The sequence below is a fragment of the Salvelinus namaycush genome, chromosome 15, assembly GCF_016432855.1.
Source record: "Salvelinus namaycush isolate Seneca chromosome 15, SaNama_1.0, whole genome shotgun sequence".
Lineage (NCBI taxonomy): Eukaryota > Metazoa > Chordata > Actinopteri > Salmoniformes > Salmonidae > Salvelinus > Salvelinus namaycush.
The window spans coordinates 26,432,118-26,493,065 of NC_052321.1; the positions used below are offsets into that span (position 1 = coordinate 26,432,118).

At 42.2% G+C, this 60,948-nt stretch overlaps 1 protein-coding gene across 1 annotated transcript; it reads left to right on the forward strand.

Moving 5' to 3' along the window:
- Positions 1-11,021: 11,021 nt before the first annotated feature.
- LOC120059911 (gamma-aminobutyric acid receptor subunit beta-1-like) lies at positions 11,022-58,532 on the forward strand. Its single transcript, XM_039008986.1, has 9 exons — positions 11,022-11,047; positions 11,154-11,245; positions 11,385-11,452; positions 35,606-35,826; positions 49,542-49,624; positions 51,316-51,450; positions 51,692-51,844; positions 57,733-57,980; positions 58,158-58,532. The coding sequence occupies exons 1-9, from the start codon at positions 11,028-11,030 to the stop codon at positions 58,530-58,532; spliced, it is 1,395 nt and encodes a 464-aa protein (XP_038864914.1). The 5' UTR covers positions 11,022-11,027.
- Positions 58,533-60,948: the final 2,416 nt, after the last annotated feature.

Consider the following 60,948-nt stretch of genomic DNA (forward strand, 5'->3'; position numbering starts at 1 on the left):
TCTTTCGCACTCTCCCGACCTCTTGCTCTCTCATTCACTCTCTTTCTCTCCCCCCCTTTGTTGCTTACTTGCTCTCTCTTTCAAACACACACACACACACAATGAAGCACACATTTGTATTTTTAGAGCTGACTCCACAGTCCACTCAGTCATTATGTTTCATATCATTGATGACTCTAAAGACACTGAAGATGAAGTATAAATACAGTTTTGTTATACCCTTTTTACACTACTGTACCAACCCTAACTGTAATATGCTGGCCCAGATATTTTTCACATTGTCCTACACAACATGGTTCCAGCAGCTATGGTGGATGTGTAACCAGGCCAGTGAAGAAAAGCTTGGCTTATTTTTTTTAGAGACATTAGGTAACTAGACGTCTTTTTTTCATGATGTCATTCAAACGTAAGGGAAAGACGGCATACTTTTTCATCCTGCATTTCAGACCCCTGACTTTGGGAAACACTAGTCTGGAGATTTGGTTGTAAGTGTATGTCCGGCAATGTACACTGTGCTTATGGTTGTAGGAAGCACATTCCACAACTAGATGTCGATAGAGGTCAGACAATATTTCTCTGGGACTGATTAGTGTGTTGTTGAGCCTTGCATCATGCTTGTTCCAGTGAGACTGTATTCACGGAAAACCCCTCATATGTCGGCTCATCGGAAATTACTTTTACATTTCAATCACACTATATAGCGATGAACTTCCGCGATACTGATTGAGGCAAAAAATACATTTCAAATAACAACAAAATTTAGATCAATCATGATGATTATAATGAGATTCAGTTACATAAGCATGCTTAGATGGTTGTGTTGATACTGCAGTTAAAATCTGCTTACCTGCATTAGGCTACTTGCATTGGGACAAGAGTTATATGGCACTCAAACCACCAAGACGTAATGCCAAAAATAATATTTGTATACAGTTATTATTATTTGGGTACTTGAAAATGATGGAATGATTAGACAGTGGCTTTACAGTTACGGTGTGAGCTAAAGGGCTTGACACATTTCAAACCACTAGAGGGCATAGAGTTTTTACAGTTCACTTTTATTTGAACAGTGACAGTTAAATTACATTCCTCTCCTGTTCAATGTACCTCCTTTAGATGATCTACCAATGTGGGGATTACCGTTTTGATATTGTTTGATGTATTTTGATATCCTAAGTAAATCAACAGTATGTTATAATATGAATTTGTAAACAAATAAATAACATTGAATACACATTTACTTTCTCTTTTTGAAATTGATTGATTGATTTATTGATAACCATATTGATTTATTGATTGTCATGCTTTATATACTTTATGGTATTTTTATACTACTACATGTTGGCCACAGGAGGTTGGTGGCTCCTTAATTTGGGAGGATGGACTTGTGGTAATGGCTGGAGTGGAATCAGTAGAATGGTATCAAATATATCAAACACATGGTTTGATGCCATTCCATTTGCTCCATTCCAGCCATTATTATGAGCCGTCCTCCCCTCAGCAACCTCCACTGATGTAGGCCTAATCTTACATTCTTACTCACTAACTTCACTGAATCTTTAGCCTACTTGTTTTTTTTAATGTAAAATGACCCATCATCTATAGCCATTCCAAATACACATCTCCTCAGCCCTACCTGGGCTCGAACCAGGGACCCTCTGCACACATCAACAACTGCCTCCCACGAAGTATCGTTACCCATCGCTCCACAAAAGCCGCAGCCTTTGCAGAGCAAGGGGAACAACTACTTCAAGGCCTCAGAGCGAGTAACGTCACCGATTGAAACACTATTAGCTCGCACCACCGCTAACTAGCTAGCCATTTCACATCGGTTACACTCATCCCCTTTTGACCTCCTCCTTTTCCGCAGCAACCAGTGATCCGGATCAACAGCATCAATCTCACAGTTTAGCTTTCTTCTCTCTCCTCGCCCCTACCTGGGCTCGAACCAGGAACCCTCTGCACACATCGACGACAGCCACCCTCGAAGCATCGTTACCCATCGCGCCACAAAAGCCACGGCTCTTGCAGAGCAAGGCGAACAACTACTTCAAGGCCTCAGAGCGAGTAACGTCACCGATTGAAACGCTATTAGCGCGCACCACCGCTAACTAGCTAGCCATTTCACATCGGTTACATGGACACCCCTTCAAATTAGTGGATTCGGCTATTTCAGCCACACCTGTGTATAAAATCGAGCATGCAGCCATGCAATATCCATAGACAAACACTGGCAGTAGAATAGCTTTACTGAACAGCTCAGTGACTTTCAACGTGGCACCGCCATAGGATGCTACCTTTCCAACAAGTCAGTTCGTCATATTTATGACCTGCTAGAGCTGCCCCGGTCAACTGTAAATGCTGTTATTGTGAAGTGGTAATGTCTAGGAGCAACAATGGTTCAGCCTTGAAGTGGTATGCCACACAAGCCCACAGAATGGGGCCACTGAGGGCTGAAGCACGTAAATATTGTCTGTCCTTGGTTTCAAAACTCACTACCCAGTTCCAAACTGCCTCAGAAAGCAACGTCAGCATAAGAACTGTTCGTCGGGAGCTTCATGAAATGGGTTTCCATGGGCGAGCAGCTGCACACAAGCCTAAGGTCACCATGCGCAATGCCAAGCGTTGGCTGGAGTGGTGTAAATCTCGCCGCCATTGGACTATGGAGTAGTGGAAACACGTTCTCTAGAGTGATGAATCACGCTTTACCATCTGGCAATCCGACGGACTAATCTGGGGATGGCGGATGCCAGGAGAAGGCTACCTGTCCCAATGCATAGTGCCAACTGTAAATTTTGGTGGAGGAGGAATAATGGTCTGGGGCTGTTTTTCAAGGTTCAGGCTAGGCCCCTTAGTTCCATTGAAGGGAAATCTTAATGCTATAGCATACAATGACATTCTAGACAATTCTTTGCTTCCAACTTTGTGGCAACAGTTTGGGGAAGGCCTCCTGTTTCAGCATTACAATGCCACCGTGCACAAAGCAAGGTCCATATAGAAATTGTATGACAAGATCGGTATGGAAGAACTTGACAGGCCTGCATAAAGCACTGAGCTCAACCCCATCGAACACCTTTGGGATGAATTGGAACGCCGACTGTGAGCCAAGCCTAATCGTCCAACATCAGTGCCCGACCTCACTAATGCTCTCATGGCTGAATGGAAGCAAGTCCCTGCAGCAATGTTCCAAAATCTGGTAGAAAGCCTTCCCAGAAGAGTGGAGGCTGTTATTACAGCAAGGGGGGGGGGGGGGGGGGCAACTCCATATTAATGCCCATGATTTTGGGGGGGGGCAACTCCATATTAATGCCCATGATTTTGGAATGAGATGTTCGATGAGCAGGTGTCTGACCTAGTTCTGACCTAGTGTATAACCTAGTTCACTAATTGATAGCATATGTTACTTATTAACTACAGTAATTAGACATTGTGAACATGTGACCTTTGTAGCCAAGTGTATGACTCATGATGCATTCATTCATTCATTATACTGCATGCATTCACTTATGCAGCACTTTTGCCTAGGGTGGCTAAGTCTTTGCATTGGTTAGTTCCCACACAGTATACACACTGAAAACACATCAGAGCAGATTCTGATTCAGATTTACAGTAATTCATATTCAGTGTTTTTTTTCATGACAACTTGGTGAGAAACTTACACAGTCAAACTGGCTGCAATGGCCCAAAGGTATTTAGTCATTGGAAACAGCAGTTATATATGTATCCCCATGACAGAGAAAACATATCAGCACGTATTGTACGTTCAGTATATGTTACTTTATATCACCATTAACTTACGGTAAGTCTGTTTGGAAGTTTGAGAGTGATCTGACAAACACAGGAATAAGATAATTCATTTGTAAGGTGTCTCTCTCTGCAGAGTATACTTGGTGAAAAGATAGAAGTCAGCTACTGTGGCACTGACAACAGTCATTATGAATGAGCCCTGTCAACAATGTGCACATTGGTCTTCTCTGCAGCTGTTGTGATGACACTTAGCACAGAGATGAAACCTAGCTGAGCAAATAATGCACATCATCAGCGCATCCCAGAGAAAATACATCATCTACAGAAAGCTAGTGAATGGTGCACTGCTTTATCAATTTATTCACTGAAGTCTTGTACACATCCATTCTAGAAAAATGGATTAGTCTGGGGATGTAAATTCCTTCTATTTTTATTTGTATTTAACCTTTATTTAACTAGGCAAGTCAGTTAAGAACAAATTCTTATTTACAATGACGCCCTGCCAAAAGGCAAAAGGCCTCCTGCGGGGACAGGGCCTGGGATTAAAAAAATAAAAAAATAAATATAGGACAAAACACACATCACAACAAGAGAGACACAACACTACATAAAGAGAGACCTAAGACAACAACATAACAAGGCAGCAACACATGACAACATAGCATGGAAGCAACAAAACATGACAACAACATGGTAGCAACACAACATGGTAGCAGCACAAAAACATGGTACTCCATCTTATGTTACAACTGAAGACGTGGTGCTTCCCATAAGAGCAGCAATGGAAAAACAACAATGAAAAAAACAATTAGGTCAGTTTTCATTATAATTTGACATGGTGAAAGGCTGCAGAGAGGCACAACCCAAGGACATGAAGATGTAACGGCGGCTTGAAGACAGTCTTAGCTTAGTCTTTATTTATTCGTTACCCCTATACATATCTAACCCTCCCACTCCAATATCCCTGCGCATTGTAAATATGGTTTTGGTACTGACTCTGGAACTGACCCTGTATATATTTTGGGCTCCCGAGTGGCGCACTGGTCTAAGGCACTGTATCTCAGTACTAGAGGCGTCACTACAGACCCCAGTTTGATCCCGGGCTGCATCACAACCGGCCGTGATCGGGAGTCCCATAGGGCGGCGCCCAGCGTCGACCGGGTTAGGGGCGGGTTTGGCCGGGGTAGGCCGTCATTGTAAAATAAGAATTTGTTCTTAACTGACTCGCCTAGTTAAATAAAGGTTAAATAATAATAAATAAATATATCTTACTTACTTTCTCTTGTGTTCTACTTTACTTGTATTTATTTTTTATATATTACAACTGATATTGATTAATGCATAGTTGGGAAAGAGCAAGCAAGAAAGGCATTTCACTGTACTTGTGCATGTGACATAAACAACTTGAAACTAGATATGAACAGCATGTCCATTATACACTTTTCTTGGTCCATTTTCAGTGTGATACGAACAGTTACCGACATTCTTCCAAATTGTTATCTAACGCACCACCAAGGGCAGGGGAGAGCAGATGCCCTGCTTCTGGGGGTTGAGATGGGGGGGCAGAAAGAGGGGAGGAGGAAGAGGAGGATGGAGGGTAAAAGTGGGAAAAGAGGCAGCTGGTGCCAGAAGTCACATGGACAACGCCTCTGCCTGCCTAGGAGGGGAAGGGGGCCAGGTAGACTACAGTAGCAGTAGAAGGGAAGAAACGCTAGACATGGCAACATAATAGCAGCACTAGGGTTGAATATACAGCATTGTTGTGGCCCCTGATTGCTGTTCTGTACCTTTTGTGTATTGACTACAATAGTACAAACATGAAGGTGACTCACAGAACAGATCCATGACTGAAATCAAATCAACGGACAGTCTGAGATGAGAAGAACAGAACAATAAAGGAACATAATACCACCTTGTTTTTTTCTGTTTTGTTTCTTGTTGATTATCACATTATTGTAGAAATACATTGCAAGGCAACTGTTAGAAATATAAGCTTGCATGGTGCAACGTTTACTTTTATCACAAGAAGACATAATGAAGTAAATAGAACATGACTATTACAAAATATCTAGGAGCATCTAGTTGACCTACCAACCAAATCTCAAGGTTTAAAAACAAACATGAACTGAAACTATATCAAATGATTCCAATGAAATGAGATGCAGAGTCTAAAGCACTGGGTGTTGGTGAAGGTGTGTGGCCCATAACATACATGCAGCATGGCAGCTGTCCTTTCAGCACCACAAGGGGCCATACATTTTTCAGCACCTAACCAGACTTCATTCAGTGTATATGAACAGCAAACAATCAGGAGCACTACCTGTGGTGGAAGGAGTGTGACCATGATAGCTATCCATTCAGTACCACTAGGGGCCATAAACCTTTCAGGGTCAGTGCTATGGACAGCTCCTAACCAGTCTTCCTCCAGTGCAGATAAACAGAAATTAGTCAGCAGTAGGTGTGAGTGAAGGTGTGTCCCCGATTGGCTATCTTTTCAGCACAACCGTAAGGTTTTCAGAACCATAGACAGCTCCTAACCAGGCAATGAGAAGCAACTATGAACACTAACTAGCACAGGTAACTAAACTCAGCAAAAAAAGAAACGTTCCTTTTTCAGGACCCTGTCTTTCAAAGATAATTCGTAAAAATACAAATAATTTCACAGATCTTCATTGTAAAGGGTTTAAACACTGTTTCCCATGCTTGAACAATTAATGAACGTGCACCTGTGGAATGGTCGTTAAGACACTAACAGCTTACAGACGGTAGGCAATTAAGGTCACAGTTATGAAAACTTAGGACACTAAAGAGGCCTTTCTACTGTCTCTGAAAAACACCATAAGAAAGATGCCCAGGGTCCCTGCTCATCTGTGTGAACGTGCCTTGGGCATGCTGCAAGGAGGCATGAGGACTGCAGATGAGGCCAGGGCAATAAATTGCAATGTCCGTACTGTGAGACGCCTAAGACAGCGCTACAGGGAGACAGGATGGACAGCTGATCGTCCTCGCAGTGGCAGACCACGTGTAACAACACTTGCACAGGATTGGTACATCCGAACATCACAGCTGCGGGACAGGTACGGGATGGCAACAACAACTGCCAGAGTTACACCAGGATCGCACAATCCCTCCATCAGTGCTCAGACTGTCTGCAATAGGCTGAGAGAGGCTGGACTGAGGGCTTGTAGGCCTGTTGTAAGGCAGGTCCTCACCAGACATCACCGGCAACAACGTCGCCTATGGGCACAAACCCACCATCGCTGGACCAGTCAGGACTGGCAAAAAGTGCTCTTCACAGACGAGTCGCGGTTTTGTCTCACCAGGGGTGATAGTCGGATTCGCGTTTATTGTCAAAGGAATGAGCGTTACACCGAGGCCTGTACTCTGGAGCGGGATTGATTTGGAGGTGGACGGTCCGTCATGGTCTGGGGCGGTGTGTCACAGCATCATCGGACTGAGCTTGTTGTCATTGCAGGCAATCTCAATGCTGTGCGTTACAGGGAAGACAATACCTCCCTCATGTGGTACCCTTCCTGCAGGCTCATCCTGACATGACCCTCCAGCATGACAATGCCACCAGCTATACTGCTCGTTCTGTGCATGATTTCCTGCAAGACAGGAATGTCAGTGTTCTGCCATGGCCAGCGAAGAGCCCGGATCTTAATCCCATTGAGCACGTCTGGGACCTGTTGGATCGGAGGGTGAGAGCTAGGGCCATTCCCCCCAGAAATGTCCGGGAACTTGCAGATGCATCTCACAGCAAGAACTGGAAAATCTGGTGCAGTCCATGAGGAGAAGATGCATTGCAGTACTTAATGCAGGTGGTGGCCACACCAGATACTGACTGATACTTTTGATTTTGACCCCCCCTTTGTTCAGGGACACATTATTCCATTTCTGTTAGTCACATGTCTGTGGAACTTGTTTAGTTTATGTCTCAGTTGTTGAATCTTATGTTCATACAAATATTTACACGTTATGTTTGCTGAAAATAAACGCAGTTGACAGTGAGAGGACGTTTCTTTTTTTGTTGAGTTTACATTGATCGCCTATTGGAGTACCCAGTACCACCATCATTCTAACCTTGTGTAATTGTGTTGTACATTTATTGTTCGAAACATAAAACCAAATCCATTACTTTCCACTCTAGACACCCATACAGTACTTGCAAGGTCTAAGGCAGTCTACACCATGAATAATTATCATCTAAGTTCTTATTTCAGTTCATTTTCATTTGAGAGCCACACAAAGAATGAAACACATAGGCTTCAGGGATATGCCTTCAGATGGGATCCAGTTGGTGTCCAATAAGAGGAATTGACAACCCTGGTTTGCAGGCATGAGACAGTTCACACTTATGGGTATTACTCATTATCACATGTCTAGGAAATTAGAAAGTGGTTAGTGACTTTTTAAAACTGGATATAGTGGTGGACTGGGAACAAAATTAGACTACACCGGCCCACTTCTTCTGTACCACACAGGTAAAAACATTTTAACAGGCCAATAGGCTGCATCACTCTCTTTTTCCCCAAAAAATAAATACAGTACCAGTCAAAAGTTTGGACACACCTCCTCATTCCAGGGTTTTTATTTATTTGTACTATTTTCTACATTGTAGAATAATAGTGAAGACATCAAAACTATGCAATAACACATATGGAATCATGTAGTAACCAAACAAGTGTCAAACAAATCTAAATATTTGTTCTATTTGAGATTCTTGTAAGTAGCTACCCTTTGGCTTGATGACAGCTTTGCATCATCTTGGCATTCTCTAAACCAGCTCACGAGGTAGTCACCTGGAATGCATTTCAATTAACAGGTGTGCCATGTTAAAAGTTAATTTGTGGAATTTCTTTCCTTCTTAATGCGTCTGAGCCAATCAGTTGTGTTGTGACAAGGTAGGGGTGGTATACAGAAGATAGCCCTATGTGGTAAAAGACCAAGTCCATATTATGGCAAGAACACCTCGAATAAGCAAAGAGAAACGACAATCAATCATTCCTTTAAGACATGAAGGTCAGACAATCTGGAAAATTTCAAGAACTTTGAAAGTTTCTTCAAGTGCAGTCACAAAAACTATCAAGCACTATGATGAAACTGGCTCTCATGAGGACCACTACAGGAAAGGAAGACCCAGAGTTACCTCTGCTGCAGAGGATAAGTTAAATAGAGTTACCAGCCTCAGAAATTGCAGCCCAAATAAATGCTTCACAGAGTTCAAGTAACAGACACATCTCAACATCAACTGTTCAGAGGAGACTGCGTGAATCAGGCCTTCATGGTCGAATTGCTGCAGAGAAACCACTACTAAAGGACACCAATAAGAAGAATAGACTTGCTTGGGCCAAGAAACACGAGCAATGGACATTAGACCGGTGGAAATCTGTCCTTTGGTCTGTTGAGTCCAAATTTGAGATTTTTGGTTCCGACCGCCGTGTCTTTGTGAGATGCAGAGTAGGTGAACGGATCATCTCCGCATGTTTGGTTCCCACCGTGAAGCATGGAGGTGGAGGTCTTATGGTGCTTTGCTGGTTACACTGTCAGTGATTTATTTAGAATTCAAGGCACACTTAACCAGCATGGCTACCACAGCATTCTGCAGCGATTTGCCATCCCATTTAGTTTTGGCTAACATTTTGGCTATCATTTGTTTTTCAACAGGACAATAACCCAACACACCTCCAGGCTGTGTAAGGGTTATTTGACCAAGGAGAGTGAAGGAGTGCTGCATCAGATGACCTGGCCTCCACAATCACCCGACCTCAACCTAGTTGAGATGGTTTGGGATGAGTTGGACCGCAGAGTGAAGGAAAAGCAGGCAACAAGTGGTCAGCATATGTGGGAACTCCTTCAAGTGTGTTGGAAAAGCATTCCGGGTGAAGCTGATTGAGAGAATGCCAAGTGTGTGCAAAGCTGTCGTCAAGGCAAAAAGTGTCTACTTTGAAGAATCTAAAATCTAAAATATATTTGGATTTGTTTAACACCTTTTTTGGTTACTACATGATTCCATATGTGTTATTTAATAGTTTTTATGTCTTCACTATTATTCTACAATGTAGAAAATAGTAAATAAAGAAAAACCCTTGAATGAGTAGGTGTGTCCAAACTTTTGGCTGATACTGTATTTGTATTTTTTTCTTTCAGCCTGCCCACCCACCCACCTATAAAATGGCCCAGATGGCCAATCCACCACTGCTTCTCACTCCCTAGCAAGTAGGCTTCAACTGATGCTGAACCATTTTACCCAACAGAAGTCATGAATCTTTAAACAGTTCTGTCCTGTGATGCATCACCAAACCCATACTGCATGGCCACGTATTGGTCCTTGGAGACAACCTGAGAGCTAAACCAGTATGAAGACCAAGGATAAGTCAAATGCATTTTTCCACCAATTGAGTCACAGAACCGATACTTCTGGCACATGGTATTTTCAGCCCCCCCCCCCCCCCCCAAATTAGTTTCATTTGGCAAATTAGTCAGAAGTCTGTCAATATCATCACTAGAAATAGCAGAACATTTCTTCTTATACATTCTGTAGCATAGTCCTATAGCACGTCATGCAGCTGCAAGGGCCATTGCAGCTCCAATAGCTCATCCTTCTCTCATTAAATAATTATTGGTGCGTTGCGATTTGTAATGCGTTTTCTGGGTTTAAACAAATAAAAATAACTTGGGCTCTAGCCCGTGACGAAGGGCGAATGGAATGCGCTACGAGTGAGCTCGGGCGTACAGGTACACCTCAGAAATTGCGCAGCTCCTCAGACGTGCTTGTTTTGCACGATGCCCCACATAGGGCTGACTAAAGGTGAATGGAGAGCCGCGTTCAATGCTTATTATTTTAATATCTTCAGCCGACCAACACAGGGATACCTGCTTGATGCAAATCTGCTCCGGACACTGCTGTGTCTGCTGAAATGCTCGAATTAGCCGGAGGTGATGGGATCTGCCTAGCATATTGATACGGTTCAGCTACTGCATGCATCCCGGCGACCCCTTCTTGTGCCAGCATCGACAGCTCAAGTGAAACGCGAATACCGTTTTTCTATCGAAGTCGCCGAATTTTTAACGAAATAGCGTGTTTTTGTGCAAATACAATTTGAATGTTGGTAAAACGACGCGCATGCGTTGTCTTGGAATAATTGGGCAGCCTGTGACAAAGTTGCATTTCTGAAATCTTCGCTCAAAGTCATCTATCTCTCTGATCAAAGTTAGTGATGTGGACGGCTTTGGACCGCGGACGCTGGGAGATTTTTTGTCTTTTCCTAATGGTCGCCATGGTCTGCGGCGCTCAAAGGTGAGATCCCACGGGTGTGATGTCTTGTTTCTGCCTGTCTTGCCAGTCCCTTACTCTGCAGTTTTTGATTAAGATTCTGAATCAATACCATATATTTTCCCTTTAGCGCCAACGAGCCTAGCAACATGTCATTTGTGAAAGCGACCGTGGACAAACTGCTTAAGGGGTATGACATTCGTCTGAGGCCTGATTTTGGAGGTAAACTCCTTTTTTCGGGTGAAGTCTACCCAATGTTGGCTAATGACTAATAACAAGTCGCATGCAGATTCATTTGTCGTGTTGGCGATCTGTCTGATTAAAATGCCACTGATACCTGTGTTTTACGTGCGATTTAAAGGTGCCCCTGTGGACGTTGGAATGAGCATAGATATCGCAAGTATCGACATGGTTTCTGAAGTCAACATGGTAAGTAGCCTACCTAATGTTTTTTTTGTAAGGGAGAGATGTGCCTCGTGCAACACATGTTAGATAGGCCTAGTAATATGATAACACAGAACACATGATAACCGCTTGGGTCATATTCTAATGTCTGCAGATGTGCGTCTTCTATGCCACTGTCTTCTAGATGTAATTATAAATCCTTGTATTTTTGTATTTGCCCTTGTTTGGCCACTAGTATAGGCCTAACGTTTTCACGTTAACCAAAATGGTTCACTGCATTTCAGCAGCAAGGAGAGCTACCGCAATGTGTCAAATCCATCCATATGCATTAACTTCCCTGTGGTGTCAGAACCAGTAAAGACAGATAATTACCGATATATATAAAGAGAGAGAGCTTTGGTGCTGCACATCGATTTTTCCAATTTAGCTATTCTACACACGTGTGTACCTACATAACTGTGATGTGTCTTCTATACAGTACACACTCTGACAGAGGATAAAGTGACTAGGAGGAGACTGAAATATTGTGCTGGTTTGGCCTCAATGCAGTAATTACATAACGTTGTCAGTGACTCAACAAGGAGGCCCAGTAGAGACAAATTGTGATGCTGAATTTGGGCACTTAGTGTGTGCATATGAATGCAGCAGCATTGTCAGGGTGCCAGTGATGGATACAAATGAATTCATGCTTGGTTCAACTGGTCTTACATATGTAAAACATAGTAACAGCAGGCATGAGTGTAAAGTGTGTGTGTATGCTTGCATGGAAAGGAAGAAAATACATTTTTTTTGCTCACGCAGTGTTTATGGGATGTCGGGTAAAGTTCAAGGTTTTCATGATGCTACCTAAAACTGCAGTCTTTACAATAATATTGCTCTGGGAGCTTTGGCATTCCCATTTTGATGGTCGAAATGTGGTCTGCAAAGATATGTCTACAACAATTTCTGGGAATGTCATGGGAATATTCTTAAAATGGCTCCGAGTGTCTTAAAACTGCCGGAAAATTGCATGACAACTGGATATAGAGTGGTGTTCTAAGAAAATGTTGCAAACATTTTTTACATTTTGGAAAGTGTCTGGCTGAGTGTTTTGTTATAATTGTACAAATGAGCAGGCATGCTCACAAAACCAACCTGTGTCTGTCTCAGTGTGTGTAAGCAGATAAAAAAAAAAAATATTTACAACAAATAGGAATGTTACAAGAATAAGGAGTATTGAAAACGTTGTGTGTGCTGCCACATGGCACCTACTGCCAATTCACCTTCTGAAGGACACAGTTACACAATCCATGTCTCGATTGTCTCAAGGCTTAAAAGTCCTGCTTTAACCTGTCTCCTCCCCTTCATCTACACTGATTTGAAGTGGATTTAACAAGTGACATCAATAAGGGATCATAGCTTTCACCTATATTCACCTGGTCAGTCTATGTCATGGAAAGAGCAGGTGTTTTGTTTTGTACACGCAGTCTATATACAGTACCAGCCAAAAGTTTGGACACACCTGCTCATTCCAGGGTTTTTTTGTACTATTTTCTACATTGTAGAATAATAGTGAAGACATCAAAACTATGAAATAACACATATGGAATCATGTAGTAACCAAAATAGTGTTAAACAAATCAATATATATTTTCTATTTTAGATTCTTGTAAGTAGCCACCTTTTGCCTTGATGACAGCTTTGCACAATGGTGCCCACAAACTCTTAGGAACTACACAAAGCTGTCCCAACAGCAGAATCTCAACAGCAGTCCCGACACATTACCACTGCTACACCTGGCTATCAGCGGAGCCTTGTCTGGCAGCGAAACAGTTAATTTAGCCTCATTTACTGACTTTAAAAAAAACATAGCTGATATGGCTGACTTGCTTAAACAAATGTGGTTTCTACTGACAATTGAGTATACAAACTGTGGCATAAGGGGACGACAAGCGGATAAGAGGCAATCCGTAATTTAGATTAAGACAATAATGAGCTAGCTAGGACGGACGTAGTCAATATAACTATTTGTTCAGCACTTTTGAAATGTACAGCGGCAGAATTCAGAACATGGACCGTTCTTACAGTGTTCTCCCTATACACCAAGTCAGAACCGAAGGATAAATAAAGGGGGCATATATGCAGACAATGAAATCTCTTACAATATTCGATGATAACATTTCTCTAAAACAGGTTATAGGCTACATGTGCACCACCAAATCAGAACAGGCAAAATTAAGAGGGAAAAATAGACCAATTTATTAGGGTGAAGCACATGGGCTACTAACAGCTTACTATACAACATACACTTAGTATTACTTCCTTAGCTACAGTATACATATCTCCCTGGCATATTACGTAATTTATGCAGCAGCATATAATACATTTTTGGACTCACTGTCACGATCGTCGTAATAACATTCGGACCAAGGCGCAGCGTGATATGGGTTCCACATCTTTTTATTTGTGAAATGCAAAAAAAACAATAAAGAGCAAACGACACGTGAAGCTATGGAGTGCTCACAGGCAACTACACATAAACAGATCCCACAAAAACCCAGTGGAACCATACCAGGCCAACATAGAAATAAAACAACCTAGATTACCCACCTAGTCACACCCTGACCTAACCAAAATAGAGAATAAAAAGGCTCTCTATGATCAGGGCATGACAGTACCCCCCCAAAGGTGCGGACTCCGGCCGCAAAACCTGACTCTATAGGGGAGGGTCCGGGTTGGCATCTAGCGTCGGTGGCGGCTCCGGTGCGCAGCGAAGTACCCACCCCGCTCGCGGATCCGCCAGCATCGGTGGCGGCTCTGGTGCGGGACGAGGAACCCGCTTATCCCGTGGATCCAGCATCGGTGGCGGCTCTGGTGCGGGACTTTGCCCCCGCCCTGACCATGGGTCCGGCCATGGAGCTGGGTTGAACTCCGCACCCGGACTGGGCACCGGCGCCAAGGAAGGCTCCGGCCATGGAGCTGAGTTGGCCGCCGTGCCTGGACTGGGCACCGGCGCAGAGGAAGGCCTTCGAGTAGGACTGGACATCAACGCAGAGGAAGGCTCCTGCCATGGAGCGGGACGCTGTGCCTGGATCGGGCACCGGCGCAGAGGAAGGCTCCGGCCTTGGAGCGGGACTGGACGCCATGCCTGGACTGGGCACTGGCGCAGAGGAAGGCTCTGGCCTTGGAGCGGGACTGGACGCCGTGCCTGGACTGGACATCGGCGCAGAGGAAGGCTCCGGACTTGGAGCAGGACTGGACGCCGTGCCTGGACATCGGCGCAGAGGAAGGCTCCTGCCATGAAGTGAGACTGGACGCCGTGCCCGGACTGGACCCCGACGTGGAGGAAGGCTCTGGCCATGGAGCTGGACTGGACACTGGCGCAGAGGGAGGCTCCTGCCGTGGAGCAGGACTGGACGCCGTGCCCGGACTGGACCCCGACGCAGAGGAAGGCTCCGGCCTTGGAGCTGGACTGGACGCCGTGCTTGGTCTGGGCACCGGCGCAGAGGAGGGCTCCTGCCATGGAGCAGGACTGGAAGCTGTGCCTGGACTGGGCATCGGCGCAGAGGAAGGCTCCTGCCATGGAGCAGGACTGGATGCCGTGCCTGGACTGGGCATCGGCGCAGAGGAAGGCTCTGGACTTGGAGCGAGACTGAACGCCGTGCCTGGACTGGGCATCGGCGCAGAGGAAGGCTCCGGACTTGGAGCGAGACTGGACGCCTGGACTGGACATCGGCGCCGAAGAAGGCTCTGGCCTTGGAACTGGACGCCGTGCCTGGACTGGACATCGGCGCGGAGGAAGGCTCCTGCCATGGAGCAGGACTGGACACCTGACCTGGACTTCGGTGCAGAGGAAGGCTCCAGCCTTGGAGCTGGACTGGACGCTGTGCATGGACTGGGCACCGGCGCAGAGGAAGGCTCTGGCCATGGAGCTGGACTGGACACCGGCGCAGAGGGAGGCTCCTGCCGTGGAGCAGGACTGGACGCCGTGCCCGGACTGGACGCCGACGCAGAGGAAGGCTCCGGCCTTGGAGCTGGACTGGACGCCGTGCTTGGACTGGGCACCGGCGCAGAGGAGGGCTCCTGCCATGGAGCGGGACTGGAAGCTGTGCCTGGACTGAGTTCCGGACCGTGGACCGTCGCAGTAGGTTCCGGACCGTGAACTGCCGCCGTAGGTTCCGGACCGTGAACCGCCGCCGTCGGTTCCGGACTGGGAACCGCCGCCGTAGGTTCCGAACCGTCGCCGGAGGCTCTGGACCGTCGCAGGAGGCTCTGGACCGGGGACCGTCGCCGGAAGCTTCGGACCGGGGACCGTCGCCGGAGGTTCCGGACCCTCGCAGGAGGTTCCGGACTGTGGACCGTCGCAGGAGGTTCCGGACTGGTGACACACACTCCAGGGCATGTGCGAGGAGCAGGCACAGGACGTACCAGACTGGGAAGGCGCACTGGAGGCCTAGTGCGTGGAGTCGGCACAGGTGGTACCGGACTGGTGACACGCACTTCAGGGCAAGTGCGAGGAGGAGACACAGGACGTACCGGACTGGGGAGGCGCACTGGAGGCCAGATACGTGGAGCCGGCCCAGGTGTCACCGGACTGATGACACGTTCCTCCAAACGCCTGCATTGCCGCATACTCCTAGCCAACTCCATTCTCCGGTATCCCTCCTCACACTGTTCCAACGAATCCCAGGCGGGCTATGGTACTCTCCTTGGGTCGACCGACCACCTCTTTATCTCCTCCCAGGTGGTCTCTGGCTCTCTCCTCAGCTCCGCCGACCACCCCGTGTGCCCACCCCCACATTTTCTGGGGGGCTGTTCTTTGGGCTTCCGTTGTGGCAGCGAACCCCGGCGTCGGCGCTGTCCTCCCTTCTCTCCTTGCGTCTGCCACCAAGGAAGGCGATCCTGTCCTGCCAGGATTTCCTCACAAGTCCAGGATCCCTTCACATCCAAGATCTCCCAAGTCCAGGATACCTTCTCCTCCTGGGCATGCTGCTTGGTCCTGGTGGGTTGGGATCTTCTGTCACGATCGTCGTAATAACATTCGGACCAAGGCGCAGCGTGATATGGGTTCCACATCTTTTTATTCGTGAAATGCAAAAAAAACAATAAAGAGCAAACGACACGTGAAGCTATGGAGTGCTCACAGGCAACTACACATAAACAAGATCCCACAAAAACCCAGTGGGGAAATGGCTGCCTAAATATGATCCCCAATCAGAGACAACGCTAAACAGCTGCCTCTGATTGGGAACCATACCAGGCCAACATAGAAATAAAACAACCTACATTACCCACCCTAGTCACACACCCCGACCTAACCAAAATAGAGAATAAAAAGGCTCTCTATGGTCAGGGCGTGACACTCACCTTGTTGTGCTGTGCTCACTTGAACAGGAAGGTGGCGCAGCGGTCCTTCGTGGGCAAATTTTGTCATCAAACTTTGTCATTAAAGTCTAGCATTCTCTAGAGTTATGGTGCTTTCAAAACAACTGGGAACGCGGTGAAAACCAAGGTTGAATCATGATGACGTCAGTGATCTTCAGGTCGTAGCTCTAGAAAGAGGCCAGAGTTCCCGACTTACAATTCCAAGTGGGATGACAGTTCAAAACTTATTTTCCCAGTTGGAGCTCGTTTTACCCAGTTGTCCAGTTCTGAGTCAACAGTTGTTTTGAGCGCGGCAGAAATCATGCTGGATTGCCAGCATTGCCAATGTTGAATGTTTATCATTTTTAGCTTGGAAAAGAGAACCTTAAACCGAGAATTGGGACCACACACCCACTCCACTGAATAGCAGGCTAGTGATTGCTTTGCAATGCTTGCAGTTAGCCACTGATCCCTTCCAAACCACTCATTGTTGAATTTGCGATTTCCAACTTGTTGTGTAATGTTAATGTCCAATGGCCGATGAGCACCGATACGTTTTATCTATAATTTCTCTTCATTATTACTCTTCAATGACAAGGATTAAAAAGGATGTGCCAGTAGATTGTCGACTTGATTCATGATGATGACTGCTAGCTAAGATTGTATGATATTGACATGATCAGTCCAATCAACGCTACTGTAGGTATAACGTGATTTGACGTAGTTTTATCTGTGGCCAATGACCTTGAGCCTTTTTGGATTGGCACTTGTAATGTAATTCTATGGCAGCATCCAGGGGCTTGAATTTTCCAGCTCTCCCCATGAGTGACCGAACACTGAGCCAATCACGGCGCAACTAGAGAACATTACCAACCCCTATGCTCTGTATTTTCCGCTAGCTGCCCCACCACCACAGAAAACACTGATCTAGGCTGAAACACCTGCATTTTGGAGCTGCCTTACTCAAGAAAGCAAAAAAGAGACCATGTTTGTATGGAGGCTTTATTAATTAACTCAATCATAATTTTTATTTTTTACATTGTTTGCAAGCTGATATGTGACACGTATTAATTCCAAAATATCAAGCAAAACAGGCAACCCCCCTCCCCCAACATATATTTTTAATTATAATAATCATCTTTTTTTTTTTTGCAAAAAATGTGCGGCTCAAAACAGGTGGGTCTCTGCAGCTGTCCTGAGTGACGGGTCACCACTGGTGACATGCATGCATATATACAGTGCATTCGGAAAGTATTCAGACCCCTTGACTTTTCCCACAGTTTCAGCCTTATTCTAAAATGTATTAAAATAAATGTTTTTCTCCTCAATCTATACACAATACCCCATAATGACAAAGCAAAAACAGGTTTTTAGATTTTTTTGCCACATTTTCATCATGCTTCTATTGATCATCCTTGAGATGTTTCTACAACTTGATTGGAGTCCACTTGTGGTAAATCCAATCGATTGGACATGATCTGGAAAGGCACACACCTGTCTATATAAGGTCCCACAGTTAGTAGTGCATGTCAGAGCAAAAACTGAGGTTGAAGGAATTACTAAAACATTTCTGCAGCATTGAAGGTCCCCAAGAACACAGTGGCCTCCATCATTCTTAAATGGAGGAAGTTTGGAACCACCAAGACCCTTCCTAGAGCAAACTGAGCAATCGGGGGAGAAGGGCCTTGGTCAATGGTGATCCAGCCAGAGCCCGGACTTGAACCCGTTTTGAACATCTCTGGAGAGACCTGAAAATAGCTGTGCAGTGACGCTCCCCATCCAACCTGACAGAGCTTGAGAGGATCTGCAGAGAAGAATGGGAGAAACTCCCCAAATACAGGTGTGCCATGCTTGCAGCGTTACTCAAGGCTGTAATCTTTGCCAAAGGTGCTTCAACAAAGTACTGACTATACGGTCTCAAAACTTATGTAAATGTGATGTAGATAGATGAGGAGAAAAAACTATTTAATCCATTTTAGAATAAGCCTGTAATGTAACAAAATGTGGGGGAAAATCAAGAGGTCTGAATACTTTCCGAATGCCCATTATGTTATTTATTTTTTATTACAGGTTAAATTATATACTGCAAATCTTGTCACGGTATGGCTTTACTGTAGCTCTGAATATGACGTATGTGTGTGTTGCCTGCGCTTGTTACATACAGTACATGCATATACTGTTGTATGCTATACACACTGGAAATCATGTGGTGTTTTGTGATAGTAACAGGGTGGGATTGCCATGCACTGCCAGCTAGTCAGTCAGTCACTGTGGCTGATCAGCAAAGCTTCCTCCTGGTCAGACTTGGCAGTACTGTGGACATGACACTGGCTAGCAGTATTCTACCAGCAGGACTGAGTCATAACCTTCAGTATACACAAACAGTCTGCAAATCATGCCTGTAGGAAAATCTGGTTAGGCAATAGCATTACAGTAACTCATGTGAAAAGGTTAAACATTTGTCCAATGTTCATCATTGGTAAGGTCCTGAAGATTCTCAACTCTATAGTTCTTTCAAACACACAAATGATATTCAAAATTGCCTCTCAAATACCCATTTTGTTTTTGATTGGTGAACCTTTTCAGTTCAATAATGATAATACCAAAGTAATAGCTATAATAACATATTAATATATCTATAATAGATCATTATATCTTGTTTCAACACAATTGATCATTTATGAAGAACAGACTATTTGCACAAAATTATTATAATTTAGGCTTCGATTCAATCAGATTCTGCATTAACCAGCGGTATCCGACACCCGCATAGCTGTTGTTTTGCCAATGTTAGAGGTGTAACTGCATTGGAGCTGTCAAATCGGTGAGCAGCTGCTCTTGATCATTGTCATGAAGCCACACCCTTCCCACTCGCGTTAAATGTGGTGGGCCGGGCTCGTGCAAGCTAACTTCAGGTTGTCAGTTGAACAGTGTTTTTCCTCCTATACATTGGTGCGGCTGGCTTCCGGGTTAAGCGAGCGGGTGTTAAGAAGCACGGCTACGTGGGTCATGTTTCAGAGGACGCATGACTCGACCTTCGCCTCTCCCGAGCCCGTTGGGGAGTTGCAGCGATGAGACAAGATCGCAATTGGATATCACGAAATTAGGGAGAAAAAGGGGGCAAATTTACAAACAATATATATAGAATAATAATAATAATGACGCTCAAATTGAGAATTGTTCAACTATTCAACAAAATAATGAGGATTTCTATCAGCCTAATTGAGCTGTAGATTACATCTCACATTCCAGTGTTCGAACTTGTAAACAAGCCTGCATGGGATTTCTCTTAATGCAACTCCGTGCGGCCAATGGCAATGTCCGCTTTAGGTATAATGGCAGGAGCTGCTTGTGGATTTGACAGCTCTAATGCAGTTCCGACACCGTCAAAACATCAGCCATGCGGATGTCGGCTAAAGCGGATCTGATTGAATAGACCCTTAGTATCTGTGTTTCCGTTCATTCAACTGGCCATTGAGTATCAATGACAATGCCTCCATACATTTCACATTTGTATATTTTTTCTAATACATCTTTTTTTTGATTGTCTGAAACCCATTAATCCAAAGAAATGGATCCCTTTAATGAGTAGCCTACTATTGAGTTATTTGTGATGTCTGATAGTAGAGTGCATGCAGGAGCTTTACACAGGTGAGCTTCCCTTCTGAAGTTGCCTTTATTGTTAAAAGGCTTCATTTAATTATAAAGTGTAAGTCACAGGATTGCACTTGAACAAAGCCTTTTCCATTATTTACATTCATAGCATTCATACATAAGTCATTTCCACATGAGATACTGAATTTGCCAAGTAAATGTAGACAGAGTTTGCGGAGTCAATGATGAGCTGTCATCTTGAGCCAAGGTTATGAATTGTTTATTAGGTTGGATTCCTACTGACAAAATCTCCTCGCAAAAATGGAAGGTGCTGTTTTCTCTGAGCCGGGTCCAGAGGACTTCTGATTGGATAGCCTAACAGCATGGATGGGTCATTGATTGTGCCTCTGTGGCCTCCCCGGTTTTGCATTTTAATGTGAATGAGACTGGGATGCTGGAGGGGGTTTTATGCTCTGTCTGATGGAGACATTTGGCACCGGCTCTCCTTGAGAAAGGCCACACCGAAACATTAGTCATACTGGTCACAATATAAATATAAATTGATTATATTCTATAGTACGTCTTTGCTATTTCATTGCATGTACTTTACACCCTGCAACATCACTGTCACCCAGTATACTTTTGGGGGGCAAGCACTGCATTTTTTATGACAAGCTACTTGAGATTTGGACTGCACTGGATGTTTGCATCTAGAAAGGTTTCTGAATGTACATTGTACAACCGTATGTTTTCTAAATCACATATCACAAAACCACACCCTCGTTTTCGGTTTTGGAGGGTGCTTACTACGGAATAACTGAGTGGCAGTTACATTTTCACAAGAACCAGTTGCAAAGTTTACAAACTAATGCAGGGGCAGCACTTCCGATTGTGGCTTCGAATTACAGCTCTTCTGGGTTAAACTAAGAGCTGTGTGATCATGTTTTTAAAAATATATATATTTACCTTTTCTCATCTGTTGGCAGGATCTCTCTCTTTCTCCCACCAGAACCCCCCTATCCTGCCAGGTCATTACTTACTTACCTGGTTAAATAAAGGTTGTGAGTAATACCTGACTGTCACTCGACTATCATATTGTAGGTTCTTTGCACCAACGTTCCACCATCAGGTATGCACATCATACTTCTACTATTCTATGCATAAATGACAGCATACTTTTCACTCCAGATAGTCAAGGTTATTGGTCCCACTAAAACGATGTATTTATTACATTCCAGTAAGTATATTGGCAGACTCAGCACAGCTAACCTTCCATTTCAAGCTGCAGTCTTTATCAAGAGCAGTGCATATAGACTACAGCTTTCTTCAGGGGTTTCAATGCTATGAATTGTGTCTGAGGTTCTGCATTCTCTTCAAGACGGTCCTCATGTGCTATCCCTGCTCTGTGGTTCCCTCCCTTCTGCAACGACTGCATTGCAGTCCAATCGAATTCATGAATCTGATCATCAAACTCTTTGTTCTTGCTTTTTTTTATTTTTTTAAGAAACAGGTCCCAGCTTTTTATAAGGTACTGTTCGGGTGTAACTTTAAGCGTTTGATGCTTGAAGGGGTAAGAACAGTTTTTTGTTGTTGTTGTTATGAAAATGAACGTCGCTCAGTCATAGAGGATGTCCCACTTAATGAAACTCCTTTTCTCCCACTTTTGTCAAATTCTCTGCAGACTTCACACCCCATTAGCTTTTCGTTAAAGCTTCTGAGCTAAAGCCGCTTGACTATCCCTGACGGATGCCAACGTACTTCTTTGGTCTAACCCAAAGTGAAATACATTTGTGATAGATTAGCAAAGGAAAAATATAGAGGAGCAAACAGGGAGAAGTGCAAGACACAGCTGACTAAGAAGAGGATTTTATTCAAATAGAAAATCAAGTCTTTGGAAAAGACAACATTTTGAACTAGAAATTACATTCTTTAGAAAATGGGATGCGCAAATGCAAGCGACTCACAGATTTAGCTAAGAAGGCAAGAGGGGCTATAGCTTGTTTAGTAGGCAATTAACAGCCAAGTCATGTAACAGATACAATTATATAGTATGTGAGCTAATCATGGGTTGGAAGAGCAGTTTACACATTCAATATATTATATATGTTGAATTGGGTTATTGGGACATCGTTATGAGACAGTAAATGTGTTGATTTTATTATTCAAGGTCAATCCCCATGCTTACTATGTACCCCTAGAATGCGGCTCGGCATGTGTACTCTAGAATGTGAGGAAATGGGTCAAAATGCATCACAATTACCGAATACAAATTAAAGTAGAATATATATATATATTTCTTGAACATCCATCTTAAAAGCACCCAGCCTAGGCTACATAGACTAGATAAGTGCAAACAACTTATGGTAGCTTTGAGTTCAGATAATGCTAACAGTGGTACTGTATTATTTGCATATAATGCTAGTACTGTTCATTTGCTACAGAGAGATTCATCATAGAGATGTAATGCTATCCTAAGCATGACTATTTCAGGCAAAAGCATTGTATAAAGGCTTTATTTGTATTTTTACCAAATCACAGGAGGGTAATCCTTACTTCTTCAACAAATAATACAACCTTGCAGTGGCATTGAAATTCGTCTGAGGCGGGCCGGGCTGTATGCTGATTTAGCGGCAAAACGTGGCAGTACCAAAAGGATTATACAAGGATATTTCAGGTCATTGTCTCACTCTTACCGACCTTAGTCATCAGACATGCTGTGCTGTCAAAGGCAACCAGCTAGTAACGAGACGACACTGATGCGACATGAGCTGTAGGAGGTTTGCTGTGAGGTCACAAGGGTCAGACTCGTATTCTTCCTCTTCCTGAGTTGAGTGATTGGCTGTGGCAACATTTCTGCCTGAGCGACCTCGAACATTCATTGGAAAAGGGCTGCTGCATGTGTTCAGGTATTGGATAACCTACATTGTTGCTTGTCGCCAGGATGTCACACTGCCTACATGAAAGTAGTGCTTCCCAATGGGGCAGTGTACTACAGAGGTAGTAAAGGCTGCAGGATTTCTGCTCAGTCAGAATAAGTATTTCTAGAGATTAAAGGAGTATTTGATTAAGTTAGTATGTGTTTGAGACTTGATATAATGGATGTCTTGTTTTCAGATTATTTAATAGTCGGATTTCTGCAGGATTGTAGCATCAGAGAGATTTGAGCACTCTTTGCTCTACTTAAGACTTTAAGACTTTACGAAATAGCAGGTCATTCTCCCCTTGTGGCTGGTGTAAGATACTGTAATGAAAATGGTGCTGGGCTGTCTCTTTATCTTTGTCTCTCTACTCCTCTCTCCGACCCACACTCCCTTTCCTTTCTCTTTGGGCTTTCTTCCTTTATCTATACCTCATATTGCGGACTGTACCTAGATTTTAGTGGTTTGTTTGTTTGAAATGTGAGGGCCTCACTTTTTTTACAAGCTTGAGTGACGACAAGTAAAAGTTGTGTTTGTTAGCGATGCACAAAAGCTGTTTTGTTATCATGGCAACCGCTGTGGAATTGCTTTGACTCTGTGTCACAGTCCATTTCTTTTCAGATTTTTGGGAAGATTTGAAAGTAGCATCTCTGTTTCTCAAGGTTAGAGCGGTAGGAGTGCTGCCGCACGTGCACGGTTAGTACAGCCATGACTCTCATAAAGTGACAGCCACACTCAACATACTGTAGAACTCTCTCCCAGGCCCCATGGAAGCCCACTTGTGCCAAAATCAATCAACAGCACAGGCAGGCAGGCAGGCAATAATCGCTTTATTGGGTTGTTAATGAAAATATAGGTAACGCCCTCGCTCTTGTCGACATGTGTGCTATGTTGCGCTGGTTAGCCAAGAAATGTGATTATGCTGAATGAGAACTCCCCATGGTAGGCCCAGTTGTTAGTATGAGGAAGCTTACGAACCCCCACTACTCCTCCTGTCATGGCACCTTATGTATCTCCACTGCAGCTACTGTATTGAGCACCTTATGAAGCCCTCATAGTGGCTTGTGGTCAGGAGTTATTGATCTGTTTGGGAGATTGATGTGTCCGCCGCCTTCTAAGGATGAGGATTTATGTGATGCTCTGCCGATAGCACTTCATCTCGCCAGTGGGAAAGATCAAGGTGTCAGGGGTGGGTTCTCTGTTCAAACAACTTCATCTCAGCTCAAAATCTGTTGCCCATGCTACTGTATGCTATGCCATGATCAGGAGTCCAAGCACTGAGGACGCAGGAGCCCACCTGGGTTTGATTGACAGTTTTATTTTATTTACCCCTGGAAAAGAACAACCAAGGCACTGCACAATCAATCAATCAAATGTATTTATAAAGCCCTATGTACACCAGAAGATGTCACAAAGTGCTACACAGAAACGCAGCCTAAAACCCCAAACAGCAAGCAATGCAGATGTAGAAGCACGGTGGCTAGGAAAAACTCCCTAGAAAGACAGGAACCTAGGAAGAAACCTAGAGGACAGTGTAGGCGCACAGTGTAGGTGCTAGAAGTCGACCGATTAATCGGAATGGCCAATTTTTTTTTTTACACCTTTATTTAACTAGGCAAGTCAGTTAAGAACACATTCTTATTTTCAATGAAGGCCTAGGAACAGTGGGTTAACTGCCTTGTTCAGGGGAAGAACGACAGATTTTTACCTTGTCAGCTTGGGGATTCGTTTTTGGAACCTTGCGGTTACTAGTCCAATGCTCTAACCACCTGCCTTACATTGCACTCCACGAGGAGCCTGTATGGCAGGCTGACTACCTGTTACGCGAGGGCAGCAAGAAGCCAAGGTAAGTTGCTAGCTAGCATTAAACCTATCTTATAAAAAAACAATCAATCTTAACATAATCACTAGCTAACTACACATGGTTGATATTACTAGTTTATCTAGCGTGTCCTGCGTTGCATATAATCGATGCGGTGCCTGTTAATTTCTCATCGAATCACAGCCTACTTCGCCAAACGGGTGATGATTTAGCACTGTCGTTGCATAAAACCTAACCATAAACATCAATGCCTTTCTTTAAAATCAATACACAAGTATATATTTTTAAACCTGCATATTTAGTTAATATTGCCTGCTAACATGAATTTATTTTCTTCTTTCTTTATAATTAGGGAAATTGTGTCACTTCTCTTGCGTTCCATGCAAGCAGTCAGGGTATATGCAGCAGTTTGGGCCGCCTGGCTCATTGCGAACTGTGTGAAGTCCATTAATTCCTAACAAAGACCGTAATTAATTTGCCAGAATTGTACATAATTATGACATAACATTGAAGGTTGTACAATGTAACAACAATATTTAGACTTAGGGATGCCACCCGTTAGATAAAATACGGAACGGTTCCGTATTTCACTGAAAGAATAAACGTTTTGTTTTCGAAGTGATAGTTTCCGGATTCGACCATATCAATGACCAAAGGCTCGTATTTCTGTGTGTTATTATGTTATAATTAAGTCTATGATTTGATATTTGAAAGAGCAGTCTGACTGAGCAATGGTAGGCAGCAGCAGGCTCGTAAGCATTCATTCAAACAGCACTTTTGTGCGTTTGCCAGCAGCTCTTCGCAATGCTTCAAGCATTGAGCTGTTTATGACTTCAAGCCTATCAACTCCTGAGATTAGGCTGGTGTAACTGATGTGAAATGGCTAGCTAGTTAGCGGGGTGCGCGCTAATAGCGGTTCAATCGGTGACGTCACTCGCTCTGAGACTTGGAGTAGTTGTTCCCCTTGCTCAGCGATGGGTAACGATGCTTCGAGGGTGGCTGTTGTCGATGTGTTCCTGGTTCGAGCCCAGGTAGGGGCGAGGAGAGGGACGGAAGCTATGTCACACTGCCTACACTGCCTTACACTGGCAATACTAAAGTGCCTATAAGAACATCCAATAGTCGAAGGTATATGAAATACAAATGGTATAGAGAGAAATAGTTCTATAATTCCTATAATAACTACAACCTAAATCTTCATACCTGGGAATATTGAAGACTCATGTTAAAAGGAACCACCAGCTTTCATATGTTCTCATGTTCTGAGCAAGGAACTTAAACGTTAGCTTTTTTACATGGCACATATTGCACTTTTACTTTCTTCTCCCAACACTTTGTTTTTGCATTATTTAAACCAAATTGAACATGTTTAATTATTTATTTGAGGCTAAATTTTATTGATGTATTATATTAAGGTAAAAGAAAAGTGTTCATTCAGTATTGTTGTAAATGTCATTATTACAAATTAAAAAAAATACAAATTGGCCGATTAATCGGTATCGGCTTTTTTGGTCCTCCAATAATCGGTATCGGCGTTGAAAAATCATAATTGGTCGACCTCTAGTAGGTGCAGAGTTTTGAGTCCCAGTGCCCCTCCCAAATTCACTTCAATAAATCCTATGGTGATTTTCCTATAGTCTCTGGTACAACATTTATATTACTGCAGTAACTACAGTATGAGAGAGTCATGGGGTGTCTGGTTGGGTCCTTGTACTCTAAAGATTTCATCTCTCTGAAAATAGTGAGGGAGTAGGGAGTCAGTGACACTTTAAACTGAGATGATGACTCAAAGACGGTGTCAGAGTGTCTGTTTCTCCATTTTTTTGTCATGTGCCATATTAAAGTTGGGTTGCTCAGTGATATGTATGCAGAGTAATTGGTGACATTTCCCCCATACAAGGCAGACTGCTGCAGTGGAACTGCTCTCTTTCTTTGTGCTCTCTCGCCATTCAGGCCTGGAAATAATGCAGATGAGGAGATGAGTGGAGACATTCTTGCGCTAAGAGCTCTGTGAGATGAATTTAAAGCGAGTTACTTCATTTTCTTTAACCCCTTGGTGAACCTGATCCAGAACAGATGGGTGAATTTTGCGTTTAATCTAATCTGTCACTGGCTCTGTCTGTACTGTACTATACTGCACTGTCTGTACTGCAATGTACTGGTACGGTACCATACAGTGCTGCCTATCTGTAGTACAGTACACTGGTCCTTTTTTATGAAGCAGTCAGAGTGCATACTGTTTACCATCTTGTTCTGCAGAAGTAGCCTATGAATTCACAAAATGTTAGTGTGAAGAAACTTTGGGTGTCTTGCTGCTTATTTGTAAGCCTTTTTAGTAAAACAATGTGAAATCAAACAGCATTCCCAGGTCTTTTTTAGTCAACCATTGTAAAATCAAACAGCGTTCAACAATGCATATTAGAAAGCTCTTGTGTTTGATAGCAAGTGAGAAAATGAGAGATCTAGCATTTCATGGATCCATTTTGTAAATAAGATTGAGAGCTAAGATTTCATCACACAGAGAGTACGCAGAGCCTTTTAACAGCGTTCTAGTGTAACTTCATAGACTCTGTCAGAATTCCAGACCCATTAGACTGGAGGTTAATGGTTCCCCATCTGATTAGATGTCGAGCAGCATTTCCTATAAGGAACATCATGGGTACTGCCCAGCCAGTGGGAGCGTGGGATAAAACATGAGGCTGCCGACAGTGCGGAGCGACAGAGGGCACTCAGGTTTAATGCTTCATGTAATCATTCTCCACTGACCTAAACCTCTCTGGAAATCTGAAAGATAGAAAGTCACAAGGGAAAGAAAGTCTGAGAAAGGCTTTTCTGATCTCCGCACCACCAAGAGAATCTCAATAAGTTTATTGAATTGTCACTTTCTTACATGTGTATGACTTTATATAGAGGTGTTGGCATGGAAACAAGGGAGAGGGTGGTGATTGGTTTAAGGGACAGGAAGACGTGGTCATGGGTGGGTGGGTGGCAGGGAGTGGCGCATATGGAGGTGTGCAATAGATGTATAGACCCCTGAGTTCAGGTTAAATTCATTTGAAATCCAGCCAACTCCATGTCTAATTCATTTAGTCAATTGATTGGAATTTAGTTTAATTTGACCCCATCTCTGGTATCCATACATATACATTTTATGCAAGACCTGTGTCTGCACAATCAATGTACATCCTGACCATTAAACCAATCACAACCCTCCTTCTATCCAAGGACATATAACACAAGCTTCAGTCCACTCAAATCGCAATATAGTCAGTCACCTGCAGTAACACATAGTTACACAACCTGATGAGTTCTTAGTTATGCTGTGCACCCAAGTTGCACTCATGTCTCGAAAGCACATTGACTTGACGACTCGAATCTTGCTCAATAACTCATTGACAGTAAATTAATGAAGAGAAGTCTTGGATGACCTTGAAACACAACGACACAACATTATACAGGTTTTTAAATGCAAGCAGAGCTAAACATTTTTACTAAGCAGGCTGGTAATTCCTCTGACTTGTGACAACCACTTGGTGGGATCTTTAAATTTGATTGACAGGTGAGAGTCTTGGGTTGTGTGCTTGACTTTTCTTCATTGGCATGTCCGATGAAGCTGCAAAGACCTTTGTCAAAAACTTTCCTCAGTGGGACTGAATGGTGTATAATGTCTGTTTTTGTCAGGGATCCAACCATGTTTGGAAAGTGTAACAGCAGGACAAGTCCTATGCAACATTTCCACACAAGACACAAGCATAGGAAATGATCAGAAGATTATACTACAGAAGAACAGAGGAATAGATGCAGACATTTTGTAGTCTTTTGAGGGAGCTGTACACCATAGTGACATTTGGTATTTTGTGTGTGTGTTTGTTTACTTGCATGTGTGCGTCCATGCATGAATGCATGAGTGAATACTGCAATGATGCCCAGAAAAATCTGAAACAAGGCTGCTCTCATGCTATGAGCACTATTCATCCAATGAATATCTGCAGACCCAGTTGCCAGCGACTGTTTTCATTATTATTGCCAAATGCTGCAGAAGTTTTTACAGTAACTAGGCTGGAAGGGAAGACTGCACCGCCATCTCTACCCCTCTCCTCCCACCCTCTCTCCCTCTATCCTGTGATGTATTACAGTCTGCAACCCGTAGATGGGCATGGATTGGGAGGAATTAGGTCACGAAGAAGCACACTGCAGAGGGGATAGCGCGGTGCTTACGTGCGTAGGAGAGAGCCCATGTTGTCGTCCGCGGTGCGGTGAAAGATGGAGAGGAGTAGGGGCGCGCTCACTTACAGAGTGCCTATCATACATCAACAAAGGAAATGGGAGGGAGAGGAAACATGCCAAGGGCAACGCCTGCCCCTGTTTCTCTTCCTGTGTGTGTGTGTGTGTGTGTGTGTGTGTGGTGTGTGTGTGTGTGTGCAGTGCAGCAGCGGGCACTCTGCTTTAGCTCTCTCATATGCATAACGGTATTCCGCTCACATTTAAGACTTTCTGCTGTGGAAACACTGAGGTGCTAGAGTGATGATGGAAAAGCGGGCGTCTAGGGGAACAGCTGTTTCTAATAATAGAATCCAAGGAAAATGTTCATCCCCAATGAGGGACAGAGCTGCAACGTCCCCCTTTCTCTCCTCCTCTCTCCTCCTTTTCTCTGTTCCCAGCCTTATGAGGCAGCAGTTCTCACTTAAAGCTATGTCATCCCAGGTTTATGTTGCTCATTAACAGTTTCTGTAGATTTGTAATTCCCCTATCTGTAATTTATTGTTTTACATGTACGGTAATTGGTTTGTATCTGTACTTTACTGATTAGCCTTCTAAATCTATCATGTTTTTTTCATACAATTCGCAGGTTCTCCAATATAGTCATTAATCTGTTAATAATATCTTATTCGTGCAAATTTGAGTATGACAGCCTGTATTTAATTGATTATATGCTTATATGGACTGAGAGGACCAACTCAATTACAGGATGGTTCCATCTTTTGTGTAATAGTGAAAGTAAATACTGTTACATCTGCATTCTAGAAGCAGTTATCACTTACACATGGCGGAGGGTTGACAGGTACAGATCTCTTGGCCTTGATCATACACATCAATCTCGTATTGGCATTTATCAAGTATCAACGTTCTGAAGCAACTTTTTAAAATTACCAGCGCGGTCTAAGCAAAAGCAGTAGACACGCTTTAAAGCAGACAAATAATTTAGTGTGTTCGCATTTTAAAACATTAAGTTTGTCCTTGGATAACCAGCTTATTGTTCCTTCATCTGTGAATAAGAAAGAAAAATGTGGAAATGTATCTCCAATAAGCTTTTTCTTCATGAAAGTTTATTTCCCTGAAGCATGTTCTGAAATGCCTGCATAAGCATCTTTGCAAACTGCAACTAATGCTGGAAAGCTTGAACGCTGTGAGTGGAATCTTAACTGCAGCTTTGCAACCCAGATTAGACTGATAGAAACCGGAGTGATGCAACTCTCCCCTGCCAGCCCTCAGAAAAGGTTACCAGCAGTTAAGTGAAGCATTTTGAAGTGCGTTTCATCAAAATGCCTGCAAGGCTTTTTGGATGGCTGTTATAAATGATCTCCATTCATTTTTAATCATTTGGTTTTGTTTGTCCTGTTTTCTGCTGTCCCCTCAACCACAAGTCTTCAGATTGGGAAAAGATGCCGCAGTGCTGTCACTTGGATCAAACCCCAGCAGTGGATCAAAAATAGCAGATTTTAAGACGGCCCCAGAACAGAGCCCTGGAGAACACCTCATTTGACCTTCGATAACACATCTAAAGAGAGAGCTAATTGAACATATAGATAAAGTATTCAACCGTTACAATTAGTATCTTCAAAGGCAATGGCATTTAATGTATACTGTATATAACAAAGAACTTTAAAATGAAAAAATCTTTCCCACAGTATGTTTTACTTTTTGCTCTTCTATTTATACGTAATTCTCTCTGTAATTTCACACTGGTGCAAACGCTAGACAAATCTGGCACACCATTTTCAATATCAACAGAGTACCGAATTACAACAAACACAGTTGAGATCTTTCTCATACAGATGTTTTGCTGTTGCTGGCACGTCTTTTTCTCAAAGACCTTGAGTGATCTTGAGGACCTTATGCACCGTGGCAACCGTCTCTGTCACCTAATGATCAGCTCTGTTATTATCATTCCATACCCTCCCCTCTCTCTCACACACTGTGATGCACACCAATTGATATGCAAGGGAAGTTACCCTCTGATATCGGACAGTGTGTTTATGGCAGAGACAAAATATTAGCTCTTTGCATTGCACCTCAGGTTTATTGACACATCATCCTTCTTCTTTCTCATTGTCTTATCTAAACTATCTCGAAAACCGACTTAACCTTCCGGCTTAGCCATTGATAGACACAACAATAGCTCATGTCGGCATCAAGCTTATCATGACTGTGCATGTAGCTTTTTATAAAGCCTTTATGCATCCCTCAAGTATACAGCGCCTATCATAAGTATTTACCCTCTTAGATATTTTCACATTTTGTTGAGTTACAATGTGGGATTGAAATAGATGCAGTCAAATGACCAAAGCGCCCTCTAGAGGCCTCATGGGTGGAATGTTATTAATATTAATACGTTTCTTTCTTTTTTTCACAGAAAATCTGATGTTTCTATGTCAAATGGTTTTGTTATATTTCTGTCTTCTGTGATGTATATAAAGTGTAATATTGGGATGCAAACTCAAAATGTAATACATATATCTGACACGGTACAGATGTCTTATTATTTTATGCGCATAACCAAATCAAATGTATTTATATAGACCTTCTTACATCAGCTGATATCTCAAAGTGCTGTACAGAAACCCAGCCTAAAACCCGAAACAGCAAGCAATGCAGGTGTTATGTGCTATGTGTTACCCTGGTCACCATAGAAGCACCCACCCGCAGCACGCGCTCCAGCAGGTATATTTCACTGGTCACCCCCAAAGCCAATTCCTCCTTTGGCCACCTTTCTTTCCAGTTCTCTGCTGCCAATGACTGGAACGAACAGCAAAAATCGCTGAAGCTGGAGACTCTTATCTCCCTCACTAACTTCAAGCACCAGCTGTCAGAGCAGCTCACAGATCATTGCACATAGCCCACCTGTAAATAGCCCATCCATCTACCTCATCCCCATACTGTATTTATTTATTTATTTTGCTCCTTTGTACCCCAGTATCTCAACTTGCACATCCATCTTCTGCACATCTATCACTCCAGTGTTTAATTGCTACATCTTAATTACCTCGCCACTATGGCCTATTTTATTGCCTTACCTCCCTTATCTTACCTCATTTGTACACACTGTATATATACTTTTTCCCCTACTGTATTATTGACTGTATGTTTGTTTATTCCATGTGTAACTCTGTGTTGTATGTGTCAAACTGCTTTGCTTTATCTTGGCCAGGTCGCAGTTGTAAATGAGAACTTGTTCTCAACTAGCCTACCTGGTTAAATAAAGGTGAAATAAAAAATAAAAACATGTGTGAAGTGTATACTTTTGTTTCAAAGTAGATTTGTTTAAGACTACCAAGAAACACTCTGTGTGACCCTGATTTAACTCGCTGCAGTAAAAGGTCGATTTTTGGGGTCTACACAATCGCTCTTAGATTTTTTCACATTTTGTTGAGTTACAATGTGGGATTGAAATAGATCTACACAAAAAAAAAAAATCCCACTTTTATTTAACCAGGTAGACTAGTTGAGAACAAGTTCTCATTTGCAACTGCGACCTGGCCAAGATAAAGCAAAGCAGTTCGACACATACAACAACACAGAGTTACACATGGAATAAACAAACATACAATCAATGATACAATAGAAAAATCTATATACAGCATGTGCAAATGAGGTAGGATAAGAGGTAAGGCAATAAATAGGCCATGGTGGCAAAGTAATTACAATATTGCAATTAAACACTGGAATGGTAGGATGTGCAGAAGATGAATGTGCAAGTTGAGATACTGGGGTGCAAAGGAGCAAGATAAATAAATACAGTATGGGGATGAGGTAGATTGGATGGGATATTTACAGATGAGCTATGTACAGGTGCAGTGATCTGTGAGCTGCTCTGACAGATGGTGATTAAAGCTAGTGAGAGAGGTAAGAGTCTCCAGCTTCAGGGATTTTTGCAGTTCGTTCCAGTCATTGGCAGCGGAAAACTGGAAGGATAGGCGGCCAAAGAAGGAATTGGCTTTGGGGGTGACCAGTGAGATATACCTGCTGGAGCGCGTGCTACGGGTGGGTGCTTCTATGGTGACCAGTGAGCTGAGATAAGGCGGGGCTTTACCTAGCAGAGACTTGTAGATGACCTGGAGCCAGTGGGTTTGGCGACGGATATGAAGCGAGGGCCAGCCAACGAGATCATACAGGTCGCAGTGGTGGGTAGTATATGGAGCTTTGGTGACAAAACGGATGGCACTGTGATAGACTGCATCCAATTTGCTGAGTAGAGTGTTGGAGGCTATTTTGTAAATGACATTGCCGAAGTCGAGGATCGGTAGGATGGTCAATTTTACAAGGGTATGTTTGGCAGCATGAGTGAAAGATGCTTTGTTGCGAAATAGGAAGCCGATTTTAGATTTTATTTTGGATTGGAGATGTTTAATGTGAGTCTGGAAGGAGAGTTTACAGTCTAACCAGACACCTAGGTATTTGTAGTTGTCCACATATTCTAAGTCAGAACCGTCCAGAGTAGTGACGCTGGACGGGCGGGCAGGTGCGGGCAGCGATTGGTTGAAGAGCATGCATTTAGTTTTACTTGCATTTAAGAGCAGTTGGAGGCCACGGAAGGAGAGTTGTATGGCATTGAAGCTCATCTGGATGTTAGTTAACACAGTGTTCAAAGAAGGGCCAGAGGTATACAGAATGGTGTCGTCTGCGTAGAGGTGGATCAAAGAATCACCAGCAGCGAGAGCGACATCATTGATGTATACAGAGAAGAGAGTCGGCCTGAGAATTGAACACTGTGGCACCCCCATAGAGACTGCCAGAGGTCTGGACAACAGGCCCTCCAATTTGACAAACTGAACTCTATCGGAGAAGTAGTTGGTGAACCAAGCGAGGCAATCATTTGAGAAACCAATTGAAAAGAAAATTCTGTAAATAATCAGACATAATAAATTGCATGGACTTACTCTGTGTGCAATAATAGGAATTAACATGATTTTCAAATTAATACCCCATCTCTGAACCCCCCACACACAATTATCTATAAGGTCTCTCAGTCGAGTACTGAATTTTATGCACAGATTCAACCAACTTGAAAATGGCTGTCAACAACCAACTTGACCAAGCTTGAAGAATTTTGAAACTAATAATGGGCAAATATAGCATAGTCCAGGTGTGCAAAGCTCTTAGAGATTTACCCCAAATATGTTTTTAACATCTATTGACTCAGGGGGTGCATACTTACAGTATCTAATCAAGATATATTAGTGTTGTATTTTTTATTAGTAAAAAAAATGTTTTTTTTTACTAATACTCACAAAATGAGTATTTTGTGTGGATCATTTGACAAAAAATTGCAATTAAATACATTTTAATCCCACTTGTGACAATTCAAATGTGAAGAAGTCCAAGAAGGGTGAGTACTTATGATAGGCACTGTAAGTGTAAACCGAGAGAACAACAGAGTAAACAGGTGAAAGTTCAAAGTGAAGTTAGATTGACGTTTGGGGTGCTGACGCAGGGGTATAGAGAAAGGGGAGAGTTTGAGGACCGAACGGATGGTGTGACAGGAGTGACCATGGGGCAGGTGATGGAGGTAGAGTACTGTAGATGCTCAGCCCCTCCAAGGAGCAGAGGGGCCAAATGGAGCGGGCATAAGAGTCGCCTGTTTGCTGTGCTTAATAAGAACTGACGTTACACAACTTCATTCACCTCAGCAGTACGTGGCCTTATTGCAGAGTCTGTGGTTGTGCCAAGTTATTTTTAAAAAGAAGGTGCAAACTGTGTGGGAGACTGCAGTGCAACACAGACTGACAGCAGAGACTCCGTCTAAATAATTGGTAACACACTCACACATACACACTTAGTCATACTGTAAGTCAGTGGTTCCCAATCGTTTTCTGTTACTGTACAACCAACTGAATTTTGCTCTTCCTGGAGTACCCCCTCATGTGTATTTTACCAGTATGCCTATGGTCTCATGAGTCTTCTCAAGTACTCCCTGTACCACCAATCTTAGTACCCCTGGTTAGCAACCACTGATCTAATTCAGACACTCATGCAGGTAGTCAGTCACACACTTAGCTACACACACAGACAACCCAACCAGACACCCACTCAAACACACAGACAAAGGACATTTACCCACGTGTGTTCTGGCCCTGGCCCACACACAGTGCCACACACAAATAGTCACACAGTGAACCATCCAAGAACAGAGATCCAATCCCTCCCACAAACAAAATACACCATGTACTTTCTTATTGTGTGCCTAACCATCCCAACCCTTCTTCCTCTTCCACCCCCTAGGATTACACCATCACCATGTACTTCCAGCAGTCCTGGAGGGACAAGCGCTTGTCCTACACAGGGATTCCCCTCAACCTGACGCTGGACAACAGGGTGGCAGACTCGCTCTGGGTCCCTGACACCTACTTCATCAACGATAAGAAGTCCTTTGTGCACGGGGTCACAGTGAAGAACAGAATGATCCGACTGCATCCAGACGGAACTGTGCTCTACGGCCTCAGGTGAGTGTGTGCGTATCAGCGTTATGTGTTCTTGGGCTCCTCTGTAGCTCAGTTGGTAGAGCATGGCTCCTGCAATGCCAGGGTAGTGGGTTTGATTCCCAGGACCTCCCATACAATAAAAAGAAATGTGGGTGTAAGAAGGTCAGTTCTGGTGACTATGTAAAAAGGACATTCTACTCCAAAATAGAAAGATGCTGACATCTTAAATATAAGTTCCCCTTCCAGAAATGAGCTCAGTAACATATTGGTCCGTATGATCAGGCAGGTGTGCTATGTGTGGCTATAAATAGGCTGGGGTTTTTCCATCTGCATTTACCCAATTGGGCCCAAATATTAGCCAGAACACAAACTCTAGTTAGCAACTGATGTATTGATGAATGTCATAAAAACATTCCACTGACACTCAGCCAACTAAGGATCATGTACTGTGAATGTATGCCTACCTGTTATACTTGACCCCTGTTACATTTAGCCTCTGTCTTCCCTATGAATTCAACGCCATTGGCGAGGACTAATGCGCATATTTCTCTATCTGTGTGGCTCTCGCAATTTTAATGTGCCTCGAGAGGAATATAATTTTCTTGCATAGAATGCGACAGGCTGAACAATTGAATAGGTAAACTATTCTACTATGGGTTTGTCTGATTTTGCTGTTGCTTACTCATGTTGTTGGCTGTGGAAAGTAAATTTTATTTTATTTTATTTTATATATATTTTTTTTTTAGGGGTGGATCAGCTTAATATTGCGGAAAGAATGTTGCTTCCAATGTAATTGTCTGCATCATTTCCAATCCCCCATATTTTTTTGGGTAAATATATATATCCATACACGCATGCATACATATATACATATATACATACACATACCTATATAGACATACATACTTTTTTAAAGAATATACCTTTATTATTATTCCCCGCAACCCTACCACCGCTCCCCCAATTGGAGTAAACTAATAAACACTTCTGCTTTTACCTTCAATTTATACATCTTATACCTATTTTACAGACACAGACTACTTTATAATAGTTCTCTCTTGTTTGTTCTTAGTCCTTCCTCTATTTCTGTTGTCCATCCAATTTTATTTCCACTTGTAACTGTGCTATTTCACAAAAGCTCCGCACCTATACACATTTCACAGATCCCGTATGCCCTACATTGTTTATCTTGTTATTAGTCCCACCCTTCAGTTCCACTCAACCCTTCCCATCTATCTTCCAACATCATCCATTTCGGATTTTTATTTGCCATATATTTTTCAACTGTGCTGTGATGCTTCACAAAAGATTTGAACCTTCCTATTCTCATAGCTTCTACAGATTGTAAATTAAAAATAAACATTTTTGCTAAAATAATTATTATATTATTGATTGATTGACTATGGCTTTTCAAATCCCCCAGTATTGCTATCTGTAGCGTTAGTTCTAGGCAAATGTTGCAATTCTTCAGCCATTCCTGGACCTGTGACCAAAAACGAGCTACATATGGACAATACCAAAATAAATGATCTAATGACTCTACCTCCTCACAACAGAATCTGCAGAGCTGGGAAGATTGTATACCCCATATATATAACATTCTATTAGTTGCAAGAATTTTGTACAGTAATTTAAATTGAAAAATTCGAAGTTTTGAATCCGGCGTTGTTTTGCGTATCAATTCATAAACCATGTGCCATGGAATGGGTACATCGAAAATCTCTTCCCAACTATTTTGCAATTTATATGGCACAGCTGTCAGTTTTTTGGTCCTTAAATGAAATTGGTATATGTTTTTATTTATCACACTTTTCTTTAACCATTTATGTTCTTTAATACAGGGCCGACATACAAGTTCCTTACTTTTTTCCCCTTCTACTTGCCTCTTCCATTTTTGTGGTAATGCTGCAATTAATTGGTTGTAATTTTGGGTAGAGCAGACATTTCCATATGTCTGTGTTAGCTGCATGTGTGACATAACTCCACCAGTCCTATTTATGATATCATTCACAAAAATTATACCTTTTTTAAACATTTCTTCGATAAATACAGTTTTTTTATCAATTACTATATTTGAATTTAACCACAATATTTGTTGTACTATTTGTTCCGTCCTTTCAGGTGGATTAAACTGAAATTGCAACCAACTTTCTAAGGCTTGTTTAAAAAATAAGGATATTTTGGAGATTATTTCCTTTTCAAACAACCGAAAGTGAGCAGGTGTAATCTGAATAAAGGGAAAAAGGCCCTTCTTGAACATAGGATGAGACATTCGTACCAATTTACTAGAGAACCAGTTTGGATTTAAGTATAACTTTTGTATGACTGATGCCTTTAGTGAGAGGTCTAATGCTTTAATATTTAATAATTTCTGCCCTCCGAATTCATATTCGTTATATAAATAGGCCCTTTTAATTTTATCTGGCTTGCCGTTCCAAATAAAATGGAATATTTTTTGTTCATATAATTTAAAAAGCAGGTCACTAGGTGTAGGCAAAACCATAAGCAAATAGGTAAACTGTGATATGACTAAAGAGTTAATCAGGGTGATTTTTCCACAAATAGACAAGTATTTTCCTTTCCATGGTAGCAAGATCTTATCTATTTTTGCTAACTTTCTATAAAAATGTATTGGAGTGAGATCATTTCTTTCTTTTGGGATTTTTATACCGAGTATGTCCACATCTCCGTCAGACCATTTAATTGGTAAACTACATGGCAGTATAAAATGTGTATTTTTTAGTGATCCAATACGTAATATGGTACATTTATCATAATTTGGTTTTAATCCAGAGAGGATAGCAAAGGTATCTAGATCCTCTATGAGGCCGTGGAGAGACTCTAGTTGTGGTTTTAAAAGAAAACATGAATCATCAGCGTACAATGACACCTTAGTTTTTAAGCCACGGATTTCTAATCCATTAATATTAATGTTTGATCTAATTTTAACAGCTAACATTTCGATGGCAATAATAAATAGATATGCCGATAGTGGACAACCTTGTTTTACTCCTCTAGATAGTTTAAAACTTTCTGAGATGTAGCCATTATTTACTATTTTACACCTAGGGTTACTATACATAATTTTAACCCATTTTATAAGAGATTCCCCAAAATTGAAATATTCTAGGCATTTATATATAAACTCCAGTCGTACTTTATCAAAAGCCTTTTCAAAATCAGCTATGAAAACCAGACCTGGTGTCCCCGATATTTCATAGTGTTCTATTGTTTCCAGTACTTGCCTTATATTATCTCCAATGTATCGTCCATGTAAAAAACCTGTCTGATTAGGATGAATAATATCTGACAAAACTTTTTTTATTCTATGCGCCAAGCATTTTGCTAGGATTTTTGCATCACAACACTGAAGTGTAAGAGGTCTCCAATTTTTTAATTGGACTGGATCTTTATATATACCACTTGGGTCCTGTTTCAGTAATAACGATATCAGACCTTCTTGTTGCGTGTCTGATAATCTACCATTTATATAGGAGTGGTTAAAACAAGCTAATAATGGTCCTTTGAGTATATCAAAAAAAGTTTTGTATACTTCCACTGGTATGCCATCCAGCCCTGGAGTTTTCCCATCCTTAAAGGCCCCAATTGCATCAAGCAGTTCCTCCTCTGTAATTTGGCCTTCACATGAGTCTTTCTGTACAGATGTTAATTTTACATTATTAATAGGAAAAAAATCCATACAATTAGTTTCAGTTAGTGGAGATGGAGGAGCCTGAAACGAAAACATATTCTTAAAGTACTTTACTTCCTCTTTCAAAATATCATTTGGTGAATCATGCGTGACTCCATCATTTGTAACAAGTTTTAATACATTTTTTTTGGTAGCATTTCTATATTGAAGATTGAAAAAGAATTTGGTGCATTTTTCCCCATATTCCATCCAGTTCGCTTTATTTTTATAATATATTACACTGGATCTTTCTTGAATAAGTTCCTCCATTTCTTTTTGTTTTTCCTCTAACTTATTCTGTGCCTCTATGGTACTGTTTTTATTGCTATCTAACTGTACTGTTAGTCCTTCAATTTCCTTTGTTAATATGGACTCTTTTGATCTAAATTCCCTTTGTTTTATAGATGAGTACTGAATTGCATGGCCTCTAAAGGCACACTTAAAAGTGTCCCATACAATAAGGGGATCTGCTGTACCTATGTTATGTCTGAAAAAGTCAATTATAAAATCTTCTGTCCTAGTTCTAAACAATTTATCATCTAGTAGACTTTGATTAAATTTCCAATATCCTCGCCCACGTGGAAATTCTGTAAGAGAAATATATATGCCAATTATGTGATGATCCGACCGCATTCTGTCCCCTATCAACACTTTTTTAACTTTTGGTGCCAGAGAGAATGGTATAAGAAAGTAGTCAAGACGACTAGCTTGATTCAGCCTCCGCCATGTATATCTCACTAAATCAGGGTATTTAAGTCTCCATATATCCACTAATTCCAATATATCCATGACATTCATGATTTCCTTAAGTGCCTGAGGGTGATAGTTTGTAGTGTGATTTCCTTTCCGGTCTATAGAGGTATTTAAGACCGTATTAAAATCTCCCACTATAATAATAGAGTCTAGTGTTGCTTGTAGAGTTGATAAATTCTTATATATATTTTCAAAGAAGCTTGGATCATCATTATTCGGACCGTATAGGTTAACAAGCCATATTTGTTTATTGTCCAATAACATATTTAAAATAATCCATCTACCTTGAGGATCTGTTTGGACAATTTGCACATTTGGATCAAAATTATTGTTAATTAAAACCATCACCCCTTTTGAATTTCTTTGCCCATGGGAGAAATATATTTTGCCCCCCCAGTTCTTTTTCCACAAAACTTCATCTAAAACTGTTGAATGGGTTTCCTGTAAACAATAGATATTATAATCCTTCTCTTTTAGCCAGGTAAATACTGATCGTCTTTTCTTATTATCTGCTAAGCCATTACAATTGTAACTGGCTATACTTATTTCACCACTTACCATAATGAGACACACCTTTCATTCTTTTAATCAGAATATATTTTTGTAAACGTACTATTAAAAAGTAACATAATGATTGAGTGTCTATATAGTTGTACCATGATATTTGCATTTCTACTAAGTAAACCTCCAATTGGTCCCTACTATTCCACCCGCTAAAAGGCCTCATCTCGAGATGGCTTGTCATCCCAATGCCCGGCAGACCACCCTCGACCCCCTGTATCCCATAGCCCTGAACCAACTGGGATCCATTCCTTGAAAAGAGCATACAGTGCCATTTACCGAATTGAAGAAGATCAATTGCCATATGCATTTCCATTGCCCTCACCTCGATTTGTATTATATATATCTGTGGATCATCCTCTATTGTCCCTAACATCTTTTACTTCTTCCTTCGCAACAGTTGTGGGATACACACATACACCCACACACACTCAGCCCTTACCCCCACACAACCATAAGCTCACTTTCTCAACAATTGCACCATCCCAGAGCCCAACTCAAGATGGGTCATGATTTACAAATGCACTTGCAGTTGCAGCTGCATGAGAAGGCCTGCAAGACCGCACAAAAAATTAGCAAAAATTGAGAGATTTATTTACCATTGTCATATCCTAGATAATGGAGGTCAAATGTACACCTTATTCCTGAAACACCCACAATACGGCCACCCGTCATGACCATGTCCCCACGCATCTCCATGCAGTCCGACTTTGATTTTGTGCCGCCAGGGCCACAATAATATACCCCCTCTCTGAATGTCCGAGTGTGACCCCCTCCCCATGGGTTACTGCAGCTAGTGTTGCCAGCACTGCCACTGCCTGGGTGGGGGCACCCCACCGGAATCCCCACCGGCTAGGTACAAGGTCGTCAAGGTTCTCATTAGCAGCTTTGAGAATTTCCTTGTATATTATGCTCTCCCTTTATGGGGCTTTGGCTTTGCAGGACCAACCCTGCCAAGCAGGCTCAGAATCTTGAGGGGGCAGTGCTGCTCTTGGTCTCTGACCTCATTTTAGCTGCATACAGACCGCTTACAGCGGGCACATAAAACAGTTAGGGACTTCTCCTTAGTATCTGGGTCATTCGGGTGGGTGTCTAGGGTATAGTGCCATGGACCGTACCATTAAAATAGGATAATAAATAATTAGATATAATTTATAAAAAAATAAATAAAAAAATGTAGTTCTCCATGATAGGACAATAAATAAATAAGACGTATAATTCATTATAAAAGTATATCCATCATCTGAACAACATTGAAAGCCCTCTCATACCCGGCTCACAGCAATACATTGGCTCTGGGATATGCAACCATTTCATTACTCACTCACTCAACTTTCCAAACATAACAAATAAAATAAAAAATAAACACAAACCATACCATCCACACATACTGTGCCTTCTGTTTACTTAGTTTTTATCTTCACTATGTTGAATTAGTGCTTGTGTGTTCAATTAGTTATATGTGAAGATTTATAGAAAAGCTATATTTTTTATTGTATTGTTACAATCAGTAACCGGGCTTGAATTGTGTTTATTTCCCTCGTCTATGAGAACTTTGTAATTTTTAAAATAACCATGGCTGTGGAAAGTTAAATGTGGATAACAATTTTTCATTAGATAATTCCAATAACCAAAAGAATGTAAACCATTCTGGGTTTACAGCTCCGCCTGGTTCTCATTTGGATCATACTGTAGGTGCCATGTCTCGGACCCGGCGGGATCCGGTCCAATTTAACCTCTGTGTGTGTGTGTGCGTGCGTTCATGCGTGTCTATGTGTGCATTTGTGTGAGCTTATGAGTGATAATGAGAGCCGACCTTCAAATTTTGCAGACTGGGGGTTGGTTTTAAGAGCATGCAACTGAAGCTCCTGCACATCATCTCTTGGTGTGTGTGTGCTGCAACTGTACTGGGAAAAACTGCACATAGGCAAGGAGACCATCCATTCCTCAAAGCCTTATCAAACAACTGCCATTGCTCTTTCTCCTCTGCCTCTGGAGTGTGAGAGGAAGATCCAGGTGGGGAATCATTTATGGAGCCGTACTCCCCTGCAGTCCGGAGCACGGCAGCAGTGTAGACTTGTAGGCTACATGCTCCTTGTCTGGCTACCCAAACTCCTTGCTCCCGCCAAACGCTACACCACACATGTTAATTTCTTCTCCACAATGAGTCTGGATCTGTGCACCTCCCCGACAATTTCTAGAATGGAAGTACATTCTAGACCATCTGATTGGTCCCAGAAACAGATGGGTTGGGCCAGAGCCAGAACACATGTGGGTAAAGCGTTTAAAAATGTGTTATTAGCTTCGATACTCTGATTGGTTAGAGATGATCCAATCGCTGATTACTTCTTTTGTACAACACCCCTCATTTTGACGTCACCACAAACGACTTCAATGATGCATCGGAGGAATTCAGTTTGAGTCGTCAGGCAAACATGCTACCCTCCTTGCCTCTGCAGTGCTGAGCCGCACCGAGCTAACGAAGGGAACTGAAGGGCAGCCACTGTCAATAATGCAGTGGAGATCTGAGGGATTCAGCGCTTTGGTGGGGGAGAATGATGACTTGACAGTTTTTCTAGTTAGATATCCTTTTTTTGAGCTACGAGGCAGATCTCTAGGGTTTGTAGGGAAGATCCAATACATGTTTATTACTTTAGTCGGGTGGCATATCTTGTAATCATGACAGTGGATGTGGATTTTGTCATTAGTGCTCTTTTGAATGTTTGTTCTAGCCAAAAAGTATAGTTTGTCTGGAAAGGCATTATTTGTGTTTTGTTTTCGTTAACCAGCAGTTGCCGGGACCACCAGGGTCGGATTAAAGTAATCCTCCTTTAGCCAATCACGGACATTAATTTATCAATTAAGTGTGAGGGAGCAAAGGAAACCCAGTGGAAACTGAGGACCTCAAGGGCAAGAGTTAGTCACCCCATGCTGTAGCTCATTAACTGGCTGAGTTAAAGGCTAGCTGGTAGTTCTGGGAGATAACATCTGTCTCGAAGATTCAGGCAAGATGACGTCACCACAGTTAAACCCAGTAATCTGACTCAGATACATCTCCCTTTAACCTTATCAGCTCATCAGTGACCTCAGCTGCTGACAAGAGACTTGGCGTGTGATCTAAGTCACGGAACCAATGTGACCGTTGACTGGAATCAAACCTGTGTTGACAGCGAGACACGCCCATCACAAAGAGGACAGTGTTAAGTCTCTGATCTAGCCGTTACCTCTGAAAGCTAACATCTGGCACTAACATCTGTCTTCAGGTCTCGGGCTAGGTTACATCATGGCGGAAGCTAACGACAACCAGGCAATCAATCCCATTAGCTACATTTGTATGAGTTGTTGTGATTGAGCTCAATGTCTAGATTAAAAGGCAGCTTGTGTGGTTCATATCTTTGTGAAGACGGTGCAGTGTTTTGTACACGTCTATGTTGCTTGTTAGGTTAATTAGGGCTAAGAGGGAGTCGAGCATGTGGCTAACCTGGTGTGGTGCTGGAGTGGAAGGTCTTAGATGTGTGATTTGATTAAGTATTGGTTTCTGGCTACATAAACGGGCTGGCAGGTAGCCTAGTGGTTAGAGTGTTGGGCCAGTAACCGAAAGGTTGCTAGATCGAATCCCTGAGCTGACAAGGTAAAAATCTGTCGTTCTGCCCCTGAACAAGGCAGTTAACCCACTGTTTCTAGGCCGTCATTGTAAATAAGAATTTGTTCTTAACTGACTTGCCTTGTTAAATAAAAAATCATATTGTCTGTGCCCATTATAAATCTGAGGGGTTATTTTTGGTGCATAGAAATAGTGACTGTAGTATAATTGTGAAAACCCACTGGGCACAAACATAATTTCAATTTCTAGTTTTGATTTACATTTGGTTGAGTTGTCAACTAACATTATTTCAACGTGAAATCAGCAAAAAATGTCACCATGTTATTGGATTTAGGTTATTGGTTGGGTGAATACAGAATTCTCCAATCAGTTTTCCACGTTGATTTAACTTCATTACATGTTTTATTTTTTATTGCGTGGATACAACGTTGATTCAATCAGATTTGCCCAGTGGGAAGGCAAATGTATCACCATTTTGTTGTTTTGGTTGATGCCAAAGGATTTGGTTTTGTGTACCAGGTGGCTGAACAGCATGCTCCTTATTGGCATGAACATGTGTGCCAATAAATGCATGATTATCATGGTAACATTTAGGGCTGGATTTTAACCTGCCGTAGCAATGTTTATGCAACCTTTTTGTTTACACATTGAAATCGAATTCGCCCCATGAATTGACTGAATTGAAATTCAATACACACACCAGCTGTCTATAGGCCAACAATCAACTCACCTTCAGCCTCTTCCTTAGTCCCTTGAAGGGCATATTTAAAGGTAGACTCAGCAACATGACATCATCATACACAGCAGGACATATTGCCATGGCTCTTGCCAGTGTGGGCATGCCCACATACTAGTAGTTTAGCCGATTTGGATTCTGTTGTTGTTGACGTCTGTAAGCAGGAAGTAGCCCCGCTGTGTATGATGATGTCTTATTTCCTAGTGTACCTTTAACAAATCCTTTTAATTGACATTTCAAGCTAGCCTACTGTAGAAAACCACATTAATATATTAAAATATTATTATTAGCTTGGTTTGAGTTGAGCTGTCAGCCTGTTGGGTGAGCAGCAGTGGCCTGGGTGCTGGCTGGCACGGGCCCGTGGAGAGATTCATTAGCAATAGCCATGCCTCTCAGGAGGATCAGGTGAGTCACCCTGCTGGCGCTGGCAGCTCCTGTCTGCCCCAACCATACGCTGCTCTCCCCAGGAGCACTACCAGGAAAACCTGCTCCGCTCGTCTCTCATCTCCAGTCCCCATCTCGTCTCTTTAAAGGTAAATGATGCTCAGTGTATCCAGTTACCCAGTGGTACTGTACTGTAGTGTACGTCCCTTGTTGGTACCAGTTTATAGTTACAGGAACTGATGATGTTTCAGTTCTACCCATGTCCCTGACCACTGCTGCAATACTTTTGTTTGCTAACAATAAACAATATATCTTTGGTATGGCTCTGTCATTTCCTAAGGCACTTTATACATAAATATCCTATGCCATGATTGTAATTTTCTTTGACGCGTAGTCATGCAATGCTAGGATATTATGAACCATGACTACGTAATTGTTATGATACTCAGTCGAGCATTACTAATTGACTAACATCCTGAACCATGGCTATGTCTTAAGCACAGCCCTGTCGTTCTACATTGCACTAACAGAGAGTTACTACGCACCATAAGCATGTCATTCATGTGGCTATCTGTCAGTGTCAGTGTCTCCCTTGCTCTGATGTCTCTCTCTGATGTCTGGGCCCATTGTGAGTGAGTGCCTGTCTGTGTATAATCTGAATACTACTCTGTCGTTCAGTCTTCCTCTCGTCTTCTCTCCCTGCCTTCCTCACGAGAGCACCCCGAAATAACTTGCATGTCATTGTGACAACTTTTGACTTTCATCTGCTTCGCTCCTCACACACAATTCTCCCAGTTTCACGTTGAGCAGGGAGACGTCTTCACACTCGAATGCTGCAGAATTATTATTCCCCGCAGACCACACAATTATTCAGCCAGTGTGCTTCTGCCTGCTGCCTACAGTGAGCCGGCTATATTTAGGCTGCCTGGAATGACCTCACCACTTACTGTAGTGTACACGTCTGCTGCTACGCTACCTTCATGTTTTTAATGTATGCATCAATACGCATATGGCCAGTCTGAATGGTCACTGCACACACTATCAAACAGTAGGCCTATTAGTTATGCTCAATGAAGATTGATTGAATATGGCAACATGTTTTAATTCAACCTTTAATCAAATCTAGCATAACATTCATTGCTGTAATTACTAATTTTTAGGCAGCACTGCCACCTCTACTCCCGGTGCTTCAGCATGTGAAGGAAAAGAGTGTCTGTGTGATTAACATTTTATGAAGTATAGCAGTCATAACAAAAAGCTTTAATCGCAGTAAAATGTTAGATTATTTAACAGAACAACATCTCTCTAGCTAGCACCCTTTTACAGTTTGTTGTATTTTTAAAGCAAGACAATAGAGTTGAGCATGTTTTACCTTCGTCTTCCCCTGGAAAACAATATCAATCGTTACTGAGTGGAATATCCTGGCAAAATGAAATTACAATCTTATAACCACTATACTAGTATAACTGCAGACATTTTCAGAGCATCACTTCTCCAATATCAGTCATCCCAGTAGATAAGATTCCTCTGGCATTATCAATGCAATACCCTCACCAACTGCATTAGCCATCTCAGAAAACACAAACCAATACTAATACTGCAGTCAGTCACACCCGTGACATCTATCACGTAACATGACGCTTATTACCATCACGGATGCAAAGCCCACCTCTTTTCCTGATCTGTGTTTGATCTGCATTGATCTGATGGGGAGGGGATGTTACACACTGGGGTAATAGATTGGGAGTGGGCATAGTGCTCCGAGCTCCCTGCTGGAAAGTAGGGTAAACCCTTACTGACACCCCTACGGTATGGAGGAGCTGATGCTCTATTTTTACCCCATCTCTGCAGCTGCTTTATAATTCATCCAGACCACCCTAATGCATTTGGTGGGTTTGAGACATGGTCGACAGCCAAAGAATATTCAGCTGCAGAAATGTTTGATGAAATGCTGAATATTCATGCCCAGGGCTTTTCCGTTCTCAACATCGTTGCGGCTGAAATTGACAGATATTGGTCTCACTGGACACTCGCTATCACTCAGTGAGGAGAATGGCTATGGGCCAGTGAGATTCATTTTTACAAGGCAGGGCTCTTGGATTGGACGAAGACCAGGACTAATGCACAGCAGACCACCACTGGACTTTTAGAATGCCCTTTACATGGATGGTTGTATTGCTACATTCCAAATCCATCCCTAGCCCCTTGGGACTACATCTGGATCTGAAAGGATTGGATTGGTATACTAAACAGTATTGCTATAGATCAGCCTTGACTTCTGATAGGCCATATTGGAGATAACTATCCAATGCTTTCAGATCAACGTACTGTAGGTGCATAGGTATGGGCATTGGGATGGATTTCAAATTTAGCATGTACTACTATGCTTTTTATGTTTTGGCGATGGTTTCGTCACCCAAAACAAACAAGTGGCAGCTTGAGTGAGTTTTAGGTCCTCAGCGATGCATGATATTTTGCGGCAGGAGAAGCTGGAGAATAAATGGGAAAACTGCAGAGGATCCCTGGAAATGTCTCAAACAGCTAGAGGGCTCAGGTTGGGTTAGGTGAATGCATTGCTGGCTATGACTCACATCCTGGCAGTCTCACTGTGTGTGTGTGTGTGTGTGTGTGTGTGTGTGTGTGTGTGTGTGTGTGTGTGTGTGTGTGTGTGTGTGTGTGTGTGTGTGTGTGTGTGTGTGTGTGTGTGTGTGTGTGTGTGTGTGTCACGTCTCCTCTCATTTTACACGGATTATGCAGTGGAAAAGGGACACATACACTTTACAGTAATGGTTCCCTGTTCACAATGATAAACAAATGTGCAAACATGTTAGATGCACTTATTCTCTGAACATCTTATGTCATTTATGCGACATCTTTTTGAGTGAGGACCCATTACACCTTTTTGTTTGTCTGAATTTGCGGGTTTTACGTACAAGCCAAGCTTCTGGGAGAGCGCAATGATTTTGATTAGTTATGAACAGTGACTCCTCCACACTATGCTTTAAGTTTAATCCTTTACTCAGCATAAGCGGTTTACATTAAAATCAATATTAAATCAACATCCTATTCTTATCGTATGTGGTTTCTGAGCAGTGAAAACACAAAAACAGATGTAACTCTGACCCTTTCCCTTCCAAGGACCAGCCAACCCCTCGGCAAGCAGCCTGTAATAACATGGCTGCATGTGGCCACAACCTTGACCCTTTTCTGTCAGAGACCGAATGAACGCAATGAGTACATAAGCACAGCAATCTCACTGTTTCTGAACATTTTGGGTTGAATCAATACTAAAAGAATGAAAGCAGTGTAGCACAAATTCAATCCAAAATAGTCAAATTGGAGTGTGCTCCTTCAATTGAGACCTCAAAGCGAATAAGTCACGGATTTTAAAGTCCACCGATTGCCAGGATTTTTTGTGTGTTAATTCTTAATTAATCATAGTGCTAATTAAGATGGAACATGGAGCATTTCAAAGAGGGAGGGCACAGTCATGACTTAAGCAGTATGAAGGCAATTATGGGTGAGAAATGGAGAGTTCAATTTCCAGTGAAACCATGGAGGGATTTGTGCAATAGAATGCTGAGTATGTACTGTGTGTGCTTCCTGAGTCATTGTGTGCGAGAAGGATGCGTTTTTCATTTCTCTCCATTATTAGGTCAACCTTTTTCACTGTGCACCTGAAAGTGTTTATATAAAAAAAAAAAATGGCATTTTAAATAGGTTTCATATTTTCTCTTGTTTCTCTGTACTCCTTGTATATGATATACAGTATGTGTGTTCACACAGATTTTACACTGTATGCTCTGCACTTGTAAGGACATACATCATGGTAAGGGTGTGTGAGACATTAGTCCTATGGGATGTGGGGGTATATTTCAAATTTCTGTGCTAGATACAAGAAAATTATAGAATGTCTACCTTCCCCCACCCCTCTACTTCTCTCTCTCTACATTCCTACTCCCCCTCTCTCTCTCGTTATTGCTCTCTTCCCCCCCCCTCCCTCTCAGGATCACCACTACGGCAGCTTGCATGATGGATTTGCGTAGATACCCTCTGGACGAGCAGAACTGCACCCTGGAGATCGAGAGCTGTGAGTGCCAGTGTGTGTGTGTGTGTGTGACATCCCTGTAGAGACTTATCTCAGCTTCACTTGTGCCGTTTATCAATACTGGGCATGTTTACGAAAGCTTGTCCCTACACACAGATCTGAGGTCTATGTGACTCTATGGGTGCTATTGAATAGACCCTAAGGGACCGTTTCCCTACCCAGTTTGAGGCTATTAATGTAGTAAAACACACTTTCAATGGAGATTTCCTATTGAGCATGCTTTTTAGTCCAGGAATAGGCATAATCTAGGTTACTGAAACTGTCCCAAGCTACATTTTACAATTCTAACATTCTTTCTGTTTTACTTAATCTACACATCTCATGATGACTTTCTCTCAGTCCATTCATTTTCACACATTATTCTGTTACACAGGTCTATGTGCCTCAGGTAAGGGATTAATCTATTCCAAACCGTAGCAAAATATCTCTCCCATCGAGGACATAACGTACATTAAGCAGGATAAAAAACTACAGCACTTTACGCCAACTAATGCAAACTGCCGTTTCTTGTTAAATCAAACTTGGCCAGAGTGCTATTTAAATAATAGATGGTACCTGCATGCATAGTTAAATCAATCTGCACAGACGTGGACGCTTGGCTTTGGGTATTATGACAAGGTTCTGGAAATCACTATAAGATCTTGTGGAGCTGCTGGATTAATGAATTGACCGGGTTGATGTATTTAATACTTTTGGCAACACCTTACTCAAACCCTCTATCATGTCATATGTCTTAATTATGACATACAAACCTAGCATAATAATATTTTTTAAGCAACAATAAAGACTAAGGTTTACTACTCTTCGATGCACCAACACTGCTAGCACTGATGTGGCCAGGCCTTAAAGTTTTTATCTTAATTTACATTTTTGTAATTTATTTCATTTTATACCCTAATGGGAAATATCGGGTCCAACCTTTGCACTTTGCAGTTTCTAGCTGTGGGTAATCTGGTCCAGTTTCTAGCTGTGGACAATCTGGTCCAGTTTCTAGCTGTGGACAATCTGGTCCAGTTTCTAGCTGTGGACAATCTGGTCCAGTTTCTAGCTGTGGACAATCTGGTCCAGTTTCTAGCTGTGGACAATCTGGTCCAGTTTCTAGCTGTGGACACCGATACATGGGAAAACATCCAGTTCTGCTGTTTTATTCTTCGCAGTCTCATTAAAAAAAAACTATCCATATTGGTCTACACATTTCTTTACACGTCATTCTCCTATACCCTTATGGCTCCAGGGGTGATCTGATAACCCAAGACCCTCTCACACATACATTAAATGGGGAATGGGAAAGAAAGACAAAACCACTGAGTAAAGACAGTAAGGAGAAGCAGCTAATTCCCTGAAATCCTGCGGTTCCCTTTAGATAAGCGGAGGAGTCTGAGGGGAGAAAAAGCCAACCCAGTCCAATTAAGTTTGCCTAATTACTGAAAGGCCAATAACTGACTGTTTCATTCCTGTTCCATCTAATACCAGGCAAAGAGAAGTGTTAGAAAAAGACTTGACCCAGCGCTTCAGACAAGTACACTCAATGACACAGCAGCTTTCTGCCTGTCTGTCTATGTTGAATGGCGTTCCATTCTGTCAGATTCAGGTGGGTACACCGCCCGTGACATACGGTAGGTAGCCTTCTGTTTGTCCATTTTAGATGATGTAACAGTCTCTCCCTCTCACAGATGGGTACACCACTGATGACATCGAGTTCTACTGGAAAGGTGATAATTCAGTGACTGGGGTGGAGAACATCGAACTTCCCCAATTCTCTATTATAGACTACCACATCCAATCCACAAAAGCTGTGTTTGCTACAGGTAACAATCTGATTACTAACCCTTACAATAGTCTATTAATTAAAGTTTCTGATGTTCCACTTAAGAGTGTCTAACATTAGAGAATGTGGCAGAATGTAACTGCCACATAAGCACCGGGTAGAAGTTCTCTCAGGCACAAAGATAGGATAATCTTACCCCTAAATGCTAAACTGACCTTAGTTCAGCGTCTAGGTGGAAACTTTATCCTACTCCGACGTGAAAACTGTGTTTGGTCTCCCAGGCTCCTACCCGAGGCTCTCTCTGAGTTTTAAGCTGAAGAGGAACATTGGCTACTTCATCCTACAGACCTACATGCCCTCCACCCTGATCACCATCCTATCCTGGGTCTCCTTCTGGATCAACTATGACGCGTCTGCGGCCAGAGTCGCTTTAGGTCGGTGTCTTTGGGTTATTCTATGGGTTGTCCATGTGGAGGGCTTTAGGTCGGTGTCTTTGGGTTATTCTATGGGTTGTCCATGTGGGGGGCTTTAGGTCGGTGTCTTTGGGTTATTCTATGGGTTGTCCATGTGGAGGGCTTTAGGTCGGTGTCTTTGAGTTATTCTATGGGTTGTCCATGTGGGGGTTGTTTAGGTCGGTGTCTTTGGGTTATTCTATGGGTTGTCCATGTGGGGGTTGTTTAGGTCGGTGTCTTTGGGTTATTCTATGGTTTGTCCATGTGGGGGGCTTTAGGTCGGTGTCTTTGGGTTATTCTATGGGCTGTCCATGTGGGGGGCTTTAGGTCGGTGTCTTTGGGTTATTCTATGGGCTGTCCATGTGGGGGGCTTTAGGTCGGTGTCTTTGGGTTATTCTATGGGTTGTCCAGGTCTTTGTCTTTGGGTTATTCTATGGGTTGTCCATGGCGGGGGTTCAGTAAAGAGTCACGGCTGAATATGTCTATAGTAGCTTTGGGTTATCAGGTGTAGGCATGTGTTGTACTGCCTCCCAGGCAGGCAGAAGACGCCCCTACACACAGCAGAGCATAGAATGTCTCTCAACGCACAGTCCTCACGGCAGTGTATACTTGCACACTGCTCCCTTAGGCATATTGCACACATCCCTCTCGGCAGAGTGTACCTTTGCACAAAGCCACCTAGGTAGCGTAGAGTGTATACTTACACACAGCCCCCTTAGGCAGAGTGTACACTAACACACTACCCCCTAGGCAGAACTTCTACTTACACACTGCCCCCTAGGCGGTATGCATCACAGTCTGAAGATGTATCACAGTCTGAATGACACACACAGCCCCAAAGGTACAGTTGGGGATACCTATTCATCCTCTAAAACACAGTGATTATTTTACCCCATCCACCGACCCATGGGAATATGAGTTTCCTTACACCCACAACATGGAGGTCAGAGATTAATCCTGAAATTCTCACAGTCATCCCTGAGTGTGCACACAAACACACACACACCCCTCAGCAGAGTGTGTCCTTGTGTCCTCACATTCATGGTTGTTCTACCCCTGAGGCAGTTTGTACCCTTACAAAAAACACCCCTGACTAGCTACTGACTCATTGGTGTGCATCAGGGATATGACCTGAGTTTAAGGTGAGAGCTGAAATGTACAAAAGCAAACTCATCAGACCTTCTCGGGAACAAGCAGAGAACTAGAGAATCAGTAAACAACATTTTGGGAGGCATTATGAGGGAGCGTTACTGTAGCTAGTGAAGAAACAGTTGCTAACTAACTAACTGTAAAAGTGTAAATACTTAACGCCACAGTTATTAAGCTAGCTAGAGCTACTACTGCTCCTGTACTCTTTGGCTAAATACCATAACGCTGCTTCTGGTCCTTGTTCCTGGTTACAAAAATTGTGGCTCCAGTTTTGTTCAATTTTTTTCTGATTGGGACGTATCCATTAATACAGGCTACTGGGTTTAAAGAAAACACATACGGCATATACAGATACTGCATGTGCTTTGAATGGTCAAATGAATGGTCAAATGCCTGAAATGTGGTCGCATTTTCCAAGTATTTCACACTCTTCGGTCACCTTTAATGCCTGCTGTTTATAGTGTGCAGTCTGGCAGGCTTACTGTTATCAAGATGATGGCACGCTTGGGGGTGTGCTTTACAAGGGTTTCTTTATTTTTACTATTTTCTACATTGTAGAATAATAGTGAAGACATCAAAACTATGAAATAACACATATGAAATCATGTAGTAACCAAAAAAGTGTTAAACATATTGAAATATATTTTATATTTGAGATTCTTCAAAGTAGCCACCCTTTGTCTTGATTACAGCTTTGAAAGAAAAACCCTCGAATGAGTAGGTGTGTCCAAACTTTTGACTGGTACTGTACGTGCAAAAATGTAGAATCTTGTCTACGAACTAGAGTGCTGTGAAAAAGTATTTCTAATTTTCTCTACTTTTGCATATTTTTGATACTGAATGTTATTAGATCTTCAACCAAAACCTAATATTAGATAAAGGGAACTTGAGTGAACAAATAACACAACAATGACATACTTATTTAATTTATATCATAAACAAAAGTTATGCAACACCTAATGCCCCTATGTGAAAAAGTAATTGCCCCCTTACACTCAATAACTGGCTTTGTCACCTTTAGCTGCAATGACTCCAACCAAACACTTCGTGTAGTTGTTGATCAGTCTCTCACATCGCTGTGGAGGAATTTTGTCCCACTCTTTCATGTGTAACTATTTTAACTCAGTGGGTTTTCAAGCATGAACCAAAACTATCACACTATCGCTTCCATGCTTGACTGTTGGTATATGGTTCTTACTGTGGAATGCAGTGTTTGGTTTTCGCCAGGCATAATGGGACCCATATCGTCCAAAAAGTTATACTTTTTACTCATCTGTCCATATACATTTTTTCAGGTGCTTCCAGGTGCTTTTTGGCTAACTTCAGTCAACTTTCTGGATGAGATGAGTCCCATTATGCCTGGCGAAAACCAAACACTGCATTCCACAGTAAGAACCTCATACCAACAGTCAAGCATGGTGGTGGTAGTGTGATGGTTTGGGGATGCTTTGCTGCCTCAGGACCTGGATGACATGCCTTAATAGAAGGAACCATGAATTCTGCTCTGTATCAGAGAATTCTACGGGAGAATGTCAGGCCATCCGTCTGTGAGCTGAAACTGAAGCGCAGCTGGGTCATGCAGCAAGACAATGATCCAAAACACACAAAAGTCCACGTGAAAATGGTTAAAAAGCTACAAAACAAAGTTTTGGAATGGCCTATTCAAAGTTCAGACCTAATCCCAAATGAAGATGCTTGAAATGAGCAGTTCATGCATGAAAACACACAAATGTTGCTGAGTTAAAGCAGTTTTGTATGCAAGAGTGGGCCAAAATTCCTCTGCAGCGTTGTGAGAGACTGATCAACCACCACAATAAGCATTTGGTTGCATTCATTGCAGCTAAAGGTGGCACAACCAGTTATTGTTAGGGGACAGTTACTTTTTCACACAAGGGAATTGGGTGTTGCAGAACTTTGTTAATTACATAAGTGTATATATCTATTTTTTTTGTAAACCCAGGTTCCCTTTATCTAATATTAGGTTTTGGTTGGAGATCTCTTAACATTCAGAATCAAAAATATGCAAAAGTAGAGAAAATCAGAAAGGGGGCAAATAATTTTTCACAGCGCTGTATCTAATGTGAAACTGAATATGCATGGCTGAGTATTATAAGAGCGTGTCTCTTCCTTTATGAGTCTCACGCCTGTGAGTAATATACTGTACATCATTTTATACAGTTCATACATGTAGCCTACATTGGTGTAGATAGTTTTGTCTTACAAACCTAAGTCTTATATACTGATAATGACATGAAACTCATGTTATTTTAATGTAACAATTTCAGGTAGACCATTGTACAACAAAAAAATCCCAAGCGAAGTGTGATCTTGAATCTTGTGATCCCAGTACAATTAGCTAATGCAGGGCACTATTTTGCATCCATCTGTTTGTATGAAGTGAGCAGTTGACTGATATGAGGTGAAGTGTATGAGGGATTGGGATGCCTGTGTACTGAGCCATGTTGAGTTAAGTCAGCTTGTTCTTGTCAACTCAGGCTCTCAAGAGTCTCTGTGTCACAGTGAATGTAACATTGTGGCTGAGTGACAACTTCACACCAAGGCACTATCTACCTGTGTATTGCTCTTCTGAGGACTGTCACACTAGAATAGAATATCACACTGTTCTGATGTTCTGGATCTATGCTTGTCCAGTGTTTTCACCTGGACCTCAGAGGTGTCATGCATGTGACGGGCACTGATGGCCACAGTCATCTGACATTTTCACAGGTAAATTTAATAAGGTATGTATCAGGTCAACGTAGGTAACATAATGGTATGAACCACCTTCAGGTCCAAACAGTTCATAATTTTTCCCTTGTTCCCACAATTTGGTTTAATACAGAGCCAATAATATGAGTGGTTTATTAGCATTCTGACCTTGTACCCCATCCAGAAGTCAATGCATTTAAAATGCAGCTTTGGACTGGGTTGCGTTATTGGGGTGAAGGAATCTTCAAGTCATGCAGGGGGCATTTCCACATCTTTTCCCCCAGTACATTCGGAAAGTATTCCGATCCCTTGACTTTTTCCACATTTTGTTACATTTAAGCCTTATTCAAAAATGGATACAATTATTTTTTTTCTCATCAATATACACCCAATACCCCATAATGACAAAGCGAAAACAGGTTATTAGACAGATACTTTATTTACATACATATTCAGACCCTTCGCTATGATACTTGAAGTTGAGCTCAGGTGCATTCTCTTTCCATTGATTATCTTTGAGATGTTTCTACAACTTGATTGGAGTCCACCTGTGGTAAATTCAATTGATTGGACATGATTTGGAAAGGCACACACCTGTCTATATAAGGTCCCACAGTTGACAGTGCATGTCTGAGCAAAAACCAAGCCAAGTGGCCTCCATCATTCATAAATGGAAGAAGTTTGGAACCACCGAGACTCTTCCAAGAGCTGACCGCCCAGCCAAACTGAGCAATAGGGGGAGAATGGCCTTGGTCAGGGAGGTGACCAAGAACCCAATGGTCACTCTGACAGAGCTCCAGAGTTCCTCTGTGGAGATGGGTGAACCTTCCAGAAGGTCAACCATCTCTGCAGCACTCCGCCAATCAAGCATTTATGGTAGAGTGGCAAGACGGAAGCCACTCCTCAGTAAAAGGCACATGACAGCCCGCTTGGAGCTTGCCAAAAAGCACCTCGACTCTCAGACCATGAGAAACAAGGTTCTCTGGTCTGATGAAACCAAGATTGTACTCTTTGGCCTGAATGCCAAGCGTCACATCTGGAGGAAACCTGGCACCATCCCTACGAAGCATGGTAGTGGCAGCATCATGCTGTGGGGATGTTTTTCAGCAGCAGGAACTGGGAGACTAGTCAGGAATGAAGGAAAGATGAACGGAGCAAAGTACAGAGAGATCCTTGATGAAAACCTGCTCCAGAGCGTTCAGGACCTCAGACTGGGGTGAAGGTTCACCTTCCAACAGGACAATGACCCTAAACACATAGCCAAGACAACGCAGGAGTGGCTTCGGGACAAGTCTCTGAATGTCCTTGAGTGGCCCAGCCAGAGCTCGCACTTGAACCCGATCAAACATTTCTAGAGACCTCAAAATGGCTGTGCAGCAATTCAACCTGACAGAGCTTGAGAAGATCTGCCGTTCTGCTCCTGAACAAGGCAGTTAATGCACTGTTCCCGGTAGCCCATCATTGTGAATAAGAATTTGTCCTTAACTTACTTGCCTAGTTAAAAAGGTTACATTTTATTTTAATATTTTGTAAAATGGGATGGGAAAAAAATGGGAAAAACTCCCCAAATACAGGTGTTCCAAGCTTGTAGCATCATACCCAAGAAGAGTCGAAGCTGTAATCGCTGCCAAAGGTGCTTCAAAGTACTGAGTAAAGGGCCTGTCTGAATACTTAAGTAAATGTGATATTTCCGGTTTTTATTTTTATTAAATTTGCAAAAAACTATTTTTGCTTTGTCATTATGGGGTATTGTGTGTAGATGAATGAGGGGGAAAACTATTGAATCCATTTTAGAATAAGGCTGTAATGTAACAAAATGTGGAAAAGTCAAGGGGTCTGAATACTTTCCGAATGCACTGTATATGGTGGTACTCAGAAGTCTCCCATTACTTAGGGCATGTGTCTTGAAAGACAAAAGCCTCCACACCCTGTATAGGAGTTGAAGTGCCCTCATCTGAACCCTAAACTAACCCTGACCCTGAGCCTTTCCTTCATTTCCCTTCCTCCACCAGGTATAACCACTGTGCTGACCATGACCACCATCAACACCCACTTGAGAGAGACTTTACCCAAAATCCCCTATGTCAAGGCTATAGACATCTACCTGATGGGCTGCTTCGTGTTTGTCTTCCTGGCCCTGCTGGAGTACGCGTTCGTTAACTACATCTTCTTCGGTCGGGGGCCTCACTTACAGAAAAAGGTGGCGGAGAAAGCAGCTAAAACCAATAACGAAAACAAGAGCCGTCTGGAGAGTAACAAAGTGCAGGTAGGGATTGGGAGTAATCTCGCGTCTCTGGCATATTAAAATCGACGAAAGAGATTAGAATTGGCATTATGAGCTTAAATGTTTTCCAAACTTCAAATGCTCAAAGCTCATGGTCTGTTGTGTTCTGTAATATATTGTGATCTCTCTTCCTGTTCCCATCTCCCTCCCCAGGTGGACGCCCACGGAAACATCCTCCTGACCAATCTGGAGATCCGTAACGAGATGGGTGGGATGGGTGGCATGGCCGGGATGACCGGGGCCGAGATGATAGGGGCTCTCAACGACCCGCGGGCCACCATGTTCTCCTACGACAGCGCCAGCATACAGTACCGCAAGCCCATGGCCAGCCGAGACCTGTATGGTCGACCGGCCCTCGACCGGCCTGTCGGCCACAAGAAGAGTCGTTTGAGGAGGAGGGCGTCGCAGCTCAAAGTCAAGATCCCAGACCTGACGGATGTCAATGCCATAGACAAGTGGTCCCGCGTCATCTTCCCCATCGCCTTTACCTTCTTCAACCTGGTCTACTGGATGTACTACGTCCACTAAGGGACGTGGCTATTCTCACTAGAGGTTTGTTTAGCTAGCTAGGTTCTTGTACAGCGAGGGTAAAAGAGAGGGGCGTTAAATTCAGCCCCATTTATACGACTTCTGTTTGAGGAATGCGATGCGAAGCGGATGTCTTTTCAATGTAAATACATTTTAATATATTATATAAATATATATATATATATATATATATAAAAAATAGAAATTTTATTTAATAAATTCTCTCACCTTTTTGCTGTATTCATCCGTAAAAAATAGAAATAGTGAAAATTAGTACAGAACTAAAGACTCGGTGAAGCCTGCATTTGTAAGTCTGAACTTTGTGCCAAAAATAGACTTTGGTGACTTCATTGTTACTCTTAGGCTGCAACTGAATTTTATTTATTGGAAATCCTGTTCTCAACTTATTTCCTCTCATCCTCTGCATGCGGACTGTAACACAACTTTTATTTGCTTCTAAAGAGAAAAAAAGCCCAGTGCAAAAACTGTGGGTAATAACAAAGACAATTTTCTCTTGGTTAAACCCTATCTTGTGATTGAAGTAAATCCTTGCTTATTTAAACTTCATCCTGTGGTTTAGGAAGTCCTTGTTTGGTTGAACTCCATCTCTGTGAATAAGGTAGTCCTCATTTGGTTTAACAACATGCTATGACTAAGTTCATCCTCAATGAAGTATTAACTCTCCATACCATGATTAAAGGCAGTTCTCATTGTATTGAGTCCCCACCTTGTGACTAAGGCGGTATTCAGCGAGTTGAAGAACATGCTACCTTGCATGTTCTTAATGTGTGACATGATTTTGTTAGTTTATGCTAGGTGCATGTGCACTTACCAGCTTTTTGCACTGTAAAACAAAGCCTGTTTTCTTTCATTTGTATAAAAAGCTTAGCAAAGCCTCCATAGTTGAGCCTACCTGTATTATAAATCATTCTACTGTGTGCTTTTGAACAACAAGCATTGCATTTAGCGTAAGTACAGGACAGAAGTGAATTGGAAATAGCCTAATCTCAAAAAACGAAATTTGTATCTATTCTCACAGCGTCTGTGAGCATGTAAAATGTAATTTTCTTTAAAAGAAATCAGGTAAAGAATGACTTATGATGTCACCACGCTTTCGAAACCACATCAAAACATGCAAGCCCTGATAATACATGCTGTAGATGGTTGAGCCAAGTGCAGCCAAGACAACATCTTTTCAAATACACAGTACTGTATAGCATATTTGCACAAAGTATAGTATTCTAAAGTGCAGCTCAGCTATTCAAAAAGTTATTTGTTAAATGGCAAACAATTGAAGTAGATATACTAACGTTAACATTAGCATTATACTAAATTCCACTCATAAACACCTTGACCCCTGTGAAAACTGTTCCAGCATTAAAAAAAAACTGGCATAGAATAACAATAGGTTTTCTACACATAAGATTTGGCATGGAAATCTATTGACCTCATTGCTTTGGTGCATAAAAAAACAGGAGCGATGGTCTAGAGTTATTTGGATTTCAATGGATTTCTTGACTCCACTGTTATAGTACTCAAGACTGGTGATCAATTGTATGAACCTGAACAATTCCCTGTAATTCCTACTTGTTTCATTGCTGGTTTAATTGCTATTGTAGAAAAAGCTATGCTAGAATGTCTACTATATTAGTTCAACAAAACAAATAGGATAAGTAGCTATAGCCTAGTTGTAAAGGTGTAATTTCGTAGCATTAAAGGGCAGCAATTAGTGCCATAATATGTGCATTTAGTAAGCTTATATAAGTAGGTTGTGTGGTTTAAATTAAATTAGCGTAGGTTGGACTCATTACATCATTTGTAACCTCACAATTTGGATGATGGGGGGAAAAAGCTAAAAACTGGCAACGCAGCATTCTATGTGATCCTAACTTTTATTTACACACTGGTAACATCCTGCAGTGTTCTCTGTTTGGCTGGCCACGCCACATCCAAATCTGGCTAGTCCATTTCTAAGGTCCTCAGATGATGACATTTTTCTCACATTTGGAACTAAAATACGTTTTTTTCCGAATAAACAATGGTAGCGTTTCCCTCTAAAATATATCAGAGTACTTTTCCATGGCTAAAATGGTTTTGCCCATGACTATTGCTTTGCTTAGCTATCAAAATGGCCAATGACTACTTTGATGTAACTACTTTATTATTATAATAGCGGGTGGATTCCAAGTAGAAATCTGAACTGCTTGTGTTATCAGGGCTTACCAAAAAAAGCTAAACCAGATAAGCTTCTACATGACACAATAAGTAGCAGTGTGCTCTCTCCTCATGGCTGAATATTGTGCCTTTAACAAGAATCTCAATATTTTCACAGGGTTTAACTTAACTTATAACTAGTGTGTAGAATTTAAAACGAATAAACTTGTACTTTTTTTTTTTTTTTAGAGAAGATTAAGAA

What these genes read in the sequence shown, in the direction of transcription:
- LOC120059911 (XM_039008986.1), top strand. Translation starts at nt 11,028, where the DNA reads ATGGTCTGCGGCGCTCAAAG. An exon ending in TGGTTTCTGAAGTCAACATG is followed by an intron (nt 11,453 to 35,605) that starts GTAAGTAGCCTA and finishes TCCACCCCCTAG; the next exon opens with GATTACACCATCACCATGTA. An exon ending in TGCGGCCAGAGTCGCTTTAG is followed by an intron (nt 51,845 to 57,732) that starts GTCGGTGTCTTT and finishes TTCCTCCACCAG; the next exon opens with GTATAACCACTGTGCTGACC.